Source organism: Strix aluco, chromosome 4 (genome assembly GCF_031877795.1).
Source record: "Strix aluco isolate bStrAlu1 chromosome 4, bStrAlu1.hap1, whole genome shotgun sequence".
NCBI lineage: Eukaryota > Metazoa > Chordata > Aves > Strigiformes > Strigidae > Strix > Strix aluco.
In genome coordinates this window covers 3,590,448-3,662,536 of record NC_133934.1, presented here as the reverse complement: position 1 = coordinate 3,662,536, position 72,089 = coordinate 3,590,448, and the positions used below count along the sequence as shown (strand labels likewise).

The following is a 72,089-nucleotide window of genomic DNA, read 5'->3' as shown; positions in this document are numbered from 1 at the left end:
TGTATGATGCGGAGCCATTGGCAACCATCTACCCCCAATATCCTGAAGTCATCCTCAGTCTTTCTCTTATTATTAATGGGCTTTGGATGAAGCTCCAGATTCTTTGACTTGCATCCCAGTGTAAAATATCAAGTTTTTCCTGCTTATCTTTTTTTTTTTTTTAAAGCTATCAAAACCTGAGTGCTTTACCCATTATCAGCCACTTTGTGTTATGTTAGAAAAGCATCCCTATATGTGTATCCACAGCACAGGGGCAGTTCAGCACTGGGCAGAGAGCAGCCTTCAGAGGAGGAAACCTCCTAAAACCCATCCGCTCTCCAAAAAAAATAATTTCACCAGTTGTCCTTCCAGATGTTTCCCTCCCTAACGCTGAGTCCTTGTCCTCATCTCTCTCTTCTCTCCTTCTGTACCCTGGTCAGAGTCTCTTCTCTCCCCAGATGGGCTAAAGTAACCCACCCCTAACCGAGGGGCAAGAGTGCAGCAGTACACGGCATGGGGAGAAGGGAGCAAGGAAAGCAGTCTTTTCTGCCCTGTTGTTGTGCAGGTCAGCTACCTGCTATGCCACAAGGTCCTGATCCCAAAAGAAAAATCCTTGAATCCAGATACTGTTTTGATGTATTTAGCAACCCTCTCTTCCTGGTGACTGCCACACTTGTAGGCTTGAAATTTTCCTGCTCAGATAAATATTCCTATATATTTTGAGTATGGCTAGGCTCTGCCTTAGTCGCAGCCCAGGAGACAAAAAGCCACATGAATATTTACTCACAGTAACTCCACACCATCCCCTGCTCCTAGGAGTTCTGCCTGATACTCAGGTCAGCTCTGCTCTCAAGGCCCTGATGGAAAGGGGACTGAAGGCAATGAAGACACCCCCCCTGCACAGCCCTGCCCCCAGTGTGCCACCCTCCACAGAATCTTTCTCCCCCAGTTCCCCTTCAGATGACTGGAGGCTGTGTACCTGGCAAGGTACATTGGGATGCAGCAGCAGGACAAAGATGGACATGCACACATTTTTTTCTACCAAAACCACAAGGCAGCTTTAGGCACCTCCCACCATCCCACTTTTTGATAAACAACTGCCTCCACAGGCCAATCTTCCTAAAATAAAGGGCTGATCTGCATCCAGCGCTGGGTCAGGAACATGCCACAAAAGAAAAATCTTCAGAAGAAGTGGCCATTTACTTTCACATCAAAGGAAGAGGTTGAAAATTTCTCACTGAAACGCAGTGCAAAAGCATCTGCCCTGATATCAAACACTTTAGGGTGATGAAAAATTGCATTTCCTCCTGGTGTTATTTACATCCAGCAACTAGCATGCTTGGCACTGTCTTCAGAGCACCTGTCTCTTGGAGATCTCTCTTCCAAAACCACATCCTTTGCCCTTTCTACATTATCTTATTTGCTCTCTTTCTCCTTACCCACAAAGGAACTCCTTTCTGTGTCCCCTGGAAGGACTGGTCAGTGGATTGGCCTCATCCATCCTGACCCAAACCCTCCAGGAAAAGGGAACCTACCCCAACCCAGGATGAATTGAGATGGGTCACTTTAGGTTGAGAAGAATGTGTCTGAGCTGTCCTCAGAGCAGGGGTGAGCGGTGATAAGCCTCGCTTGGCTCAGCAAAGCTTCTTCTCTCCCACTCTTGCATTTCCCAGTGGAAGTATTTGTCCTGGAGCAACAGGCGTGGCTGCAGTGACGCTACCACATAGCAAGGACATTACACGGTGCACAGGCTGAAGGGAATAGGAAGGAGGGTGGAGAGTGCAGGGTTAGAGCGAGCTTTGGGAAGGGATCCTGCTGGAAAATTAGTTCAGAGCTAGTCTGATGAGTTCAAGGTCATGCAGACATTTTAAAAAGTCCATGGCATGGGCAGTCTCTGCCTAGGAGAGATCTGGGAGTGAGGGTCATTGCAATTTTATACATAAATCAATATTAAAATATATGTATTTACCAAGAGCTTTCAGTCTAAGCAAATAAAACTTTGGCTCAGATGCAGTGACAACTGCATACAGGTCCAGATAATTTAAGGGGCATTTTATCCAAATCCACCCTTCCCACCCACCTCTGATCTGTCATTATCTGTTCTGGCTCTCTCCCTACCTCACTTGTGTGCAGATTATCTGAGAGGACAAGTTATCTGAAAGTGGGGATACCTTAGCACTTCATTTCATGAAATGGAGCTTTGTGCAGTATTTCAAACACAGCTTTTCCAGCTGGAAATGTGGTCCTATGAGGTGCAGGATAGAAGTGGACTTGACCAGAAGATCCATCCCACACTAAGAGGGCCACACACAATACACCTGTATCGTCTCCAGATAAGATTCAGGCAGCAGAGACAGTTGGCCTAAAATTAATCCTTGTCTGAAAAGGTATTACAGGAAGAATCTGTCACTCCTGTCCTGATTGTGATGAAAGTCTGGCCCGTTTAGAGCCGATTGTGTCAGCAGGCAGCTTGATATTCCTATTCTTTGGGGATGGCAAAGTTTTTTGCTGTTTAAAAGTCATAGCAGAAAGGTTTCCATGGGTTCAGCATCATGAAATGGTCATGGAAAATCACCGAGCCCTTCCCAGCTGTCCCATCACAAGGCTGCTACATGGGAATAAAATGGGTGTTTTAATTGAAAGGGCAACAGAAATTAGAGGATCAAACCTTAGTTTATTTGGGGGGGGGCATTTAAGATCCAAAAGGGATGCTCTGCTTGGGAGGGGGGAGATGGTGCACCAAATGTTCTTGTTTGTGTACAGATGAGTCCCAGAGCCCTCCTCTAATGAAGATGATGGACAAATACACCCTCAGTAGAGGAGCTGTTGAGGGTTTCAGATGAAATGAGCCAAAAAGGGGCACAGTGGTAGATTCCAAAACAAAACAGAGCTGAACCTTTCCAGTAGGTTTTCCCTAAACCTGGACAAAGAAGGAAGGTATCAGGGTCTGACAGAGACCTGATGTGTGATGGAAGGGCAGGATGGGGTGCAACCAGCCCCACGCATAGGGACCAACACACACAAGTGTGTGCCCAGCACGTGACAATGGCAGCCATGTGTCACGTGCAGACAGGTGATGGGATGTTTCTAAAAGTCAGAACCTGAGTACAAGTCATGTAGGCTACAACCACTTCCCCCTCTACACAGGAGGGCCCTCAGGAGGGATGGTGCCAGGGAATGAGGTGTGCACCAGGTAATTGCTCTGACAGGCCAGAATCAGCCTCTGGGGTGGCCGCCACAAAATAGATGCCCTCAAAACAGGGGCCTGGGTCTATCCTTATGCCAAGAGGTCCAGCTCAGACTCTGGCTCTGCTTGTAGAGGAATCCAAGGGTCTATGGACCATCTCAGGGACACATCAACAGAGATTCACTGCCAGGACCACCCTCTTGGACCACGGCCCCTCAGCAGAGACTTCACTGAGAGCAGAAAGTGATCCAGAAGCAGAGATCCCAGGACGAGATGGATCCTCCTGCTGAGCCGTGAGTGGTGGCACCCAACAAATGGATGCAAACCGGTGATAAAAGAAGGACAGCCCAAAACAAGGTCCTTGCTCAAGGTCCTTTTTCTGACTCAAACTGAACCAAGATCCAGTGCAGCCATATCTCTGCCATGAGGTCAGAATACCCCTTGTACAATCTTACATGACAGCTGTGAAGGTCAACTGCTGTTTTCCCCTTGAGCACTGCAGTGTCCATGAGCAAGGTAGCACAAGGTCACTGGCTCAACTAGTAGACATCCCTCTATGACTTGATGATCCCAAGGGTCTTTTCCAACCTGAATGATTCTATGATTCTATGACTGCTGGAGGTTCACATACACTCAGGTTAGCAAGGAGCAGACAGGTTTGGTCCAGATCAGAGATGGGAGAAGTGTGGGACTGGACAGGAGCACAGCTCCTGGCTTGTGTAAGTCTTCTCTTCCTATCACGCAGGAGCACAACGGTTGTCATCACAAAAGTGGGTAAAAATTCATCCCATTCACCTGGGAAACAGCAGCATGACCAACTGATACAGGTCAAAGTTTGTCTTAGTTTGGGACCCATTAAAAAGTATATGTAGATTTTGAGTTGATCTGCAATAGAACCAGACTCCATTCCCAGAGTAGCTTCACAATATATTCTAAGACATCATCTCTAAGCCAGTTTCCATTTTAAAAATGTTTGGAAACTGAATGGTCTACATTATGAACTACTCCAATTTAGTATTTTTACAGGAAAGTGAAACAGACAGTAGCTGATGCTTACATTTTGGGAATGTGCAACATGACAAGACAACCTAGTAAATTCCCAGTATTCCTAGGTGTGGTGGTTTAGCCCCTGCCGGGGTCTGAGACCACGCGGCCGCTGCCCCTCCCCCACAAAGGGAGTGAAATACAAAGCCCCGAGGCTGAGATAAGGAGAGGTTTAATACAGCAGTGCAACAGCAACACAACAAACAGCAACAATAACAGTAATAACAATGAACAGAGCAAAATCTCTACCAATACAGCAGTGAGAATAGAGCAAATCCCACAGTACACGCGGTAACCCCTTGTCCCACTTCAGCGCCAGGATGTGATGTCCGCATGGTATCTGAATAACCCGGCTAGAGCTCCCCACCACTGCTGGGGAAACTTACCCCTATCCTGGATAAACCAGGACACTAGGATACCTCAGATATATGCAATAGCTTCGTCATGGTGTGAAAGTGTTCCAGTTCTCATTTCTATTTCTTTACAGTTATTGAAAATCTTGGGCTATTTTTTATCATCCTAGGAAAGATTAATCCTAGTTATGTGTTGAAAAAATGAAGTGAAAAATAATGGAGACCTTATTTCTTTCTTTCACATTGTTTGCACTACATTAACCTAAAGATGAGGGAACTGAAGGGAGAAATAGGATGTAAGATCTTGAAAACATTGAAACATTCGAGGTCAAGCTGGACGGGACTTTCAGCACCCTGATCTAGTTGAAGATGTCCCTGCTCATTGAAGCGGGGGTTGGACTAGATGACCTTTAAAGGTCCCTTCCAATCCAGACCATTCTATGATTCTACGACCAGGAATAAGCAATGATTTCTGGGCATATTTATGAGCACAAGCAAGTCCGGGTGTTATCAAGATGGTCTGAACATCCCCAGGTCAGGAAGAAAGCACTGGTTTGGACTTTTGTATCTTGCTTACCTGTAAGCAGGCAAATTTACAGTTTTCACCTTCATTTTAAACGAAGTGAGCCAGGGCAGGGAAGGAGAGGTTTTGCCCTGATGTCCCTGTACTAGTTTCCTGGAGATTTAAGGCCCTCAGCTGGTGAGTCCTAGCACAGCACTACTGCAGAAGTTGGCACATCCACGCTCCCATGGGCAGGATGGTTGCGTGCCCTCTCTCCTTGCTCTGCTGTCATCCCCTGCACCCAACCGCGCTCCCCAGGACGGCCACAAATCCTGCCCTGAGCACCCACCAACTCCTCCTGTGTTCCTGGCATCCCACCAGCTCAGCCCTCACCCGCTGCCCAGCCAAACGCGACATATTTAGCTCTATTTTATTTTATTTTTAATCTCTCCCCTTATAAATCAACTTCTCCAGTCACTGAATCACTGCCTGTGCTGTTGCTTTTCCATTAGGCACTGCTCATTCGTCAAAAATCTTGCAAATTGCCCTCTGGCAGCCACCCTGGCCGGGGCCATGCTGCCCGTGAGAAAACTGACACTGTTGCTTCTCCTCCAGACATAATTGCTTGTTTTATTGCTGCTCTCATACTCACACCATTTATCTTACAGATACCCAAAGCAAACCACCCTGCCATGAAGCCGCCAGGCTAACCAGGGTTAGGAAATCTCTCCCAGTCCTTCACGAAGGATTTTTTTTTTTGCATTGGGCAAAGTTGGTGTTGCTGGGATCAGAGTCCTTTGCTTGAGCCAGTTTTGTGCCAGTTGCTCATCCCCTGTGGCCTGTCCCTCTAATGAGATGTCACCAGTACCTGTTCATGAGAAGGGCGGCCAGTCCACATGGTCACCGGCCCATGACCACGTGTGACCAACTTTCCTTGTAGGCCAGCAAGGGACTATAGGAGGGGAAGAGGGTGGGAGGAGAGAGGGAGAACCTAGAAGGTGGTGAGCTCTCAGTTGTCCCTCCAACTCATGGAAATCCTTCCTATTCAGCACATCCCTGTTGCACCCTCATGCAGGACCTAAGTAGTTATTTCTACAAGGGGACACCCAAAGACCCTGGGGGAGGTGGAGGCTCACGTGTCAGCCACGTGCCAGCTGCTACAGCCATGAAATGAGGCTGACTTTACAGCTCCTGAGGACCAAGCAGATACGGAGCAGGTGAACTGTTGTTGCCCAAGACACCAAGTACTTGTCACTGGGGCTCGCAGGGAGCCTGTGGCATGGCCAGTATCTCACGTACACACAGGCCCTGAGAGATGGAGGATCATCCAGCTTCTTCCATCTTTCTAACGTTGCTGTTACAATTGCTACCAATAGGCAATTTAAACAATATAAACTCAGGTATTTGAACTTCATGTGTTTTTAAAAATAATTTCAGGCAATTAGAAAAAGGTGGGTTTTATAGTAGCTCTTTCTGTGTCTTCCTTTCGTTTACTCACACTGTGGTAGATTTTAAGATATCCAGCCTCCATGTCCCTTTTGCATCAGAAAATTCACAGATGCAGGCAGAACATGGAGTTTAAATTTGGTACTTTACTCAGCTGAGGGTCTTCACCCACACAGAGAACACGTCTCCCAAAAACCGCTGAAGTATCTTGACTCTTCTGATGCCAGAAACTGAGGGCTGTACCTTCAGTGGCCACAAATCAGCACGGCACAACTGAAGCCAGATGACTCAAGACAAGCCTTAGCTTTCTTGAGATGTGATCTGACACTGAATTAAAAGAGGGTAAGAATAGAATATCTCAGTTGGAAGGGATCTACAGTGTTCATCTTGTCCAACTGCCTGACCACTTCAGGGCTGACCAAAAGTTAAAGCATGTTGTTAAGGGCATTGTCCAAATGCCTCTTAAACACCGACAGGCTTGGGGCAGCGACCACCTCTCTAGGAAGCCTGTGCCAGTGTTTGACCACCCTCTTGGTAAAGGAATGCTTCCTAATGTCCAGTCTAATCTCCCCTGGTGCAGCTTTGAACCATCCCCATGTGTCCTATCACTGGATACAAGGGAGAAGAGCTCAGCACCTCTCTCTCTGCTTCCCCTCCTCAGGAAGCTGTCAAGAGCCATGAGGTCACCCTCAACCTGCTTTTCTCCAAACCAGACAAACCCACATCCCCCCCGGGAATGTCTCAGACACCCGAGAGCATCTCAGGTTATTGAGCTCTTCAACCCCATCGACTGGAAACAAAACTCACTGATAAATGATGTGCTCCCTGCACCGTGTCTGTGCTCGCCTCTCTGGGCTCCACCTTTTACTTCACTCACCTGTATGTGTGTATGTACGCACATATTTCTTATAGCATATAATTTTCGATATTTCTAGACAAGATGTTAATGCCACAAGATGGCAGCATAAAATCACCTTTTTGTTTTCAGTTTTGTGTTCAGTTTGCAGAAGGTCCCCCAGACTCTGTGAAGCCACAGGAGAAGAAAGTATCCAGCCCCACCAAGTGCAGAGCAAGAACCACTTTTTTCATCACTTAACCATCTGCAATTTCATCAACCACTCATTGCAAGCACTTTTGCTTTGCTGAGTTTGTCCATCTTTCAGGCACCCATATAATAACTCCAAGATGACTCTGGGCCTGGTTTGGACACCTGGAGACTCTTCGCTTCACCTCACAGCACAGAGGTGCTGGAGAAGCTGCTTTGATGTTGGGTGTTGGTCACTGCAGATGAGGCAAACAAAGCCCACAGGCATTAATGTGAACTTCGGGCAGATCAGTCCTGAGGGCATCAAGCAGAAAGTTGGGGTTTTTCCTTCTTTTTTCCCACTTTGCATCTTCACGCAGGAAAAAGCCTCTCTAAGAGGGGAAGTTTGGGCTGAGAAGGAGGAGACAAAGTCTGCAGCGAGCCCTGAGCAGCAGCAAAATCAGAGGAATATGCACAAGTCAAGGCAGTGACATGGTATGGTCAGACCCAGAGGCACATCCCAAACTGCCACCATCCCTTCCTGTCCCCTCCCCTAGTCTCTGCTATGTGTCTCGGTACCTCCCAGGGGGTCCCAATCTCCTTTTTCACTTTGGGTCTGTGTTTGCTACTGCAAATAAATCAGCACCAGGGAAATTTCCTGGGCACCAAACTCCATCCTTTACACTGTTGTATTATTAGTACTCTGGCACAACCTGGCTTCTGCCCACATGCACGGTCTGGAGACCATCATGAGTCCTGGACCGTTCCTGCAGTGCAAGGGGGAAAGGGCTCAACACTGCAAACCTCCACAGCCAGGAAATCGTGCTGGGAGCTTTAAACACGCTGGTGCAGATACAGCCCAGGCAGTTCCCTCTGTGCGTGGCAGCACAGACAACGAGAGAGTCCACTTACTGCCACCGACACGGTGACACTAAAGGGGTTCCCTGCACAGATTGGTAACGATTTGTGCAAGGAGAGACGTTAAGCCAAATGCCAGGATCTGGCTCATAATATCACCACCCTCCTCGTGCAAGAGAAGCTTTGAGCACTTGCTTCAACTTTCCGAACAACCCCCTTTTAAATGCGTTTCTTGCTGACGAGTTCAAGAACCACAGGGACAGACGGGCACATTCCCCGTGGCACCATCACCCACGAGGCTTCGCACCTACTGCTCTCCCAACCCAGCAGGCCAGAAGGAGCTCTCTCTAATTACTTCTGGGTAATTAGGTACCTCTTACCATCACAACACCCACGTCTGCTTTCTACTTTCACCCTACCGATGAGCGCGTGGCGGACACAGCTGGAGAGAGAACGCTGCAGGTTTTGGAGAAAGGAGAGGGGTGAGGGGTGACACAAGCAGTCACAGAGCCCCGTGCTGATGCCACCTCTCCTCGTCACATGCTCAGGGTGGCCTTCACTGCTAATTTTAGGTACATCTTAGTAAACGATTGCTAAATTTAGCGCCTCTGAGAGAAACACAAGCCTTGTTTTAAAGGCTGGATTGCTGGTGACGGAGGCAGAGGAGGGAAGGGGTGAAGTGGGATTGCCCTGCAAGGTTCTTCTGGTGGGGAAGGAAGACATTAACTTGAATGCCCCACAGGAAGGGAGTATGAAAACCCCACCAGGCCAGGAGGCGTGAAGCTTCAGCCCAGCTTCAGCGCTGTCCTTCACCTCTCCTCCTTCACCGACCTGCCCACACAAGGGTTTCCAGTTCTTGGGCAAAGAGGGGAGTCATGACCCAACCTGAGCAGGACCAGCCCTCCCCATCCCCTTGAGGGCTCCCGAATTGCTGCCCACGCACCTCTCTTCATCAGGAGAGGCCTGTTTGCGTGTCCAACCGTTTGTGCCCACTGCAGGTTCTGCTGGGTTGCACAAGGGACAGCAACGCCACAGCATGTTGCACTGGCAGGAGGAAAACTGGGTTTCGTTGAGAAATGCTCAATCTCTCCAGGCAAAGGCAGGTCCGTGGAACAGGGTGATATGAGCAGGATAATGTGTCTTGTTGTGGGTGTACACCAGGACCCAAGGCTGAATGGCACACAAACAAGCCGTCAGAGAAGGCCCTTTATTAAAAGCCAGGGTCCTGGGACATTCAATTCTGAATGTGTCTTGAGAGAGCACTGACATGGATTCCCATTTAGCAAAACCAGACACCATCATCTTATTTTCTGCAGAAAGCAGAAAAAGGAGCTTTGAATCCCTGATTACCAGCATAGCAGCTTTTCTTGGATATCCCATGATAAAGAAGCCACAGGAGAAAGCAAACCTTTGGCTCTTCCTGGGTCACAGCCTCACATGCCCAAAGGATTTGGTTTGCTCCTCTGCTTCTACTTTGCAATGGAGCTGGCTGCTGGGAAATCAACTCTGGCTCCTTGAGGTCAAGCTCTGGCAAAAATGAGTGACTGAAGCTGGACAGATTTCTTATCTTCTGTTCCCTTCAACTCGAGCATGCTGCGCTCTCTTCCTGCAGCACAACTCTCTCAACTCGGTAACAACCACAAAAAGGGGTTTGGTTCTCAGATTAAACGGGAGAAAAACATCATAAAGTCCATGTACTGCAGTCCTTTCCAGCTTTCCAGCAGCCAGAAAGGCATCCCACCTCCACACAATGGCAGAGAATCAGCACAACTTAGCTGAGGTTGGAGAGAGTCAGTCAAAGATGGTGCCTCCTCTCCAGACATCTATCTCGGGAGGCACTGACACACCCTCTGCAGAGGATTTTCCCCTCTCTCTGTCCCTTTCCCTCTCTTGTTGTTTCTGGAAGGTCTCTCTGTAACTCATTTATCAACTGGACATCCTACTTCTCAATAGCTGCAGTGAAGCGATGTGACTCCCGCCCCAGATGCTTCATAGGAAAGCACAAAGAGAGTACGCACACTTCACAAGGGGCAGCAGATGCCAAAATAGGCACATTCTTCACTCCCTGCATGAACCCTTGGCCAGCAGCCAGCCAGATGGATAAACGACATGCAGAGAGATAGGGCAACAGCTAAACACGTGTCTTCTTCCTCCTGAAAACATTTTTATTTTTGGAAACTGTTTAGACATTTTAAAGCTACGCTGATGTCTACATTTTGTTCACTTGACTTTAAAAAAGAACAGGATTTAGATCTCTAAGGAAAAAAATTTTTCTCATTCCAGATGGCACCTTTCACATAGGCAAGACAAAACCTTGCGAGTTACTAACATCTGGGCCTACTGGCACACATCTGCACAGTTCAGGGGCTGCTTAGACTGGGGGAGAGGGCTCCTGTTAAGCTGGAGGACACGCAATTAAAGCATAAGGCAATAAACGGACTCATTAAGGAAGGGGCACACTGTACACAAGTCCCCACGGAAGCTGTTAACCCAGGGGAAGAGCAGAACCAAACATTTCTGCCAGTCAGAGAGGGACCTGGGGGGGTTGATTGACAGCCGGCTGAACAGGAGCCAGCAGTGTGCCCAGGTGGCCAAGAAGGCCAATGGTATCCTGGCTTGTATCAGCAATAGCGTGGCCAGCAGGGACAGGGAAGGGATCTTACCCCTGGACTGGTAAGGCCTCCCCACTGGTGAGGCCGCCCCTCGATGAGTGGGTTCAGCTTTGGGCCCCTCACTCCAAAAAGGCCACTGAATGACTCGAGCGTGTCCAGAGAAGGGCAACGGAGCTGGTGCAGGGTCTGGAGCACAGGTCTGATGGGGAGCGGCTGATGGAACTGGGGGGTTTAGTCTGGAGAAGAGGAGGCTGAGGGGAGACCTCATGGCCCTCTGCAACTCCCTGAAAGGAGGGTGCAGAGAGGGGGGATGAGTCTCTTGAGCCAAGGAACCAGCGGCAGGACAAGAGGGAATGGCCTCAAGCTGCGCCAGGGCAGGGTCAGACTGGCTCTTAGGAAGGATTTCTTTGCAGAAGGGGTTGTTGGGCGTTGGAATGGGCTGCCCAGGGCAGGGGGGGAGTCCCCATCCCTGGAGGGGTTGAAGAGTCGGGTTGACCCAGCGCTGAGCGATCTGGTGGAGTTGAGAACGGTCAGTGTGAGGTTCATGGTTGGATTGGAGGAGCTTCAAGGGCTTTTCCATCTTTGATGATGATTCTGTGCTTCTGTGATACTCGGGTGAAACACCTACCCCTGCAGTGAGAACAGGCATTGCCTGAAGGGAGGGTCCAAAAGCAGAAAGGTGAGCTTCAAATCCTCGCGCTACAAAGCCTCCTCACAAGAAAGCGTCCTCTGAGGCTCCAAGCGCCAGCAGGACATGCCACTCCCAGAAGCCAGCCATCGACTTTAATGCACCGCGGCTCGTAACGCCCCTGCCCGACGGTGCAGAGGACACACGCGCGTGTTCGGTATTTTCCTCAGCGGCACCGAGCACCATCCAACTGGGTAGAGGCTCAGAGCCAGAACGAGTGACCCAAAGCCTTCTCTCTAATCCCACACAGCTCAGAGGATCCCAAACCTTGATGATCTGTGAAACCTGCAAGTTTCCCAACTCCACACCCAACTCCTCTTCGGGATATGCTGGAAGTTGGCAGCTTCTGGGCTTACGGTTTATCAAATAAACATATGTCCTAGGAAATACTTGCCTACACAGTCAGAGAGCTTTTTGAGGGAAATAAACCATGCACACACACACATATGCTTCAGTGACTAAAACTGGAACCTATTTTAAAAGTAAGTTTCTTTTCAGGAAGCCTGTTTGGGTCAATGGAGAATTCTCTCACTAAATAGAGGGGCAGCTGGAGGAGCACACGGATGGTTCCTCTCTTACCACAGTCCTGTAGCTTTGTGCTAACCAGACCTCTTAGCTCCAGACTACATTGCTGGAACAGGAAAAGCCCGGTTCTGAGAGATTCTTCCATACAAACACCATTTATTTGACATATTTCTGACACTGTGTAGCCAGAATTGTTTATTTCCAGGATTACCTCAAGGGTCCACTGAGAACCAGGTTTTTTCTCCACCCAGAAGGAAAGTTTCATCTTGGATGCCTTCCCAAAGGCTTAAGCGGTGCACCTTAGGACAGGCTTGTTGCATTATCTTTATTCATTCACCCCAAGTTAATTTTCAAAGCTTTTTCTTGTTAAATTCCCCCTTTTCATCAATTTTATTTGTAGCCATTTTTGTCAACCACATTGGAATGAATTTTCAAGTGATTCTACTCGGTCACTGCAAGAGGTGTCACTGCCAGAGGTGCTCTTCAGATGATGTGGTCTCCAGATGACACAAAGAGGAGCTGGCAGGTTCCTAAACCAACCTTGCCAGGCATCCTTACCCTTGGCACTGGTGTTTAGTCTTCTCATGGTTCAGCAGCATCGACCGCTCTGCCCAAAACGTGGAGGAGAAACTTGCTTCCACCCAAGCAAAGGATGGAAGAACATCTATTCAATCAGCCTTCAAGCTCTCGCTGGGCTGGCAGCCCCCAAAAACAGTGTCTCCCAGCTTTATTGCAGAAATAGTTTAACATAAGAATGAATCTTGGTGATAAACTGAGCACATTTACACTTAACTGGGCTCAATCTGAACATACAGGAAGGGACACGGGGATACTCACTGTATATCAGAGGCTCTGGGGTGCCACCTCCTCTTGGACAAATAAAAAATATCAAAGTGTGAGACGCAGCATCCCCACAGGGAAAATTAAGTTTTCCAAGCTGTATCCTCAGGGATAAGCCAGGGCTGCCCAGCTTGTATTTGGACTAAGCATAACTCTGGGATAATTGCATTTAAGAAGTTTTATTTGAAGACCACGTCAGGTACTACAGGTAAGCTCCATGGAAAATAAATTTTTAATCCAGATGTAACGTGACTGAACCAATGTTTTACATTCCTTCAAAATCCCTTACTAGTGGGAATGGCCTTGACCTCCCTGAGAAAACTCTTCAGCATCAATATTGTCATTCAGACTTTTGGACCTTCTTTTCTGGGGGTGGTGGGGGTGAAAATCTCAACTGTTTTGGGTATGGAGTTTCTTCAGAGGTAGTTCAAGAATTCTGCTTCTCATCATTCTCCTCCTTGCCCGCACTCCCACGTAAATTTGCGTGGTATTTTCCACTTGGATTAGTTGCCCAGTTACAGCTGTAGACTACACTCAGCTGTATCGGCATTACCAAGGTAGTCTGGGGGTTTGACTTTGCACTTTAGTCCAATGCACAGGTGCAAATGCTTCTCCCACAATGTGGTTCAGGACTTTTTGAAGGACAAGTGATAGTTTAGACTCTGATGTTCTCTTTACAGGCTGCACCATACCTGGGTTGTTCCCGGAGAAATGCTTCTGGTTTAGTTTCCTTAGAGAGAAGCCTAACTTGTACACCTCAAAACCATTTTGTGAACCAAATCAAATTCTGAAAAGTGAGAATGACTGGGGCACTCACTATTCCAGACCAAACGTGGGCACAGTCTCCAGTGCTGCTTTCCTCAAGGCTGGTTGTCTCTCTGCTTTGCAGCACTGCAATTCCTTTGATAACTTCCCACGGACCAGCTGAGTGAACCCAGAGGGAAGACAAATTCCCTCAGGAATTCACAGGGACTAGCACAGACAGGTGACACATGGAGTTAAATATGTAGTGATACAGAGTGATTTCTGTGCTAATCTGTACAAAGCAATAACTGTGAGGCACAATTCTTTGAACAAACAGTGAGATCAACTGGTACATGGAGTATCCAGATCTATGTCAAGATCCTCCTACTCCAAATTTTGTAGGAAGGGAGAAAAACCCTATTTTTATAACACTGAAGAAAAGAGTTGCAAGTTACTGAGTGAAGTGTCCAGGAAGTACCAAAGCACCCAGTCTTTTTATTACAACATTTATTTTAGTATAGAAGGCACTTACAATACAGAAAGAAAAAAAAAATTATAGGCACCAAAATTGAAGTTAGAATTAAAATGACAAAGAAACAGTTTACCAGACAAAAGGAGCACCCTTCCCTGTTAACAATACAGCACACAGAAATTAAGCTATTGATGACTAACTTTTTAAACAGTTAGGGCTTTTTTTTTTTTTTTTAATAGAAAAAGATGAAGGCTGTTCTACTGTGAACTGAAATTAAAAAAGAACCCCTCCACACACCTGTACAAGGATTTGGGAGTTGGTGGTGTTTGCAAACACGGGGCTATTCAGCTCCGGCACTGCAGGAGGTCCTGGTACATCTCAATGAGGTGGGCGGCCTCTCTCTGCCCAGAAAGCACAGCACCGTGGGTAGTGGAATAATACTTCCTGTGAGTGGCCTCCCCTGAAAACATCACCTGCATTGGCTGGAGAGGGCAAGAAAAGGAGAAAAGCTCAGCAGCGCTTACTGGAAAGCAGACGGGAGGCTAAAAGGAGACAAAATTTTCTGTGCCCTCCCACACCCCCATGAGCTGAGACCGGTGTTTTTAGAGCACTGGTTCTCCAAATCCCAGTGAGGTGCACCACGGGGACAGGCACAGCACATGTCTGACAAGGTCAAGCTCGTCCTCATTGCTATGCCTGCTTGCAGGGCTGAGGCACCATCACGGAGCCGCACGCCAGCTCCAATAATCTCAAACAAATCTGCACGAGTCCCTGAGCACCCTACTTCTCTGTCGACTCCTCTTTTTGCTCCCCCAAATTATACTTTAGCCTTTTAGGCATTTATTTTTCTGGACTGCAATTTCAGAAGGAAAAACAGTCATGTCTAAAAAACCCACAGGGTGAGACACAGCGTCTTATCTCTTACAACAATAGGTAGGTGCTCACTAAAATTGCCGCCAGCTCAGTTCTGAGGCAGGAATTTCAGGTACCTCTCTTTCCCAGGAACTACAGAGAAAGATTCCTAAAGCTCCTCTTATCTTTTTTAATAGATTTCTGTGTTGAACAAAATTGCACGGTGGGGTCGGGCTCTAGATGGAGGACATGGACTGAGCAGATGCTTGGAGGCTGCATACTCACCAACCTTTGCCTTTGGATTTGGGCACGTAACTCTGAATGAGGGGTTAGTTTGGCTTAATGTGTTACTGCACATCAGCTGAGCTGTGGTAACTACCTCCCTGTGTGCTCTTGTTCTCCATGTTGTATTCAGAAAGCAAAGGCAGTGTCTGAGGAGCAAATTCATTGTCCCCTCTCAACGCACAAGTCCCCCAGACAAGGACTGGGCCTCCCTCACCCTCTACTGCCAACACAGAAAGATTTCCTAACATGCACCTCTGACACATTCAGACCTGGCCGTTAGCAGGGGGCGTGCATTTATTCAGACTACACTTTAGAACAGAATAATGTGCTTTCCTAGGGAATTCTGAACTGGCCAATAAGGCTAATGGTCTTTAAACACAGAAATCAGACTTTCAAAAACCACGCTGATGCCCAGCTCTTAATAATTTCAGAGAGATGTGCAAATCCCTGAGATGTTGGGATTCCAAACATTAGAGATAAAATCCCATATACATTATTTGTCCAGAGGGGAACGTATTAAAAAAAAATGGAAAACACACTACTGAAGGCCCAACCTGTCTCTTTCAACCTCCCCCCAGAAAATGCAGGTATTAGTCCTCTTGCCACAGAACCGATTTGGGCCATACTTACAGCAGTTTTGGAGCTTTCAGCATAAGGCAGTGGTTTAGCAAGTTTCTCTACATCAGCCCCGCTAGACCCAACTTGGGTGTAAGAGTAGGATCCACGGAAGTTGGGATTGCTGCCCCAGGAGGACCGCAGGATCCGGCGAGGTTTCGGAATGTTTGGATTCCCTGGGTGGAAAGCAGGAGACAAAACGTAAGACCGTGTCTGAGAGAAAACATGACAGTGTCTGTGCAAGGCATGGAGCGGCACGTATTCTGTCTGATTTATTGACAATAACCCCAGCAGAGCCTGCAGGCTACAGGGAAGAGGCCCTAAACCAGATCTCTTTTCTACTACTGAGTTGTAAGTATCTATGCAACAGAAATAGCATTCCCTTTAATCTCAGCTGCAGTCTTCCTTTTGGGAAAGATCATTAAAATGCTTATGCTCCTAAGAGATTGGGAAGCTTCAAGGAACCCTGGACACAACTTGTTTGAAAATACAGACCATTTCCTGGTCTCATTTGCCACGGTGGTGATCAGGCGTGTGATTCATCCCACCCAGGTATTTAATTGAGTGCCCAGTCTAAATTGGAAGTTTAGGTAGTCTTGTGAGAGAGGTGTGCCTCCAAAGAGGAACAGAGATAATACATCAGAAGGCAAATCCTCATCATGCGGGGCAGGGGCACAGGAAAACCTGTCAGAAAGTTTTCAAAACTTGCATTGCTCACTCCAACTGCCACTCAGGCTCTCCCCGTAATTAACCTAAAATCCAACAGATCTATTTTGTGGGATGCACATGGTATGGGAAGAAGGCTTTTGAGGCTGGACTTTTAGGTTGCTGTAGGATTTCCACTGCTAAGAGGATGTAGGACCTAGAGGTGAGGGGCACTGAGTGAACCAACGATAGGGCCATCCTTAGCCACTGTCCCATCCCAGGAGCACATGGGGTCCAGGACTGTGGCCAAGGCAGCCCACCAGCTGCTGGCACAAGAGCCTCAGGAAGAACTGAAATAGGGAGTGTCATTTGTTGGAGAGCCTCTTGCTAGGCTGGTTTGAGACCACCTCCATGTCACTGAGCGAGATTTTGTTGGCGTCCCATGCTCATCTCTGGCTTGGCAGGAGAGGAATGGGGAGATGGGACATGGAGAAAAGCACTGAAGATAAATTCTTCTGCAGGGGAGCTGAGACCCACCCTTGAGGCCACCCCACATATCCAGGCAAGGTTCAGCTACTGGAGTCTGGGAGACTGTCAGCATGAGGAGCAAGAGTAACTGAAACATGTCTGCATCTTGCAGAGTTCCTGTGCCTTCAGCATGCTTAGCCTGCTATGAAAACGATCCAAATTCCCCCACTTTCTTCTTCAGGGCTTAGAGAGGGAGATATGCAACTGTAAAGACTAGTTAGGCACTACACTATTTAGTCCTACTAAATAATTATTTAGTCATTCATGCCTTTAATTCCTTAAAATCAGGAGCAGGTTACATCCCTGGTTCAGCTACTGTTTTTAGGAGTATTGTGTGACAACCAGAACTATGAAATAAAAGGCTGAAACAGAGCAAAGGCACCTGGATGGCTTGCCAGAGTACACTGTGAATGCTTTCTAACCACTAACCCTCAGATCAAATGATGGCACAGACTAGCAAATAAATATACCCTACAAACAAAACACATCCTACAAATGAATGTTGTTTCAGGAATAAGAACTCAGCATAACAAAGCCTCTAAAATATGCTCCCCCAAGAATCTTCAAAGCAGGAATGCCTGGGATGGAAGTGAAAAGCCCAAGGGAGTCTGCGAACAGGGAGCTCTCAGATGCGTCAAGGAAATAAGTTATCACGTTTTATTTTTAAGGGCTGTGGGAAACACCATGAAAGCTGTTAGACAACACACCACCAAACAGGGCCAAAGCAGTCATCCATCACACTGCGCTACACAAAAACAACCACACAATGTATTTTCAAATAAAAGGAGCTTCTGCAGTGGGCTGGTGGTGCCTCTGCTGTAGCCGGTGCATGTTCTCATGTCGAGGTACCCAGAAGATTTTCAATACAGGAGTCAAAATGCAAGATGTTGATAAAAAGATGATTAACATTAGGAACACATAGTGTCAGAAGCAATGAGATGTGGGCTTGTCAGCCTGCAGATAAGGCCACGGATCTGCTAAAAGATCTATGGTGCAGACGGGCCAGCTGTCACGAGCTCCTCTAAGGTTCTCCAGCACATCAGACTGCGTGAGCACGATCCAAGCGTCCGCTGTGCAGCTGCTGTGCCCCCACGCTTCTGCATTTATGCACTTTTTAACGTGAGGAGCTGTTACTAAGAAAAATCAAGAGACCTTCATTTCTGCTGCAGAGAGAGGAGGAGCTTGGTCGAAGGTCAGATGGGAACACGTAATACAAGTTCTGATCCTGGGAGGACCACGCTCGTTTAAGGAACATATTTAATTGGACTTTCTCAATCGGCTTTTAAACAGATGGGTAAACATGTGCCTTTGTCTACAGATGAAAGTAACAATTAATACAGATGGGGAAACTTCTAAGTTTCCACTGTCCAGAGAGAGCTAAAATGGCTAAAAAAGGATCTTAGCCTTCACTAAAATAGGAGGGCACATATCTTTATGCCACAGATTTCCACTTGTGAAGCTATGGAAGATAATTCCATGTGCCTCAAATAACTCCGTCTTTATTCAGCTACTGGGATGTGTGGCTACACAGATTTATTGGGTTATGGGACTGACTATGATACACAAGATTATCATAAATAAGACACTCAAATTTAGCTGCCTGCCTGAGAGCAGGGTATCCAAGATCCCATCAAGGCCAACAGAGATCTGTGGTACTACCCACACATTAGTGTCTATAGCTACCAGAGAGATATTAGGGTATCCCAGACGTCTACCTAGGGCTAGTAGATATGACACAGAACCTAAAAGAGATCCATTCCCCTCTGGAGAAATAGCTGGAGGATGGGGAGGACAACTCAGGGCATCTCCAGCTGCAGCTTGACAAACCAGTGAGTCCTTCAGAAGGGAGCAGGCGTGCAATTACCACCTTCTGGCTTCTAACACTCAGAGCTTAGCCAACAAAGAAACCAGAGCAAGACTTGCAACTGTTCAAAGGTATCCCATTTAATCAGATTTAGAGGACACCGCTTTTCAGCCATCCAGTTGTGAAAAGCAGTAATTGTGAATGGTTCTTAGGTTGGAACAATCCTCGGAGCTTTTCACAGCAAAGCCAGATAATCCGCAGCACTAACCTGCACGTGAAATTTAAGGCCACAGAGGCAGATCATCTCCTCTCAGAAAGAAATTCTCAGTGTGAAATAACACCGAGTCTAAAAGAATGATTTTAACACAGGGCTGATCTCACACCCTCTGAAGCCAAAGCAAAGGCCTCTACGAGCAACAGACTGGGAAAACACAGATGAAAATGGGAACCCACCCAGTAATGCATTAATTCTTTAATAGAAGAATAAGAACATGAGAACATGGCGGATTTTATACCCAGAACATGAAAGCTACAAAAGGCAAAGTGAATATTAAAAGGCTCATACTACCTGCTTTCATTACTGAATATAAGGCACTCTCTATACTCATTAGAGAAAAGCTTCTTCAGAAGATGTCACAGAGCACCAAGTGAGGTGTGGAAGATCTGAACTGCCTTATAGAAGAGTTTCTCTCCACCAAGCTTAGGATCCTAGAAGGGACTAGTTTCCCAACTCAGCTAGCTGACTTACATGAAGTTGAGTGGTGGGAAATGTTTTAAAAGCTGGGTATGGTGGTGCTAATTGGACCAGAGGAGTTCAGCCATTTTCAGAAATGACTACAGTTAGATCACAGACAGAAGGCTGCTTTGTGTCTGTCCCTGTCCCTGACCCAGCTGGTCTAACCCACTCTCACACTCCCAGTAAAACAGATTAGTGGAGAAGATGGTCGGTGCATGGAGAGCTGAGCAGGCTTCTGGTATTTCAGCCTGGCACCTGGTCCAGATTAGCCTTGCTTCTTCTGTGAACCTGCTAGGGAAAACAGGAGCAAGGGGAACAGGATAAACCCAGCTACCTTAGTAAGGCTATCCTGGAAGATCCATGAAAAGGTTTTCTACAAACTAGCAAGTCTTTTGGGGTAGAAAGTGGAACAGGTGACATTGTATAACGGGTGCTCCAAGAACAGGTTTTCTTCTCAGTTTCAAGGAACTGAGAGGCCACCTCTCAGCTTATGCACAAAATGTTCATTGCGGGGCAAGGCCCCAGTTAACTCAGGCTGAAATTCTCCGGGGTTAGATAACCCGGGATTAGCAGAAGGCTGAGATAGAGCTCACACTGCTGAGGAGTCTGATGGACAGTGACCAGGTGCAGCATCAGCTGGAACAGCAACTGCAGCACATACCCATGACCCAGTGCCAACATATTTCCATCCTGGTAGGAAGAGAGAAACATCCAACACATGCAAACAATAACAACAGCGAAGGAGCCCAAGAAGGAAGAGGGAGCATATACTCCCATTTGCCAAACTACAAAAACAACCTTGAAGAGCCACATTCCCACCAATGAATCAAGGTGTTTTAGAAAAAAAGAGGACTTAAGCAAGAAGAGCTGCAACAAACAAGGTTGTTTATATGCTCTGGGAGATGTCACACTGGACAACTTGGCCTTAAAGATGAGAACAGCTTCCTGCTACGCCTGCGTAGGGCAGCAGTTGGCCTGCTGAGGTCAGGAGGAAAGGCGGTGTGTATGTACTGACGTTGCAACATAACACAGGGATACCCAACACCACCGAAAACAAACAGGTCAGGAGGCAGAAACCACCCAGAGTCGAGCATTCGCTGATTCATCCTACTTCTCTGCAGATTGAAGGGCAGCCACAGGTTCATCATCCAACATAAATGCAGCACCAATCAAGCTGAAACAAGGATTCAGTTTTGGTCACTGCATTAGGTTTCTGAATCCAGTGTCGACCCTGTGATTTCTGAAGAGAGTAGTAAAATGTAAAACCTCTTTTGGCAGTAGCCAGTTATCAGCTTCCAGGACTCTCTCTCTAGATCTCCATGTTGTTGGTAGCAAATGGTCTGTAAGCACAGGGGAAAGCGACACTTGTGAAGGGAAATTTCTTCAGTTAACTGGAGGTCCATGAACAAGAAGTATGGTTGGAAACCCACTGGGTGCTGAGATTTGGCTAACACGAGCTAGAAGGCAGATATAAATAGCTTGATCACGGGACCCATCCCTAGAATAGCATAAAATACATCTAATCTTGGAGGATGCTGCTCTTAAAATTTATTATAATTATGTATAAATTAAAAATCCTTATTTCAAGACTGCCAACGAGTCAACCACTATTTTCTTTGGCATTATGACCTTACGCTGGTGCTTGTGTGGTGTGTCCCATCAGAGGATCTCAAAGACCTCCGCAGATACAAAAAGCCCTTTTCTCGGGAAGGTGTGCAACCTCTAGCGAAGTGATTGCAGACAAACTAAGGCCCAGTGTGTTCAACTATTACTACTTTTAATGATTTCATCTTGGATTTTCTCAGTATAATACGCTTAAGTACTGTCTTGCTCTAACTGCTGCCTTTAATGTGATATGTGCTCAGTAAACGTGAAATCTGTGAAGACCAGGAAGATTTAAGTGAGGTATCCAGAAAGATCAAGTCCCAAGATCAATGGATTCTTAGAAATTTAGGCCAGTGAGATTTCTGTATAGCCTCATGCTGAATGAAAGTCAGGGACGTGATTCAACCACAACACCTCAGCTGATCTAAACAGGTTCAATTCCACTGGCTCCGAGAGAGTTGTGCTGCTTTCCGCAGCTGAGATCAGTCCTCAGCAGTACTGAGTCCCACAGCTCCAGCCGCCGAAGAGTTATTTGTGATTAAATAAAGCAGAGGATGTGGAATCTTCAAGCACTTCTGCCCACCACTTCCTGAGCTGGTTATCAGCCCCTCTGTATAAATAGCTTTCAGGCACACCCAAGCAGGAGGTATGCTGGAAGCACACGCACAGCCCATTCAGAGAGACGTAAAATGCCAAAGAACTAAAAATTACTTCAGTGCATTTCCTTCCTAGCGGTTATTCAACACCCCAGCCCCACTCTCCCTCTCTTCTCCACTCAATCAAAGGAACCAGAGCATGGCTGACCTGTAAATTTACGTAGCATTTCGGTGCAGGTTTCTGCCACAGTTTCATCATCGCACTTCTCCATAATCAAAGCCTCTTCTCCACAGATCCAGCCACTCAGGACATGGCCGTACCTCTCTGGTGGGTAGAGTACATCAAAGCTGCAGATCTTCTTGTACCACAGCTCCTCGGGATAAGTCAAGCTCTCACTCTCTGCCTCATCTTCCCAGACAAACTGGATGCTGTTGCATTCAGAGCTCCAGAAAGGCTCTTCGAACTCCAGGAATATCTTGTCAGTCGTATTGATTCCTAGTTTCTCAATGGCCATCACCTTCTCCTCGGGCAAGCGGGGATGAAACAGGCTCTCGTGGCGTTTCTTCAAGACTCCCAGGGACACAGTCACAATGACATGGTCAGCTGGGATGAACTCGCAGTCCTCGCACTCTACGAAGACATCGGAGCCCTTGTCCTCCTCGGGGAGGTCACTGTTGTGGTCAGCCACCCTCTCAATCTCCTTGCTGACCGACTGGTTCCAGTGGATGCACTTGACCGGTTTGCGGAGCTGAATGACAGACTCGGGAATGGAGCGGGCCAAAATCTCCACGATTTTAATGAAACCGCAAGGAATGATGTGATGAGCCCCAGGGATTTCGGTCCATTCCCCAAATTCACTGAGCGAGACTTCATCCATGCTGTGGGAGCTGCTCTCACAACTCTCTACCTAAGGAAAAGCAACACAAAAGCCACATTGCCACAGAGCAACTCATTTTGCCATAGCACAACAAGGGCAGAGGAGCTGCACAAGCTGGGAGTCCTGAATCCCACTCTTAAACTACATTATTTTTGCTAGTAAAGAAGTGTTTGGCTATAGGATCTGACAAAATCAATCCTTAGCCTTTCTTCCAATCAAAGAAACCATTTTGTCATGGTACCAAGCTGCATCAGCTTCAGTTGTATTGGCCATGGTTGCACCATCCAGAGTTTCAGGGATGATGTCTTTGCTTCTGCATGAGTCTGGGTTACAGTTCTGACTGTTTTCTATCATTTGAAACCCACTTCACTGGCCAGGGACTGGCTGCTTGGTGCTCCTACAACAGAAGCTGGAGCAATGTTAATCAGATGTTCTTTCCAATGTTAATAAATGTTCCCATGAGGAGCCATGAAAAACTTTTGGCAGCTATTTCTGCTGTCTGCAGCTTTCAACATGCTGTCAAACAGTCAGCAATCAGCACGCTAACAATCTGCCAGAGGTGAGAGGACCCAACACAGAAGGAACTGAAGGAGACAGAAAAGGGAAACGCCGAGACGTGTGACACTCGCGTTTGATTCTCTTGGTGTGATTATCAAAGCTTTAAATTCAGGACCTGTTGGTTAATGTTTGCAGGAGTATTAGGCACAGCCATAGCTTCCAGCAATCCCTGAAAACAACAGCAGGATGTTTGGCCTGTCCTGCGATAAGTTTCTAATGATAATACTGATGCATGGGACACAGTGATCTTCAAATCACCTGAGTCACAATAATTTGCACGCTGTAATTCTTTAAGCATTTTAGCAAACGGAACATTTCAATTCCTTGCCTCACCCCTTGGACAATTTTCCAGGCTTTTCCACACTTCAATGACCATGTCTGGAAACCTGGCAAGCCTAGACCCTCTCCCTGTGGAGCATCCTGGTGCAGGGCAGGAATCTCTGTGCTGGGCTAAGATGTCAAGCAAACAAGTTGAATTTGTACTAAGTAGTTCACAGGCTGCTCCTGTGACTGTACTGACAAACAGGGTGTTTGCCCCTTCGTGGTCACTGCCCAATGACTCCAGTGAAGACTGAGCAGGCACAACTGCTGGGCCAGGTCACCAATCTTGAAGAAGACCCATCCTCTGAGTCTGCTGTGGTTCCACCCCGTCTGACAGCGGAGCGAGCACTTGTCAACACTCACCCAGGGTCAGTCATGCTGGCCCACAGCACAAACCCTGCACCCTGGGTCACACATCAGGCCACTCATCCTGCCTGGATGCTCCAACGGGACACTCCACATTAGGAAGATAACAAACAGTGGTGGCTACTTGATTCTTTCAACCACGAAGGAAAATGCCAGGGAGAAAAACAGGCAACTACCAAGACTATACTTTGCCTGAGACACCAGTTAATCCCCACTCTCTCAGCAACCACTCTGATCTGACAGTCTTAAGTATCAGAAGCTTTGCTGCTCTCAGGTATTTACACGTGAGAAGGGATTTGCAAGACTTGCAGAAAAGTCTCTGGCTGTGGCAACCTGTGGCAACCATGGAAGTAACCACCAGGAAAACCAGAGCTATATCAAATGACTGACATTGTCTGCATGGGTGATGTTACGTGGAGAACACAATAACTAGTCTTTACGTGGCAGCTGTGGAGATGCCCTGTGATACAACTGAGGTATCAGAACAGCACTCAGGACACCCGGGTTCAAAGCTCAGGTTTATCACAGATCTCCTGTGAGACTCTTTATGTCTTTACTTCTCTTTGTTTCAGCTTGCCACCTGCAAATAGTGAATACCATACACTTACCCACATCACAGAATGCTGCCTGCCTCCCCTGCCTCATTTCATAAGCCTTTAAGTCTTTATAATTGAAATAGGAATTACCGTTACACTTTACTTGTGGAGTGCTTGATGCAGCATTAAGTCCTCATCCCACAGAGATCTCATTTAGGCCCAGGCATCAAAGAGATAAAAAGAACTAGGGAAGCCATGAGGAAAGATGATTAGGACATGGGTTTATACAATCTACCTTTGATTTTATTGCTTTACCTTCAAAATGCTTTCTAGGGATTTCTTCAACAAATCACTAGTATCAAAGTTACATTTCTTCTGGTCTCTGAGATACAGACAGAGGCAGAAGGGGATAAAAGACACTCAGGCAGGATCTTGGGGTCCCAGGTGTAAGACATTACGAAAAGAACCTTACAACAGAGTAGCTTCAGGTGGTAAGAAAACATTAAATCACACCAGAAAATTTAACAGGGCCTAGGAAAGCCCCTCCTAACTAGAAAGCTGGAAGTTTAAGGTAAGAAGAAAAGAGTAAAGGCATTATTTCTTGCAGCCCACTGTCTTTGGATTTGCCTCACGAGGGAAAGTTGTCAATATAAATACAAACTGTCCCAGCTACAAGAGACCACAGAAACCAATTCCCCAGAGATGGGCAAGTGTCTGACGTTCGAGATTTGTCTGCTCTTAGTTAGAACAAAAAAAAAAAAAAAATGACGTGCACACACACCTTAAGGTACTGCTGGATCATGGCTAGTTTCAGCCTCTTGACGGCCTCTGTGTCATCCGGATCGGCCTTGACACGTTTGCGCACTACGTCCCGTGTAAAGACGCCCACACTGTTCTGGCTCTCAGCATTGACTGGTTTACCTCGTTGGAAGAACTCCTGAGTCAGGTTATAGACCTGCCAGAGACAGGACAGAAAGATGGACAACATGATTCACAGCAGAATCCAAGCCCCAAGCAGGACGCTTTTTCCTCCATCCAAACCCAGCACATTCAGATCACCTTCTCTTGCCAACTCTGGAGATGAGCTTTGGCAGTTTATTGGGTGCTCTGCTCCAACGCCGTGTCAGGTTGCACCCACAGCTATGCTGGTCAGAAGGCAGGAAGCAACACTTCCCTCTGGGCAAAGATAACCACCCTTACTCACCTGCAACACTCTAGTTACTATTAAGTCATTAACTTACTATTAAGGTATTTTTTAATTCAAGCATGCCCATTCTATCACTTGCAGAACACCAACTGGGGCAGTCCTGCCATATTCAGTAGCTAAAATCCTTTGTTCAACCAGCTGTTCAGATGCTGCAGCTGGATCAGTAAGCCAAGTACACGCAGAGCACCACTGCGGAGCAGGTTTGGGTTTGCTGTGTGTAATTTCTGGCTCTGCCAAGCAGTGTCACAGCCTGACGCGGCCCCAGTCTCGATCCAAAGTCTACTGGGAATGAACTCAAGCAGCAGGACCCATGTGCTTCCTCACATCTGAAATAAAGCACCAGCTCTTCTCCCACCTCGGTGTCTCAGGTGCAATCCCAGGTTGCACAGCCTATACTTTTGATTGCTCTAACCTGGAACCAGCCCTTCCACCCTCTCCATTATTTAGCAATAATGCCCAGGAATCCACCAGGGTGGTGAAATTCAGTTTTGTAGTTACTTCTCTGTTGTCCCCTGAAGAATAGGAAGCAACCAACACAGGCTTAGCAACGGAATTTTGTATGCATACACATTTTACTTGTTGAGCACAAGACAGGTACAAATCCATGGAAAACACAATCTCCAGTAGCCCCCCACCAGGACTCAGCCTGAGGAGGACCCACAAGAAACATTCCTTTCTAATAAGTCATTTTTCTGTGAAGGAGATCTTCCTGACATTTTTTTAACCCCAGTTTTCCACCGTTCAAGCTACTTAAAAGCAAGAAAACCACCAGCCACCTTGGCCATCTGCTTGTGGCTGTCTGTATTTTCTGTCTGTAACATTGCCAGAAGGGCCTTCAGTTGAATCAAGGCCCTTCATTTCCGCAGAAAAACTCTGAGGAATCTTTTAACAGAGGAAAACTTTTAAAAGATGCCTCCCAGAAGTGCAACTCATCCCATTAATGACTTGTTCGGCCAGAATGAGTCACCTTCTCATTTATATTGTGCCACAGGGGTGCACAGTACTCTTACAAGCAGAGAAGCAATATCCCTGCTTGGTGAGTTTTTCCTGTCAAAGATGGTTTGATTACAATTTATGATCTTTTTCTGGAGACAGATTATTCGGACATATTAAGAAGTTCAACTCAAAAGTAAACGCCTGATAGGAAGCTGGCAGAACTGTGGCAGCCTCTCCTTCAAGGCTCCTAGAGCTTCCCATTGTCTGTGGATATGGCTAATTCACCATGTTTTAGTTTCTTCCCACTCTGATTCTTCCCAGAAGCTTGATTTTCTCTTGGGTTTTAAAAATAAAGTGAATGTAAGGAGACAAAATAGAGGGATGATGAGGAAAGGGAGGCGGTGAGGAAAAATTCACAGCAGTGGTAGGAGTGAGAGACAGCAGGTCTGTGAGTGAATGGAGAAAGGTGCATAGATAAGGGCAAGTAAGAGATGAGGAGGATATTGAAGCAGAAAGTAAGTGAAAGAATGAAAAAAAAAAAGGGGGAAATACAAAAACAGAGAAGTAATCACAAAAATGAGTGGAACTAGTGAAGACAGAATTGCAGACACTGATTGGGAGACAGCTTTTCCAAGGAGATTTCCAGACAAGAAAGGTGGAGACCACTGCCCTATATGAAAGGAAGGCTTCCAGCAAAGGAAACAAAATAGTGCTTGCTCTGTTCCCCAATGCCAAAAGCTCTTTGGCAGTTTCAACATCCCACAGTTCTCAGGTCCACTGATTTCTGAGGCCCAAACCACTTCTAGCAAGTATAAGCTGCATAGACCTTGCGTCAGCATAATGCAGCTCAGCTTTCATAAGCCGATTGCACACTATAAGCAGATAACGCATTCACAGGACAAGCAAAGCTGTGTTAAAACCCAGCTACCACTTGGCCAAAAGGATAAGTGAGCCATGGGTATGTTTTTATTAACCATTGTATTCTTCATTGCCCAACAGAGAAAAGAGCAGAAAAGCACAGTTCTCTGTGCTGTAAACATCAAGTCTTGTCTTTCCTATATATGTCATCCCATTGATCAGACAGCAGGGAAATATAGTCACCATCAGGATCTATTATTTTTACTCAGAACCCCTGTTATATCCTTGCTTTTCTCTTCTTGGGGGTGCTGAACCATTTGATGACAAACAGAAGGCAAAGCTGTTGTAGACAAGAAGCAGAAGAAACACAGCAAGTCCTACATTAAGAGATACATTCTCACAATAACAGAAACAAAAAAACCCTCAAAATGTATTCTTTAATATAAACATGCAGTGAACAGATCCTGTATAAGTAACTATGGAAAAGGTTCATTAGAGGCCTTCATTTAAGGTAGATAACCAATAAAGTAGGAGCAGAATTGTACTGTTTGGAGTTGGAGTTACCTAGGCTTTCCTTCCCCAGGTGGGAAAACTGCTCATAATAACAGAAAACATCACAGAATCATCAAGGCTGGAAAAGCCCTTGAAGATCCTCCAGTCCAACCATGAACCTCACACTGACCGTTCTCAACTCCACCAGATCCCTCAGCGCTGGGTCAACCCGACTCTTCAACCCCTCCAGGGATGGGGACTCCCCCCCTGCCCTGGGCAGCCCATTCCAACGCCCAACAACCCCTTCTGCAAAGAAATCCTTCCTAAGAGCCAGTCTGACCCTGCCCTGGCGCAGCTTGAGGCCATTCCCTCTTGGCCTGCCGCTGGTTCCTTGGCTCAAGAGACTCATCCCCCCTCTCTGCACCCTCCTTTCAGGCAGTTGTAGAGGGCCGTGAGGTCTCCCCTCAGCCTCCTCTTCTCCACACTAAACCCCCCCAGTTCCCTCAGCCGCTCCCCATCACACCTGTGCTCCAGACCCTGCACCAGCTCCGTTGCCCCTCTCTGGACACGCTCGAGTCATTCAATGGCCTTTTTGGAGTGAGGGGCCCAAAACTGAACCCACTCATCGAGGGGCAGCCTCACCAGTGCCGAGCACAGGGGTAAGATCCCTTCCCTGTCCCTGCTGGCCACGCTAGTGCTGATACAAGCCAGGATACCATTGGCCTTCTTGGCCACCTGGGCACACTGCTGGCTCCTGTTCAGCCAGCTATCAATCATCACACCCATGGCACCACCTCTGAAGTCACTGGGAACGGACATTTGTGGGATTTGAAAACGCGTTCTCCTTCAATCATTTCATCATGATGTGATGAGAGAAGGGTTCCTGGGAGAATTCAAGAGGGCTTTATCTCAAATTAAGAATGACCTGAAAGATTCGGCTGATTTTCTAGTTAACCCTACAAAATATCTAGAGAGCACCATGCCTACCAGCAACGAGAGCTATGCCACACACAATCCTGACTCATTTCCCTTTTCTGTTATCACAGACCTGATACAAGCAGGAAGAAAAAAAAAAAAAAAAAAAAAAAAACAACACAACAAAAGGACAGACTGCATCAACTCCCAGTTCCTACCACTGGCAAACTCACGTCCCAGCACAATGACCTGATCATTTCTCACTGTAAAGCTCCTCTGGGTTTGGTCAGAACAATTGACTCTAGAAGCCTGTCTGCAAGAACCATCAGCAGAAGCAAAAGATGCAGAACATCTCAAATGACTATTTCATTCTGAGCAGATTTCCTTCCCTAATTCTGAGGGTTTGCATAGAATCCTGCAGGGAAATGGGGCTGAAGGTCAGAAATCTAAAGGAGTTAATTGAATGGCCATAATCCTAAAATGGCTTCACTTCAGTTTACATCTTCTCTCTTCCTCCTGACCAGCTCTGGGGCTTCCCACAACCGGGGTCTCTGCAGAGAACACAGGTTCCACCAGGGATGTCCTCTCTGTTACCTACAGGCTCCCACCTACATGTGTTTTCATCCTACATACGTGCTCCTCCACCACAGGAAGAGGTAGTCTCTTAGGAAGAACAAATCTAAATAAAGAAGTTTCTCAGCACTGAAGGAGGTCAGGAAAGCACATCCCAATCCACACTCCTTCCTGTCAGCGCCGGTGACGATCCATAGCATTGTCTTTTTCTCACGTGGCTTAAAAACTGCAGTGACTTAATCACTGAGCAGTAAAAAAACCCCGACAGAGATAGGTCCATGCTGTTACCAGGCCAGACATCTGTCAGTGCAATAGAGGGGCAGGGAGGGAAAGGTGACTCTCGGTGGCCCTTTGGTCCTGCTTTCTACGATAACGCAAAGCAAGGCACTGGAGCTTAACTGGGGATGGCACAAAGCCCAGCACAGGGAGGGGGTGAGAAGGGTGGAAAACTTTGTCATTCTTTGGCTGCATCCCTCCCCCAGAAGCTGTGCAGCACACAGGAGAAAGCTGTCAGATAACAAAGTCATTAATTAGCTGATTGTTAAAGGGAGGGTTCCTGTGAAGCAGGTCTTTAGGGACCACATCCTTACTGAAAAGCCTATGTAAAAATAGGCACTTTTTCTAAATCAGGCTGGCCGATGGACTGTGAAACTCTTGGGCAGGTAAATCCGTGAGATTTTTCACCTGCATTTAACTTGTCAAGTTCACCACCTCCCTCCCACCCTTCACAAATACCTGGGAGATGGCCTTAAATACCTCTTTGGAGAGGGAAATGAGGACTTAGCAGGGACAGAAGAGCAACTGGGAAATGGGTTGTCCCTCTTCACATTTTCCCAGCAGTTATACACACACAGAGACACTGAAGCTGCAGATGTTACACTCAAAGGTCACACTCCTGTCATTTTTCTTTGAGGGTTGTGCAGATGTGCTATAAGCAGGCAGAGGATAAAATCCTCCCCCAGCCCCAGAATTCCCCCAATCATTCTAGCAGAAGTGGAGAGGAAGGTGGGAAGATTATGAATACGTGGCATGGACATCACACCCTGGAGAACCTTCCAATGCTGGTGCCCCCTTCGAGAGACTGTCCAAATGGACTGATGATGATGCTGAGCAGCGCCAGCCCCGCACAGTACATGGTCTAAGCAGGATAGTCTTAAAACAACAGTGGCTGGAGAACTGTCCTGCTAACAGGAGGCTCAATGCCCTTTCTCATGGTGCATCACTCGGCAACGTGTGGTTGGAAATCCAGGTAGCTGCTCTGCAGGATTGCAGAACTTCCTTGCAGGCATTACTCAGTTTTCTAGTACTCTCATGGAGGAGGATTCAGGTCACCTCGGTCACAAGCTTGTGACAGATCTTGACTGACCTCAATGCAGTGCAACAGCCTCTCAGTTGAGACAGCCTCTCACAGGGACCTTTCTGCTACAGAAATGAAGAGCTGAGCAGTCTTACTGCTGGCTTTCTTGTAACCAAATAAAGGCTTCTGTGAGACATCCCTACAGCTATTAAAAATTCAGGCTACTGCAAACAAAAAGAAGCAAAACTTGTATTGAAGTAGAAGCAGACAGCCAAAAAAGATTGGACAAGTGCCTGGAAAAAGCGTAAGGACTTTCCAAATGAACTAGCGAGGCAAAGCTCTGGAGGTACTGGGGTGCCTTGCCTTTCACGCCAAGAAAATTCAGCACACAGATGAGAGACCTCACCTTGCTGGGCTCCAGCTTCAGTGACTGCACATACCAGAGGGAAGCACTCGAGGGAGACCCTCTGCACTTTGCATTCACTAGGATCTGGTGTCCAGATGACAAGATGACTGGAGTTAGAGAGATACAGATGGAGAAGCAGAGCTGGGGGCATATGCTTGAGCCCAAGCACGTGGCAGCAGCTGCAGCGAAAGAAGGGCAGTGTGTGAGTGCATGGGAAGGGAGCCGGCTGTGCAGGGGAGAGCAGGCATTTGAAACTGTGACAAATTTAGCCTCGTTCATTCAGGACTACATTTTCCACTGTTAATGCCAGTGCTTCATCCCTGATTAGGCTTTGCACCCATTGTGTGGTTGCTGGTTGTTTTTTGTTTGTTTTTTTTTTTTTCCTTTTCAGTGTGTCACAGCCTTTGCTATCTCAGCTTCTTCTAAAGTGGGAGATGCAGCCTGAGAGATGAGATGGCATGATGGCAGGATTGCTAAAAGCAAGTTTCCCGAAGACTCTGAGAAGGGTCTGGGAGCTCCTACGAGGCAAGGGAGGAGCCTGACCTCAGGATTTGGTGATCTGTAAAATGGCTTTTTATCCCGGACAACTTCAAGATGTTTTAACAAAACCTCTCAAAAACCCACCTCCTCAAACAGAGATGCAGAACTGAAGACCAAATTCTTACTGTTCCTCTCCAGCACCCATTTCATCACCGGTTAAAGCAAGGGAGTATTGGCCAGCCAGGATGAAAAAAAAAAAAAAGATGGAATGGACTCTAGTGAAAATGTGAAGAAAAAAAAAAAAAAATGCTGGGGGAGTGGGGGACTCAACAAAACGTAAAACAGGAATGCACCAGGCAGACTCAGCATGTGTAAACAGAAACATTCTCTGCACTTTATGCCAGAGGAAAAGGTCCCCAAAGCCACACACCTGCTGCACATGCTCCTGACTGCCAACCCACTGGGGCACTTGTATTTCATAGTCTTTTTTAACTGGAGATTTTCAGGAGCTCAAGCAGCGCACCTTAGTTCCTGTATTTCCTACACGGTGCAGGGGGGAAACCACAGTCAGCTGTCTTAAATCACTAAAGATTGTCCAGTGTGACACCCCAAAGAGGCTGAGACAAGCTCACAAAACCACGAGCTGCCCCTGCAAGAAATTCCAGCACACTTTGAAGGAAGGCAGAGAAAGCACGTCCCCAGCAACAGCAATTAAGAGGTTGGCTGATGTCGTATTCTTGGCTTAAGCTGTTCCTTACATATTTACAATTTACATTCAAATTACAATTTACATACTTACATTTTTACAATCTATAAATGTGAAAGCATTTTCTGTCTCCTAGCGATAAAGATATCCTATGGCAACAATAAGCTAATTACGTGTTGCGTAAAGAAGATTAACTTTTAATGTGTTGTTCTCTCATGTCACTGGCTGCCCCCTTTCTCTTGCTTTAAAAGAAAGGGTAGATTTACCAAATTAATCATTTCTAAAACACTGGCACCTTGTTATAGCCTTTATCTTACCGGCTGTTATCTCAAAGCTAAGTAGCTCTCATCTTTGCATTCTCATTTCAGAGTCTGCCTGCCTCTGACACCCTCCTTTTGCTGGAGATTTTCCTATCATCTTTGAGACAGGATGATCACCGAGCACTGCACGCAGTTTGGCAGTGTTCCATTTACATAAATAATGCTGCTCACTGCAGTGTTTTCACTTACTCCCTCGCTCTTTTCTCGTCTTAGTTGCTGTTAAACTTGCCCCACATGCATCTCACCTGTCTTCTTTCTTGGCTGGCTCTGGTTCTGTTTTCAATCCAGTAAAGTGAAAAAGTTGTTCAGATGAATTATCTCCACCTGCGTTTGTCCAAGGAGAATTTGCTCCCTGCCATGGTTTGCTAAATTCCTTCCATAATGAGGTTTCTTTGAAATTCCTTACTACCCCTCTCTAAAACAGAAATGATTTTGTGCCACCCCATCACAGATTCCAGTGCAGAGACCCAGGAGAGTGTCAAAAAATCTTTTCCAGCAAAAAAATCCCCATTTCTGCTCCCCACTCAATTCATGGTAATTCTTTACAGGCTACAGTGCCTCTTCTCTTGGTGGCTTTTCTAAATGTTCATGGATATATTTTTAAACATAAAGTATGCAAGAGTAACCTGAATCTAGTGTGTGTTCAGCCAAGCAGCAAATACTGGTGAAATCCACTGTCAGATGAAAATCTGAAGGTTTTAGGCATGGCTACAGCCTGATGAAAATAATAATGTTTTGCTCCATTTTATATAACCCACTGAGAGATCACATTACCTGGAGGACTAGCCATTCTGCACTGACCACCCTAAATGTACTTCATAAGTGACATTAAAAAAATGTGGGGAATAATTATAATTAACTTTGGCAAGCCTCCTTCTTTCACTTCACTCTTCCTAAGGCCAAATCTCCCTACTGAAAGCAGATTGAACTAATATCAATCTTTCATACGTGTTCAACACACAAATCAGTAAGAAACCCCATTTTCTCCCTGAAAGAAATACTAGGATGACAGCAGCAGTGCTGAGCTTACTGAAAGTAAATTTGGCCTATTTGCCTGAGCCTAACATTGGCTTATTGCTTTTTTAGCAGAGGTTAATCTTTCCACTAAACATGCATTTTCATTTCCATCTTGCAGGCTTCTATTTAGTATTTTTAGGTTCTGCGTCTGTAGTTGTTTTTGGTTTTTTTTTTCTATTTGGCTCTTCTGTCACATACTGAGGCCCTGATCTACACTGCACTGACGAGGACGTCACTGAACATTGATCAGAAGAAGTTAAAATAACCTTAAACTGACGTCCACACTGGTCTGAATCTACCAGAAAAGATGTTCCTTTCCTTTTGATGCAAGAAAACTTGCAATTCCTACAATACTGCACTGACTTTGGCATACTACGCAGCACACTATGGTATTTATAACATCAATAAAATGTCACAGGGCTACAATATTTAGCTGGTTGTTGCTAAGGTTTTGCGTTCTACTTCATTTAGTAATTTGATCCCTCCTCTTCTCTTTTAATTAAGTAGCAACTTTCTAGAGCAAAAGACTGGATCTCCCCAGCAATAGTTGCTGGAAGTGATTAAATTGATGACAAATGTGGAAAGATTGTTCTTCCTAACAACAGTGAGTTAATCCCACATCAAGGACAACTGGGGTATAGTTAAGCAGATGAAAGCAAACTAAGTGTTGATTTTTTGCAGAGAAATTGAAAGATGTTACTGGTTTTCTACCTTTGTCCAGTACCCAGAACATTTCTCACTGTTTCAGGCAAATCTACAATCTGACAAAGCAGCTGAATACCGACCTCGTTGTATAAATCACTGAATTCTTCAACCACATCTTTCGGGATCCTTTGCCCATTGTTGGTAAGATGATAAGCCACCCCATTCTTGGAGTAAAGACTGATCCGTCCAACACTTCTCTCACCATCAGTAGTCTCTTCAAGTAAACCATTGTCTTCTGCTAGATGATAGACTGGGTTTCCATGTGAACCATGAATCCACGTAGCTCCCAGTTCAAAAGTGGCGTGCCCTGCAGGAGAGTAAACCAAGCAAACTAGTTATTGAAGCGCATTTTCCTGAAAGTCTGTCACGTTCAACCCAAAATAACATGTACATGTGCAAAAGCAGAACAATTGCCCAAGGACAACACATGTTTGAACATCACTTAAGCAACCTTTCTCTGCTAGACAAGGGCACTGCCAGTGTTCTTCAAACCTTGGGGATACAAGCTGAGATAGTGCTGGAAGGATGGGATGTTTCCAACAGAGATATATCACAGTGACACACCTCTGATACTTAAGGGGAAAGTCAGAATCTAGGTTCCCAGTTCTTATCATGGTTGTTGCTAGCTGCTCTGTCCTTGCTACTCGGCCTTTCTAAATCATGTTCTCTAAACCTGCACTTAAGAACATGATCAGACAGCAGAGGATGTACTGCTCCTGCTGCAGCACAAGCCATGTACTACTGAAGCGGGTGTGGGAAGGAAGAGAGCTGTAAGAAGCCACACTGCATTATTGCAAGAAGAACATATAAGGATACTTACACAAATATAATTGTAGGGAAAGAACAGAGTACCTAAAGACTTCATATATCCTCTGTATTCAAGAGGAGGGGATGGATGCCCAGACACAGGAAGAAAAGCATCTCCAGCCAGGAGATGTAGGAAAACTTGCAGTGCCCTGGGATAGCAACATTAGCCTGCATACTGAACCTTGTCCCAGGATTAAAAATGCATGTTATTTACAAATACACCTCAGAATAACTGCAATACAAAAACGCATTTCCATTCCCCAAATAAGCAAATAGGTTACATTTTATTATTTATGCCTTTGAAAATTTAAATCAGGTTCTTTAAAAAGATGCACTGTCAGGTTACACACCTGATGCATTTAGTCTTCACAGAATCCCAGAATCCTCTCAGTTGGAAAAGCCCTTGAAGATCCTCCAGTCCAACCATGAACCTCACACTGACCGTTCTCAACTCCACCAGATCCCTCAGCGCTGGGTCAACCCGACTCTTCAACCCCTCCAGGGATGGGGACTCCCCCCCTGCCCTGGGCAGCCCATTCCAACGCCCAACAACCCCTTCTGCAAAGAAATCCTTCCTAAGAGCCAGTCTGACCCTGCCCTGGCGCAGCTTGAGGCCATTCCCTCTTGGCCTGCCGCTGGTTCCTTGGCTCAAGAGACTCCTCCCCCCTCTCTGCACCCTCCTTTCAGGCAGTTGCAGAGGGCCATGAGGTCTCCCCTCAGCCTCCTCTTCTCCAGAATAAATCCCCCCAGTTCCCTCAGCCGCTCCCCATCACACCTGTGCTCCAGACCCTGCACCAGCTCCGTTGCCCTTCTCTGGACACGCTCGAGTCATTCAATGGCCTTTTTGGAGTGAGGGGCCCAAAACTGAACCCACTCATCGAGGGGCGGCCTCACCAGTGCCGAGCACAGGGGTAAGATCCCTTCCCTGTCCCTGCTGGCCACGCTAGTGCTGACACAAGCCAGGATGCCATTGGCCTTCTTGGCCACCTGGGCACACTGCTGGCTCCTGTTCAGCCAGCTGTCAATCAACACCCCCAGGTCCCTCTCTGACTGGCTTCATCACTTACACTTTCTGCCTGCAAAACACAGAGAGTTTGGTCAGCCCCACTCTCTCCCTTCCTTATAACTTAACGGGGTTTACACCGGGGCTCTGAGACGTGCTAAGCCAGCGCTGCCACAACTGGGCTGACAGCACAGGGAGATGTTCAGCAGCTGAAAGGACGTGCTAAAAATAACCTTGGGTCCTGTCCTCCACCCACGTTTTTACAGATTCTCAGAAGTCCAAAGCTAACTGTTTTAAAGTCTGACAAAGCTGTGCTCTCCCAGCATCCCAGCCAACACCACACTGTGCAGTTCGCTCTGCAGAAGTGTGTGAATGCCTGATTAAGTGGGATAGTTAATAGGATCCTGCTTGATGAAGAAAGGATCATGCAGTTACCAGTCATCATATACTGTTTAACATGTAAATATATGCTCAGGGAAAAAGACACTGCAGCACTATGCTATAATGCAGTCAACTTTAACGGGTGAAAGCTCCAAAAAATGCTGCTTTCCAGCTGAGACACAGCCTCCAAGGGAAGCTCCACGTTTCTTGTTTTTCAAGCAGACAACCACCTCGTCATTAAGGAGCATGCTGATCGCCCTTCAAAATATGCATTACAGAACTCATTTCTATGTGTACCTAAAACAAAGTACACGCTTCAGAGTGTTGCAGCATCAGTGTGTGAATATTTAAGGTGCCACAAACTCCAATACACTCCCAGAGCACCCAGCCTAGCGGAAATGACTGCTGTACGTTGGCAGCCAAAGGTACAAAGCTCATAAATATTGCATGTGGCAGTCACCTTGTTAATACAATCCTCCTGCGAGTCATCACATGCCAAATCAGCAGCAGGAATACTGCCTGCTGCTTTATGTCAGGAGCTTGCTCTCTGCTACACTAAGAATCCTCCTGAATATAGCTTTTATTTATGGGGCACCTGATCTTTTGAAAGAAAAAAACATGCCAGCAGGTCCCACTGAATTGGTGCTCGGTAACAATTACGATGTGTTCCAAGTTCTCCTGTTTTCAGAAGCTATGCGGAATATAATCAAATACCAACAAATTAAAAATAGTCATTCTTGCCTGTAATGCTTAGAAACTCACTAGCATCACTACCAAGCAGACAAGCCAGTTGTTACCTAGTGTAAGTTTCATGATAAATTAATTAGAGGTGTATAATTAAACCACACCTTTTCAAACAGAGATAGCTAATTTACTTTCAGGGCCTTAAAAGATTTTAGTTTCAATATTAATCTACTTTGAATGAATCATCAAATACAACAAAAATTAGAAAAAAATCTGCTTCCTATTCTGCAAATATAATTACTGAGACACAAGCAGCAGTCAAGAGAGCCTATACACAAGAAGACATACCGGCAATATTCCAAAGGAAAGCACAGATTGCGTATCAAGCAACTCTCACATTTCCCTTTGCAGCCCTGACTATTCCTTTGGCATCTTGTCATGAAATATCTGCAGTGGATACAGATGTTATAGATCACAGAATCATAGAATACCAGGTCAGAAGGGACCTCAAAGATTATCTGGTGCAACCTTTCCTGGCAAAACCATGCTCTAGACAAGATGGCCCAGCCCCCTTTCCAGCTGAATCTTAGAAGTGTCCAATGTTGGGAATCCAACACTTCCCTGGGGGGATTATTCCAGTGGATGATTATTCTTATTTTGAAAAGTTTTCTTCTTGTGCCCAACTGGAATCTCCCCAGGAGTTACTTGCACCCATCACCCCTCATCTTTTCCTTGTGACTCCCTGTAAAAAGGGACTCTCCAGCTTCTTTGTAGCCACCCTTTAAATACTGGAACATGGAGATAAGGTCTCCCCTGACCCCTCTCTTCTCAAGGCTGAACAACCCCAGTTCTCTCAGCCTCTCCTCACATGGCTGCTCAGGTCCTTGATCATCTTTGTGGCCCTTCTCTGGGCCTTCTCCAGCCTGTCCACATCTATTTGTATAGCAGGGACCAAAACTGAACACAGTATTCCAGGTGTGGCCTGGCAAGCCCTGAGTAGAGTGGGATAATGACTTTGTCTCTGCTGGGGATGCCCTTGTTGATGCAGCCCAGCACCCCATTGGCTTTCTTTGCTGCTGCAGCACACTGGTCACTCAAATCATGTACAAGAAACACACTTACAATCCATGAACACATAAACCCTCTGCTTCACCTGTGCTAGAAATGATGAACCAAACCTCTGAAAATCCAAACTGTTCCCCTGTGCTAAACAGCAACATACTCTCTGCAATTGAGGGAAAATATTGTCCACTGCAAGACCCAGTAGGGCTCAGTAAGAGTCAAAGTATTTGGATATAACCCTGAGAATGTGCCTCCATAGCTTTACTGAGGATTTAAATTGGATCTTTAGTCAAGTGTGCAGACAGGGGAGTGGCCAGGGAAGTTTAACATTTAAATGCCATTTAGACAAGCAGATCAAAGTGGTCATACGTTGAAGACCCAGAAAAACCACTTCTGTAACAGCTTTTTGTAAGCTTTAGCCAGGTCTGAGAAACAAGCAGGTCTTGCATGTCCCAATCTCGCTGCTCCAGGGAGTACAGAAGAAGAAAACAGCTCAGGACCATGCTGCCCTTTTGCCCTCGTACCAGGGAATAAGGAGGTTCTGAGTATTTTACCACCCAACAGAGCTCCACAGTATTTTACTTCTGAAGATTTTACACCCAACAGAGCTCCAAAATTATTTGGCTAAAGGGCATATGAATCTGCAGAGTGGACAAGGGGCCAGAACACGGACTCACCTTGGGAGAGAACTGCAGTCCATACCCATGCAGTGTAACTTTGATAGTTTGCAGAAGATAAGATGGCCAGCTTGTAGTTTTAAGAAAGGTATTAAAAGATCAAGACTTTGAATTCCAGTCCTCTGCTCTGAAAATAACAGTTACATCTACAAACTGCAAGATCTCCACCAGACTGAAAAGCTGCTCTTGTCTCATGTTAGTTAAGAAGTGTTAATGAACAGGAGGTAGATTCCCAGCAAAGGCAAAGATATGAGTAACTGGTGAAGGTGTCCAAAGGTAAGAGAACTGGTCTCAAAACTAGTACAAAAAAACACCTATTTCACAGGTGCACTGACAAAATGATATATTGCTCCCTGAAGATTTCAGGTCTTTAACACTTCCCTCCTTTCAGACACGATCCAGGATATTTTTAATACAGTGTATTGTGAGTAAAGGACACACTTCCCATTCTAACCTCCATGCCAAGTCTCAGCAGAATGTAAAGTGCCCTATTCAAACTCTGCAGATTAGATTTGTCCAAGTGCCTTTTCATTCATTTCCCTTCTGAAAGTTCATAGGACACTGCTGTTTATTTACTGTAGTGAGTTTATCGAGTAAAATATAGTAAGTGATGTAAGCACCTGACAAATAAAAAGAAAGGAGGGCAGCAAGAGGCCAAAGTTAATAAATACAGGGAGTGGGATCAGAAACAGAACTAGTTAATTGAAATCAGAAAGGCAATTCAGTAAAAGTGAACAGCTTTTTGCCTCCTGTGGAGAAGAGACAGGCAATGCCCTTCTAGATACCAGGGCAAGTTTCAATGACTACTGTGCTGCAAAGGGTAACATTTGTTCCAGTAGTTTTGTATTTAGAGATTTTACAAGCCCTTCCAATTTGACATGGGATTAAAATATCCAGTGTCTGCACCTTTATTACACACTGAGAAAGGAAGCCACAGAGGTAGGAAAGCTGCAAATCAGGATGAAAGGATACATTGAAGAGGTTTTTCCAGCAGCCTGATTCACAGTGGGTAGTGCCCTACACAGTAAATTAGTTCTAGGGAAATGAATGGGGCTATTTGTGAAACAGAATAGCTTGGAGCTTGCCCCTCTGCAAGAGATGTAAGTCACTGAGAAACAGCCCTTCACTAGCCAGGAGATTTACTGACTGCTCCTAGTCAAGAGTCAAGCTTGAAAACATTGGTGGAAACTCTCGATACAGTTATTTAATCACAGAACGCTTCTCACAGACTTGTTACACAGAGCTCTTCCCGTATGAATGGAAATGATCACCGAGGTCTTTATTTTATAGAGACATGGTTTTGGAGCAGCCCTCCCTCGGAAAAGATGCACAAGGTAGCTCAGATTCACCCACCCACCCTGAAAGGAGCCCAAGGACTTACGTCCCTGACAACATCACACCTCAAATAACCTTCCGCGTGCGCACGTTGACTGAAAAAGCACATTTCCAAGGTCAAATTAACCTAATAACAATACAAAGCCTTGTTAGCAGAATAAAGCCAGCCCAAAATGCTGCTCTTACCAAGTTTCACACTTTGCACGCGGCCTCCAATTCGGTCAGTCGCCTCAAGGATAGTTACATCCGTGAAACCGCTTTCCAAGAGCGCTTTCGCTGCTGACAGCCCTGCAAGCCCAGCACCAATAACTACTATTCGAGGCTGTCGTTTTCTCCGTAGGCCACTACTAAGAGGATCATCCGTGCTGTCTCCAGATATTTCACAACTTTGCATGCCGTCCAAGCTCTCTTTCTAAGGAACCTATGGAAAAAGCAAACAAGCGAGTTCAGGGATCTCGGCTCAAACTTCTCTGCAGTTAAAAATCCTAAGAAAGTTTTAAAAAAAAAAAAAAAAAAAAAGGTCCAGCAAAAAAGAAAGAAAACTTGTGAACTAGACCCAGTCTTCAAAATGAGACGCATAGGAAGGATAACTGAGGTCAAATTGGGATGCAACAACTTTTTGGCCTGGAGCATCAGTACTGGAAGCTCCAGAAATCTCCACCCTCTTGTACCATGTAGATTATTTCCAGAGAAGTCAAAGGATTTTCAAACTCCCATCTCTTTATATAACCACCAAAAGTGGCAATTTTGTGGTAGAGACTTTAAATTAAAAAAAAAAAAACAAAACCAAAAACAAACACATGTCCAGTGCCGACAAGCTCCACAACACAGCAATGAAGCTTCGCTTTGCCTCTGTGGCAACCACAAAGCTTCAGATCATGTAACTATGGGACTAGATAAAGAGGATTTAGCTCAAAGCATGGAGATCAGATATCAAACCAATCATTACAGAAATGGTACAGACGGAAAAATGTTTCAACTGATGAAAGTCAACAAGGGCCAGTTGAAAAATTTACAGCCACATGATGCAGCCCCTGGAGCCAACACTGTCCTGCCACATCAAGATCAGCCTCAGTCTTTGATGAAGAGAGGTTCAAACCCATACTAGCCCTGACTAGTCCAATTCTACCTCCACCCACCCAATGCATCCAACTGCTCCCCCAAGCAACACCCTATTTTTCTGTGCAAACTCCTAGAAGGCATCTTTTTAACTGTGTATACCCTTAAGTTCTTGGGTTCCATCACCTTATTTTAGTACCCAGCCTGAGTCCGTGGTTAAGGTTAAACCTTAATGAAGGATCACCAGTGTAGGATGTCTTTATACACAAATGTCAACATCTGGTTCTGGGTAGGTTCACACCTGCCCTCAAGAGCATGAAAAACAGAGTACAGAGACCCATACTGCACCAGGCCCAAGAAGATAACAGTCCTGACTTGCAAAGGATAAACACACAGCCCAGGATTCATTAGCCCTTGAATCAGCTGGTGCCCAATGATTTGGATAAAGCGTGCGTGTAATTCCCAGCCTGACCGTCCTCCCTACCCGATGCTTACTGAACGCAGAGAAACCCAAGGAGCTCATATGCTGCCTCTGCCTGTTGCCAAGCTGCTAGATAAACCTCTGTGTTCTTCCCCAATTCGCCCAACCCTTGGCCAGTGTCAAAGACTCCTGTTTCTCCTTTGCATCACCAGGAGAAGAGTCAAACCTTTGTGCTTAAGATACTGCTGAACTATTGCAGTGTATGATCATGTGTACTCATGGAGTGCAAAGCAACAGTGGTTTCATTTCAAGAGTCCTTTTTTCTCCAGGATCTTATTTATGCTTGTTGACCAAGCATCTCCTGGTCTCTGTAACAGAGGTGACGCCAGACTGCAGTGATTTAAGCAGTGGTATAAAAAGTAAAGTGGTCCTACTGGAGCTCTTGACAGCTGCTTTGAAAATGTTTAGTTTCCACTGGAAAAACTTCAGCTCAATCCACACTATCTAGGCTCACCTGCAAGAGAGATTAGCACAGTGCCTGTACCAAACTCTATTTCTGCCAAGGTGGCTTGTTCGAACTGCCACTGAACAATGGAACCAGTGACATTGAGCCAGCTCTGCTGCAGCCACGCTAAAAACGTCTACCTGCAATTACATCAATCATCTCATGGTTTTCATCTCCCGACCAACAGATCTCAGCTAGCTGATATTTGTCACAGGGAGCCAGACACTGGTGTTTGGAGAGTTATTTCCAAGATGAAGTCAAGTATGTCTGCAAAGCATCCGATGCTTTCTAGTCCATGGAGAAAGAGTCACGAATCATGGTCATTTGACAAGCAGAAGCCAAAACCAGGCACTGAACTTACTTCTGAGCAAGCTAGATTCAAAAGCAGTACAACAGTTTGAAAAAGTAGCAGTGAGCAATTTCTTCCCTGTTCCACAAGAAACAATAAAGATCTGGAGCAGGCAGAGGGGGGAGGATGCAAAGCTCCTTCCCTAGAGCCGCTGGTGAGATGGCTCAATTTTCCAGTTGCAGACACCTCAGGACTTGTCTCTACTTGACTTTGATGCTGGTTCATTCCCCTTGTGGACTTTCCTCATCTGGGAGAGGAGTGTTTTGCTCTTTTTTATCTTAATCCACTCCGAAAGTGGATTTTCAGAATGGGTTAAGATAAACAGGAACAGGGCACTCCAGGTAGGGAGGGCCTCCCTCGGGAGTTAGTTGGGAGCTGCTCCATGATGAGGAGGTTATATCCTCACCAGTCAAGAGGCTGATACGAAAGACGAGACCACTCCTCAACAGACTCACACGAACACACACCACAAAGATGAGGGACAACATTCTAGTTAAAAACCCAACCAAAAAAAGGAAGCATCACTTTTCTTTATTTACCATGGGAAGGAGCTGGGCATCCTATGAAGAAATATTTTTCTGCACCATCTTCTCTTGAGTGAAACCACTACATTTCTTGGGCCCTGTCAAGCACTAGTCCTCTACATCCCTCCCTGCCCTCCCCCCCCCCCCCCCCCCAGCATGTCAATTTATTGACTTTCAAACTAAGATGATAAGAAGTGAAATTTCTCTGAGTTATTTTAAGATCTTTAAGATGAGCCCTGAACATTGGGATCTCTGTATTCAGAGCTTCAGGAAAGTCCACCTCTGGGATATGAAGGGCAAAACCATACCGTTACTGAAGGGCACATAAGAACTGCCACAGCAAGTCACAATGAAGAGTCATATTGGTGTGAAGAGGAAAGACCCTCTTCTGGCAGTACCAACTTCCACCAGGAAGTCCAATAAGGTCATTGTAAGGTAGAGCTAAGGTCCAGACCTCTGAGCCTAACAACCCCTGGGACTTCTGCCCCTTGCATTTGCCAACTCTTTTCTGAATCCCTCTATACTTCTGGCCTTCACAACAACTTTGTGGTGAGGAGCAACACTGTCTATTATCCTTATGCAAATATTAATGTCCTTTTGGTGGTTTCAAAACCATTCTCCAATGAAAATTGAGGACATCCCCCAGAACTATGTTATAAGAAACACTGAACAGTGATTCCCTGTTCACATTCTCCGCAGTGCTAAGGACCTTCCTATATAATCCTTGTCATCTCTTCTTCAGGAAGAAATAAATCTTCATCTGCTTACTCCTTCCTCATTTGTGAGCTATTATAAACCCACAGCTGAAATAACTCTTACTAGAAATGTCTTCAGGATTTATTACAACCCCATAGACATTCTATAGCACTCTCCACTTCTCCCCCAATCTCCAGATAACACTTTGATGCACGTATTTTAATTGCCACAGTAAAGACACATCTTTTCTGCCATCTACATCCTATAGAAATTGAACTGGTTTAGCTCAGTTCTTAAGTACAGCTTTCCTAATCCTGGCTTTGGCAAACTCATGTGAATTCCTCACATGAAAGCTTCAAGAAAATGTTTTCCCCTCCTGTTTCAGAATTTTAATACTGGATTAGGTGACCTGTCTAGACAGATGAGAAAATAACAGGGTATTTTGTGTGTACAGAATCCTGATTTAGAAACTACCCCTAATTAGTCAACAACCTTTACCATAGGATCAGCAGGGGAAGGCAATTAAAATTTAGCAAGAGCTTGGGCTTTCCAACCAGGATACATGCTCCATTGTGAAATGAACAGATGATATAAATACATGAATCCCCACTACACTTTATTTCAGTATCAATTATACACTCTGTTAGGCTCATAAGTAAGACAAGCACATAAAACACGATCTATCATGTGCAATGCTCTGCCTTCAATACTTGCTAAGCCACCAGCCAGGGCTTGAGCCAGTGAATATTACTAGATCCTCTGACACAAAGATAGTTTGGCTTTTTACTTTTTCTTGATTGCCAAAAAGGGTTGTTTCTTTTTCCTTTCTTTTTGGTTTTGTTTTTTTTTTTTTTTTGTAAATCACAGGGTAAGAAGCGTTAGCTGTTGTACTGTGAATCTCTCTGAGGCTGTAATTTTATGTTGTGTCCATCTAAGAGCACGGGTAGTACTAAACCACAGCTTGACTAACAATAAAAATCCCCCTGCATTGTCTTGCTTATAGCTTTCCTGTGAGATAGCTAACAGGCACCAGCTATTCACAATAATTTTTTTTTCAAAATCCAAATACACAACTTCCTTCTGTCTTAAAAAAATAGCTTTGATCCTCTTACCTCTTGCACATCTAAGTGTCTTACTCATGATATGTGAATCACTCCTTCCTCCAGACCTGCTTCCTTTTCTCAGTCTGTACCACCATTCTGCCCTTGTCTCCCTAGGTACCACTACACTTTGTCCATCCCTTCTCACTACTGTCCATTTCCTTCATTCAAAAAGATACCTTAAAAAAAAAAAAACAAATCCCTACACACACACACACCCCTAACCCCCCCAAAAAAAACCCACCACAAAACTGAGCTCAGCTGCTCTTTCCCAGCAGACAAATCTTTGGGAAAATACATCATTCTACCAAGCAAGAATCATGGGTTTCCATTCCTGGCATTTGTACCCTTCAATCCTATGAGCTCCTCATCCCTTCATCTCTGCTGATCTTAGTTACGCACCCAGCCCTCACTGCTCCCAGGGAAATGACCCTTTTCATTGGCATAGAGGTGTCCTGTCAGCTTTCAGCAGGGCTTCACACCAGAGCTATCCTAGCAGTAACTTAGAAATCATTTTGAACAGATTCCTGCTCTTCATCCTTTTAATAAAGATACATTCTGGATATATCCCCTTTAACACAGAGTGCCTTCTACTTATTTAAGTTATAGTGGCCCCACAGACAACAGTGACCTAGAAACAGCGTGAATGCAAGTGTCACACTGGCCTTCTCTACCTTTAATCCAGCAGCAACAGCAATAAAATTCAGAGGTATGTCCACTTTATGATTTTTCTTCTCATTTTGCCAGTAAAACCTTGCAGGTCACAAAGAAGCAGCCAGAGAATTAGGGCAGTTCACAACTGCCGTCCTTATTACAATGATACTCTCTGACCAGGCTGTTCTTCTAGGACTCTTAAGAAAAAGGTCACCAAGGCTCCAACAATTTAAAAATACAAACCCAAAATAAACAAAAACATTTCTCAAGGAAATCTGCTATTCTTAGCTCACCCAAATACTCTCGTGGTAGTACTGTCCTAGCTGTGATGACACAAAGACTTAGGCAAGGCAACATACTGAAAACAAGGCTTGCATGCTTAAAGGTTTGTCTAGTGGTTGGTTGGGTTTTTGGTTTGGTTTTGCCTTTTTTTTTTTCCAACAGGATTGGTTAGTCTTAAAAAAAATGTGACCTTCCTCTCCCTTCAGGCTTCATCTCACACAGCAGGTTGTCTTATACCCACGAGCCAAAGCTGTGAGCTCCCAGCATGCCACAGACCACAGTCACAGTCATCTCAGGTGGGACCCATCTCACACCATTTCATCATGTGGGTGTTTCTGCTGCCTGCAGCCTTTCAGGTGATGGAGAGGAGCAATCTCTCCTGCTGATATTTGGCATACCTATCTTAGGATGGACAAGCTGAAAGGAAGCTACAGACCAGTTTAAAACAATCACCTAACCCTTCTGAGTACCCTTACACTAGCAGGGATCAGGACTTTGCTTTGGAGTGACCTCAACACCTCCACTCCCCACACTTGCATTCATGCTGTGCAGTGGCACTGAAACAGCCAAACAGCTTCGCTACTTGTGGATTAACTAAACTAGAAGATGGACACCAGGAGAACCTAAATGCATCCCCAGCCAGTCAGGGGCATTCAGTCAGCCAGTCAGAGAGGGACCTGGGGGGGGGCTGATTGACAGCCAACTGAACATGAGCCAGCAGTGTGCCCAGGTGGCCAAGAAGGCCAGTGGCATCCTGGCTTGTATCAGCACTAGCGTGGCCAGCAGGGACAGGGAAGGGATCTTACCCCTGTGCTCGGCACTGGTGAGGCCGCGCCTCGATGAGTGGGTTCAGTTTTGGGCCCCTCACTCCAAAAAGGCCATTGAATGACTCGAGCGTGTCCAGAGAAGGGCAACGGAGCTGGTGCAGGGTCTGGAGCACAGGTGTGATGGGGAGCAGCTGAGGGAACTGGGGGGGTTTAGTCTGGAGAAGAGGAGGCTGAGGGGAGACCTCATGGCCCTCTACAACTCCCTGAAAGGAGGGTGCAGAGAGGGGGGATGAGTCCCTTGAGCCAAGGAACCAGCGGCAGGACAAGAGGGAATGGCCTCAAGCTGCGCCAGGGCAGGGTCAGACTGGCTCTTAGGAAGGATTTCTTTGCAGAAGGGGTTGTTGGGCGTTGGAATGGGCTGCCCAGGGCAGGGGGGGAGTCCCCATCCCTGGAGGGGTTGAAGAGTCGGGTTGACCCAGCGCTGAGGGATCTGGTGGAGTTGAGAACGGTCAGGGTGAGGTTCATGGTTGGACTGGAGGAGCTTCAAGGGCTTTTCCAACCTTGATGATGATTCTGTGATTATGGGACCAGAGCACAGCAAGTCCAACCTGAAGCCTCCAGGGACACACACTTGCAGACATGGGGACCTCAGCACTAACTCTTTAACTCATCAACTCATATTACTATGACACACTTACTGATCTACAACTAGCTTTCCACAGCTAAAATGAGGTTGAGAGGAACTGCACCTCCAGAAGAGGCAGCCAGTGGTTATACTTCCACTTGCTATTCTGAGACTCCTGCACAAGGACCCAGTTTTCCTTCCTAATTGCATTATTTGCCTGAATTTTTTAGTCCTTCTGTAGAGTGTTGAATTGGCAGTCTTCACATTAACAAGTGTAACAGCCGTTCTGGAGGGTGAGAAATGTATCATCGACACAAACGAATTCCCCGCTGACCGCACAGACCAAAGCAGCTCCAGCATAAACCAACTAAAATTTACCGGAATCATTTTATTCCCTCTAGGTTTTTAATTTATGGGAATTAAGCATCATCCTTAATCAGAAACCTGAACAATAATATTGTGTTTGAAAGGAACTCAGATAAAAACAACAAGACTTCATTTCAGTTGAAAGACTAAAAGGAAGCACAAGAAATAAACACATTACTATTTTATTATTATTTTAACTGCAACTATTCAAGATACTATCAACACATGAAGGGGCACTACATACACATGTGTTTATAATGCAGGTTTGTCATCACAGCCTGAAAGTGTTTACAAACAGCGAATACTTGACACCAAAGGATTAAATCAATCTAAGCAGAAACAAAGAGAGATTGTGCAACCAAGAGCAGAAGCTAGAAAAATTCAGAACAGAAATAAGATGTTTATTTTTAACAGTGACACTAATCAGCTGTTGAAACACTTTCCACTGAAGACAGACAGGATACTGCTTGAGGCTTTTAAATCAGGATCAAATCTCTCCTAGACATCTACACTCCAGTCTCACCAGAAGACAGGGTTGTGGTGCTGGGAATGCTCCTGCCTATATGACGGAGATGGCCAGGACAGATTTGCAAGACAAAACTTTCTGGCTTTTGCACCCCAGGAGTCTACCATGACACAGAACTGTATGTCTGTGAGCACGTGCGTTATTAGCAGAGTGTTGTACAGATGGAGCACACACGCAGGTAGTTTCCAGTGATGCCAAAGGAATGGAAATTCCCACTGACCACCCAGGGCAGGGCACCTCCTGGGCCTCAGAAAACAATCTAAAAAAAAAGCAAACTTTCTGATACAGAATTTCAAAAGCCTTTTTCAATCAATGTAATAACCTCTATTATTTCACCAACTGCATACAGAAGAGTGGTTTGCTGAAAGCGCTGTTAGCAGAGCCCATATACAAAAGCTCCACAACGGAAACAGAAAGCAACTCATTTATCAGGTGTAAAGACACTCCAGCGCTGAGGCCATTAATTCATTACACAGCCTAGCACTACTTGTACTGAGCAACTGCATGGCTGTAATGAGTAACCTCCATCTAAGTAACTGCAGTAACTAATTTTTCAATTATCATCTCTAATGCATCTTTTTTTTCTAAGCTGAGGGAAAAGCGCTTGGAAGGATTATTCTAGTTGGAGCAATTTTATCCCCTTTAACACCTTTCCAGGCTTCAGAGTCAGGCTGTCCACTGAGCACAGGTCAGGATAGAGCAGATCATACCCAAGTAGATACAAAAATGAAGCGGATGGAGATTTCTGTGCTGGCCCCAGCACTGCCTGTCGCCAGTGCCTCCCGCCGCTGTTAGCTGTGGTTCTCCGCAGCTCCCGGCACAACAAACAAGCTTTTGTAACCTCTCCTTCTTTTCCGCTTTCATCAGCCTTCTCAGAAGCAAGCACATTAAACCTTACTGCCTGTTATTTCAAGATGCTCTTTCCAAGCTCTCCAGGCTGTAAACATGTCAAACTGGAAGATAATGTCTCTTTTTTCCTTCTCGACATACCGCCCCCCCCCCCACCCCAGCTCCTTTTTAATCCAGCGGGTTGCACACCAAACTCACTCACAATCCTTTTTGGAACCATCTATACCAGCACGGGTTAAGTACGGACACCCTTTCAACAGAAGGCAGGAGCATTATTAATTGAACTTAAGTACTCCACGTCAGTCAGATACACGAATGAAACAAGGCTGGTGTTATAAACTCCCTTTGTACAGGAATTGCGCGAACACCAACGTGGCAAGGTTGCATCTGCAGCACAACGGGAGGTTTATTGCATCGGAAGCAGACACACCTCGTTTACTCAGCTACCTGGAGAGCTGCAGAAGCAGGATAATGGTCCACAGCCATCTACGTACATACCAGGGCCCTTCCCAAGCTCATAAACCCATGTCACCGACAGCATATGCACCAGTGAGATCAAGGTTAACTCGGGTTACGCCTGTACATGTTGGAAACTCACCTCCAACTGCTGGGCTGAAACCACATGGAGAGCGGCATTTCATCGTCATCCTCATGCTCAGGCTTTATCCAGTTCAGTATTTTAGGCTAAACAGGTTTGCGGGCTGGATGTGGGCAGCTGGAACAAGTCACTCAGCCCCAGACCAGTCCTGCTGCCCTCTTTGGCAGGCAGCTGCCAGGCGTGGGCAGGCAGGAGGTCTTGGCAGAGGAGACCTGTTCTGACAGCACACAGAACCTGCAAGTGTTGGTCAGAAGTAGCCCCTGAAAGGCTCTGCTCCAACCTCCTGCTCCAAGTAGGATCATCACCAGCACGGTCTCCTCGAATGCAGTGTTTTCCAGTAATTGGAACGAGTAAGGCAGATCCAAAATCCCTGCTTTTCCCATCAGTGTGACTTCATCCCCTTGCTTCTCATCACCTCTTCATGCCTAACCAGAGCCAGGAGCCTTACAGACACTGCACAGAGACACGTGAGCCTGAGTGAGCAATTCTCCCTGGACCCAAGCAGGTTTTGAGTGGAACATCTCCTTCATCTCTGCAGCACCCTCTCTACTGCATCCCAGACCATCAACACAACCCATTTATCCTGTCTGCCTCACCTTTGCCCACCAGCCCTGGTGACAGAGAGATGGTGATGCCCATCTTTCTCACCACAGTGGTACAAGGAAGCCAGACAGTTTTTCACAAAAAACAAGCCAGCACTCCTGCTGCAAACGAGCAGCTCGTGTCCTGCCTTATATTTCTGCAGGCAGAAGCTGAAACTAAGTGGTTCAATTTCCAGAGAGCTGCTGGAATTTATAAGGGTGGCTGTGAGAGAAAAACAAGTTGGGACTGAAGACGAATGCTGCCATCCACTAAAATTTGCCCATGTAAAAGCCCAAGCCATCAAACATGGCTCGAGGCACTGAAAAGGCTGCAGTTCAGTAGCGCTGATCTTGCATCAGCATCTATGAGCCCCATTTACAAATTAGTGACCCACCCCAACGCCTGACGCACAGTGAATGCAGAGCTGGATCAGACATCAAGGAAGGAAACACATTAATAACACACCACGTGTACTCTTAGACGGCAGCACGAACAAAACGCTTCCCGTTTCACTTGTATGCCAAACCTGCAGCCTTGCACCCAAAACCTCCCTGGCATTGGTTTTCTGAAGGCAGCAGAGATTTTCAGGCTGACTCTGCACTCTTCTTCCTCAGGACACATCCCAAAAGAGACAGAGGGAAATTACAGCACTAACCTTTGCCTGTCCAAGCTCAGGTCTCCTCCAGCCTGAGATGACCTTAGCTGGGCTGCCTAGCTTTTATTCTTATAACAAAACACTGCAAGCCTTATCTTCATTTACCCCCTTGCTTCCAGAAATATCACCTCCCCACATCTCAGGAGAGACAGAGATGGGGCCAGACTAAATTGTTTCCTCTTCCCAAGCTGGGAAGAAGCTGCGCTTCTTCATTACACACACACCAGACAATGGACTCCTACTCCTAGTGTGACCACTGATGATCTGTGGGACCTTGGGCAAGCCATTTCACCTATCTGTGTCATAAAAAGATGACTACCCAAAGCCACCTCTGTAAAATTACTCCACTAGTTATGAATGAGCAGCCCAAAGCTGCCAGATCTTAGAGTTGAGGCCATCAGACCTTACGCAGGCTACAGGCTCCAACCACAGCACCACTCTGTGGTCCTACGCTGTTGGCCTACAAAAGGAAGCGGAAATGTTTAAGTTCTTCAAGAACAACAAAAAATTGTTCTGAGAAACAATATTTTTTGTAAGTATGATCCAAAACAGCTGTCCCCTTTGCCTCTTCCCACACCACCATCATCCAGGAAAAATGCGGGGGAGACAGAGAGAATAAACTGTCAAATCTGACATTTTATAATTATCTCTGAATCAGCAAAGATGGTGGAAAAGGTTCCATGATGAGATCTCCTGCTAGCTTAGAGGCACTAGGAACCTCCTTTGCTGCCTGATTTTCTGAGCAGCTTATCCAAAGCTGCACTGCAAGGAAAGACATAGCTAGCTAGTGTCCAGATCTCTGAGTGATCAGACCAGCAGCCCACAGAGAGTGGGAAATGGGGACAGAACAGCGTCTGTGATTGATAATTCAGTCTTCAAGACAAGGAGGGCCAGGAAGCATCGCAAGGAGCCACCAGCTCCCATATCCATCACACGCGGACTATCCTCCCTGATGAGAGACAATTTGCAGAGCTGGCAGGGGAGCGGGCTGGGCTCAGACAAGAAGCCAGCAAAGATGGAGCAGGCAGGGAGCAGAGCTCACTCCATAAATGGGTACCACAGTTCTGAAAAGAAGATTTACACATTTACATCTTCTGAAAAGATGGGATTTACACAGCAGCGAGGAATCCGGCTGCTGCAGCCAGTGAACCCCACTGAATAATACTGACTTCAGGCAAAGAATCCCAGAATCATCTCGGTTGGAAAAGCCCTTGAAGATCCTCCAGTCCAACCATGAACCTCACACTGACCATTCTCAACTCCACCAGATCCCTCAGCGCTGGGTCAACCCGACTCTTCAACCCCTCCAGGGATGGGGACTCCCCCCCTGCCCTGGGCAGCCCATTCCAACGCCCAACAACCCCTTCTGCAAAGAAATCCTTCCTAAGAGCCAGTCTGACCCTGCCCTGGCGCAGCTTGAGGCCATTCCCTCTTGGCCTGGCGCTTGTTCCTTGGCTCAAGAGACTCATTCCCAGCTCTCTGCACCCTCCTTTCAGGGAGCTGAAGCATCAGGATGTTTTGTCCTGTTACACCCATACCCCTGCCCCTGCACACCAGCGTGCAGCTTGCATCAGCTGCTGCAAGTGTTCCAGTAACACACCGAGGGCTCCCAGAAACATTTGCCCCAGTGAGCCCCCTCCGCTCTCCAGTGTCACCAAAAGTCTGCTCACTGGGAAAATCTCTGTACTTTTCAATGTTTAGAGGAGATTAAAACAAAAAAATAAAAATGGCTCACTGGATGGTGCTTTTGATCAGGAAACCACTGCACATTTTTACCACTGTGATCCAACTTGTTTTAATGCCTGCAAATATCCCTCGAGTCAAATGAACTTGTTCAAAGCTGATTCACACCAAGGCTACTTTTTAAATCGGGTAGTTGTTGACAAGCAGAATATATTTAACAAGCCCCAAGCATCTTGGCATGCAGTATAAAGATTTCCTATTATGAGTTGGGTTTTTTTTTTTTAAGCTAACATATGGGCAGAGCAGGTTGTCTGCCATGGGGCACTTCCATACAGTGCTTGGCACTAACAGAACTGCAAGGATATCCAGAAAATAAACCAAAGAACGTCACGCCAAGAACATAGGGGATGAATCATGCCATTTAAAACTCACTGATAAAATGCACCATTATGTGTTTTTAAAAACCCTTCTCATCTAAGGGGAAAAAAAAAGAAAATAAATCAAAATAATTGGCTGGTCTATGACTGGTTCTCAAGCGTGTTCCGCTGGCTGAAGGGCACCGTGAGAATGCAGCAGGCTCAGCCAGCTCTGAGATGCTGGGAAGGGAGCAGGATATCTTGAATTGCTCTTCAAAGCAGCAGTTCTCTGACAGCCTGCTGGAATACGCCTTGGCCGGTTGGTCGGCATCTTGATTTACAGTATGGGGATAAAATCAAGGACTAGATGATTTCCTCCACCATCAAAAGCTCCCATGGAGTGCAAGGAGGTGGTCACCATCCTCAAGTGATTCCCAGATAAATGGGCTGAGAGTGAAGTCAAAGGCCTCTCAGGAGCACCCAGGGGTGGTAAGGTGGGTCAGCTATGGTCCGACTGGCTGAGCTTTTGGGACAGTCTTGGAGGCATAAGTCTCTTCTTTCCCTTTTTCACTGCAGCTTTTCTGGTCACACAAAGCTGGTTAGCTCGTCTGCAGCTGAGACAATGACTTCCCTGCGCCATGCGGTCTGGGCTACGGAGCTTCTGCCCACGCAGCTTGTAAGATCAGAACACCGTAATGCTGTGGTTCGTGTGCCAGAGGCTACAGTATTACACAGGACACAGTTAAAAGGAGTTTCACAGCAGCAACAAAAAGCACAGCTTCAGCATGTTCCTTGCACAGCAGAGGAGCAAATCCAGTAAAATCCTCTGCTCTACAAATCCCATGAAGACAGAACAAGTATGTGTTGCAGCTGGCGTATCAGCACCCCCTTTATTTTGGGAAGTTGCAGAGATGGGTACAAAGGCCCACCTACCTCAAAGGCATCCCACATCATCTACTCCATCACCAGAGACAGCTTACACTGCCAGAACACTCTTCTACTGCATCAGGAGCAACTGGAGAAAATAGGGACACCAGAGTGGTATTCAACCTGCTGCAGGGAATGGGATATTCCTATCTTAAGCCTGGTGATAGAAATCCTGATCTAGCCACAAATTCTAACACCTGCGGTAGAAACCACTACGTTTCCACATCCTATAGACCATCAGGGACCTATCAACACCGTGAGCTGGCCAGAACCTAAACCAGTACAGCAAGATGCAGTTTGGCCGTGTTAGCCTCAGACAACATGGAACGTTAATCGGAACAGAGCTGTTGAGCTAACCAGGACAAGCAACAACCAGACCCAAACTGGTCTGCCTTTTCCTGTGTCTCTACAAGCTTGCCAAGCCCTGGTTGACCGCGTGGTGGGAATCTTCCCCTTATTTCCAGAGCCTCAATCACATTCAGTATTGGGAGATATTTGCCACTGCTAAATTTCTTGTGAAAGCAAAGCTTGGTGTTTCAGGACTGTAAAAGGAAGGAGACAGACAGTAAACTACAGAAAAAAAAAAGAAAAAAAAAAAGAGGTTACAAACTAAAAACAGTGGCATAATGGATCAGAACAATGCTGCAAACAAGTTTCCCGCAGAACTTGTATTCTGACTGCCAAAAAGAGCTGTACCCTATCCCATCTGCATAACCGTGCGATCTTATCTTCACTACCCTCCTTCTCTCTCCAATTGTTTGGGAAACTTAATTGATAAAACCAGCCTTAATTAAATAGGAAACTTGCCTGTGTTTGCACAACTCAGAACACAATGGGGTCTCAGTCAAATAAACACTGGTGTCCATATTACATTTGGGAATTCTCTGTGGTTTGGGGTTTTAAATTCATTGCAGCAAGCTTGGGAGCAAAGTTTCAACAGGAATCTTTTCTTCTCCTCCCATCCTGGGTTATAGGAGGGTGAGACAGGGACTGAATCTGCATGCAGAGAGGCTCAGTACTGGTTCCAACTCAATGTGTACATGAGGATCATTTCAGGACACACCATATGAGACACGCTAGCCCAAAAGCAATTATTTTTTCTCACCACTTCTCAGAACCCAGACCTAACAAACTGCCCTGAAATAGCAGCACAGCTCTCTAAATAGCATTATTCCTTCTCTATTTGAAAGCAACACCCACACTGAATCTTTGATTTTAAGCCATCCCCGAGCAGTTACCACATCTTTACCATTCAAGCCACAAGGAAAATCATTAAATGCAACAGAAACACTAGGGGATGAGAACCAAAATTAGAAAAGCTGAACACCGCACGGATTTACTCCCACAGTAACTGGATTGACTTCAGGCTGGAAGAAACTAGACGTGACTCCAGGAAAAATATTGAGGGGACTTCTCCTGGGCTCGTGCTTTGCTGGAAAATTAAAGGCAAACCACATGCTCCAGCTTTAAGGCAGCAGAGACACAACCAGAGCTGGCTTTAGCACACGGCGATACGCACAGCGTTCTCCGTCCTGCTGCCTGCACAAAGATGTTCACGTATCAGACGAGGGCCCAAGGCAGGGGGGTTCAGGTTGGGAAGCACGTCCTTAGATCTCGATGAAGTCTGGATCACGGCTGGCAGATTGGCTTTCTGAGATTCTTACCCAGCAGAAGCTTCCCTTGAAGAAGACAGGCGTTCTCCCCATGGTGCTTGAGGTGTGGAGTTTTGTGTAGGACAGCAAGAAATGTTTCAATACAAAAGCACAGACTTTCCCCTAACTAAACACTGTCTGCATTCAGGTCATCTAGAGAGATCCAGAGGAAATCAGCGACTGCGACAAAAAAACATCTTACACAGGAATGTAGCCCTGCTGTAAAGCAACAGAAGCAATTCACCCTGCTGAGTGATTTTCCTCCTGAGTGCTAGGCACAGCGAAACAGAGCAGGGAGCAGGAACGGCTCATGAAAGACAACGAAAAAAAAATGGGTGAGAGAGGAAAGAGACGAAAATACAACAGTAACACTTTTGGCTTTGTTTCCACCTTGTTGCAAACTTCAAAACAAAGCCTGAGGATGAAATTTTGGTTGGAGATTCCAAAAGAAAACCCCCTCCAGTCAGCTTCCTGAGGTTACCAAGCACCCTGCAGGCAACTGCAGCCTGGAGTGCCGTGGGATGCACACTAATGATGGATTACCACTTCTGCAAGGTGCCTTTCATTCCTCCTGACACACCTGAACTCAAAAACATTTCTTCTCTGTGACAATCAAGACATTTACTGAAACAAATGGAAGTTTACTTCGTATTGCTCCTCTTCAGGAAATCGTGTCTCAAACATCTTCACAGAATTAAGATAAAACATTGCGCAGAAAGAGAAAAATTAAATAGCACAGGCTGGGGAAAAAAAAATATTTTAGATCTAAGATTTTTCACAGAGCAGGAAGACTTGTCATGTGGTAAACAGAAGAAACGGGCAACTGGGACACTTGTGATTTATCTGTTCTTCCACAGCCTTCCCATGTGACTGGGGGTAAAAGAATGACAATCCTATCCATAAGTTGCTAAAAATATAGCACAATTTCAATGTGTTTAGTTGGGAGCTCATTTTATTCAGCACGTCACGCTTCATCCTTTCAATACTTCAGCTTCACCATATGTAAAACAGCATTAGCACCTAGCTGTGCCAAAAAGGCATTTTGATCAGTGCTCTCAAAGAAAAGGAATCAGTGTAAAGTATTAGATACCCCCCAGGACTGAGCTATGTTGAAGTCAGAAGAGATAACAAGCCACTAAATTTCAAATCACTGTTTGCATCCATCCCATAACTACATGCTGAAATCCATACAGCCTACAGATAGGCTGGCACGTTGGCAAGGAAAATTTGTCATTTCTAAATTTAGCAGACACTTCCATTATTGTGTGATTCTTCAAAAGCAACAGAGATATAAAGCAGAGTTTGTAGGACGACCATTTAAACTTAAATGAGAGCTCTGCTCACTAAGCAAAGTCTTTTCTTAATTCCCTTCCTGTTTGGACAATTTGATCCACTTCTTTTTTTCCACCGCAACCGCAAGGGTCTGTCCTGCAGTGAATGGATAGGCTTTTTTCTGGGATAACTTCCAGGTTAAAGAGAAAGGATTTACACTTGAATGAAACATAGGCTCTGTATTTGGAAAATTTGTTTTGAAAACTTGGGAAGGAAGCAAAGCCTCCTTCATTTAAAAAGGGACTCAATTAACATTCTCCAACAAGTCTTCCTATCGAAAGAACGGTACTTGCTGGGGGACATGTGATTTGAAACTTGTTCTCCTCGTTCACAATGTCCCTTTCTGAAACACAGGCCACTGTTTTTGAGCGACACGAGGATCTTTGCACAGCTTTCCAAAGGGCTGCCTCTCACAGTCAAGGCCTTGGCTCCAGACGTAAGACGTTCTATGACTTAGGCAACTTAAAATAGTGCTTAAAGACCTTAATGAAGACCTAGTGTGACACATTCACTCTGTGAGTACTGTGGATCCCTCTACAAGGACGGTTCATCCATGCTCAGCCACAACCACAACATGAATCCTCCCCCAAGAGCTAAGAAGCATCACAAATCTCACCGCCTTGTCTCCTTGAAAACACACAGAGTTGCACGTCTGGTTTTGGTTTTAAAACATTTTGTAAAGACGACACTAATGACCAACCAAGCAGGTGTTCTGCTTTTGATTCCTAAGTTACTGGGTGTGGGTTTGATTTGCAGCAGGCAGCGACCAGACAGGACCACCATAATGGCTATCTTGGTTTTGAAAAACAGTCGGGGAAAGTGCTGGGCATGTCTAGATATTGCCCACGCAGGAGGAAGAAAACAACCTATGCCATTATTTTTTTCCAGCTAAAGCTAAAGGGAAAAAAAGGCTACTGACAACTTAATATCCACTTTTATTTCTGAATTCCCTTATCAGCTGCATATGACAGTGCATTCTTCACCCTTTAATAAGCACAGGTGGAAGTCTAGCCCGACTCAAAGTTGATGATGGATTGAGTATGGGAGTTTTCTTCAATGCGCAGCAGACTGGGATGGGAGATAAAGGTTATTATTAGTGCATGTTGTTACAGAAAGGATGCAACCTTCACCTCATTTAACACTTTGGGGAGACCATCTATAACAGACCACTCTCATTCATTTCTTCTGGATGCCTCAAACTGAAATCTGACCCAGGCACGCAGCGACAGGAGGGAACAGTTCCCTGTAGCTACCCACCATCAGTGCCTCAGCTATGGGGGTAGGCATCCTACATCCTGAAAACAAGGACACAGACTCTCTCCACAGCCTGTCCCAGTTGTTTAGGTGCCGAGATGTGAACTACCCTTTGGAAAAAATACGACTTTCCCTGGTGACCACGCTTTTAGTCCAGGCACTAAATCAGGTGTGGATAACTATAAAAACTCTTCTGCATTCAAGAGCTATTCTCTAATTCATCCAAAATAAATTGGTGGTTTAGTTTGACTACACTGAAATGGACCAAAACAGTTACCCTGAAATCTTCTCCCTTCATCCAAAATAAAAGTGATTTAGGGGCTCTGTTATTTAATAAGCCTTTCCACGGGAAAGTCAGCGTGCTTTAAATTCACATCCCACCTTGCAGTGGAGTAGTTTCCTCACGTGGACAAGTACCCTTGCTGGCCACAAAACCACAGATGTCAAGACAGAAAGTGTCAGAGAATCCTCCAAACCTCCCCTATAAACGAACCGCAAGGTACTTGGCACAGCTGGTAAATGAGCTGCTCGGTGATAAACACACTTAAAGTGTCTTAAGCAAATGTAAACTCCATTAAGATTAAGAGGTCTACCACTGTCTTTTCTGTCTACCACAAACAGATGTTGGACAGCATGACAAGCTGAAGATACTTTTTAGATGAGGTAAGCAGGCTATAAATGAAAAGCCCTAGGCACCTCATCCAAGATATAGGGCCAAAAATTAGGCTCAACTCAAGCCCTGTGTCAAAACCCTCCATCGATCCCAAGGGAATCCACAAAACATTTGGACAGAACATGTTTCACATAGTCGCTCTCCCATTATCTTGAGCTAAAGATCCCCTTGGCAGATGCATCTTTTGTACCCCAAAACATCCCTTGCACATACCTTCTCCTGAGAATGTAATAGGTGGTGACAACTTGTGAAATGTGCTCATATCCACAGGTCTTTCAGTAAACAAGCTAGCTGCTGGGAAAAATATAAACACACTTCTTCTACAAGACTTTGTTTTCATTACGCCTCTGAAAAGTCAATCCACTCCAGAAGTTTTAAAATGGGGAAATGCAGTAACTGCATCTTCTGAGGAAAGAAAGGGGAGAGTACTTCAATAATCAAATAGCTTCTCTCTCTCTTCTATGTATGGAACTGGTCACACCAACCCAGGTGTCCAGGTGTCCCACACACACACAGGATGCCTGCCTCTCTGTTACATCACATTGGATTTAAAAGCAGGGATGAAGTTATCCTCCATGTTTTATTAAAAGACACCTCTGAAAGAGATTTAACCGCTAGAAAAACTGTGCTTTTAAAAGTGGAATTGCCTGGCTAGCATGGGCAAAGTCTGAAAGTGTTGCAACTCTCTGCTCTGGGACTCAAATATTAATGAAAATGCTGCAGATATACAGAGCTTCTGCCTCAGAAAGTCCCTGGAAATGAAGTGATGGGCACACAGGACCGTATTTACACCGCGGCTCCACTGCGCATCTTCTTGTGTCCATTTGTCACCAAGCACATCCTCCCCTCCCTGCTTGAAAGCAGATTAAGCTTAATATACTTATGTAGTTGTGAAGTGTACTGCCTATTATCCAATTAGCCAGGTAACGAGATCTGAGTAACAGCACGTAGGCACAGATAACAGTTGGCTGATATCTGGTACAGATTAGACACGTTCTTTATTTTTCCAGCCCTTGCAGAAAAAGGGTCAGGATTCGTTCAAAGGCTGCTCTGAAGACTGGATTCAGGTAATTGTTTAATTTTGTTTGGGACCCATAAACACAGCACGTTTGTTTCCTCTTGATCTCCTGGAGCTGTGATAGCACAACCGTCCCGTTATGAAACTCCTGATAAATCTGGCATGGCTTGTGCATTTAAACTTTCAGTGTGGACAGGGCCAGATCTCATCACCTTTAAGGTGCCTTCTAGCTTCAAAAATCTATGGAACAACAGAGGATCTATGCATCCAAATGAAAAAAAAAAAAGTATGCCTGTACAGAAGTGATAAGGGTGTTCAGAAATGCAATCTTTATTAGCTCTGACACTGTTCCACATGACATTACCATAAGATCCAGCTAAGAAAACATGAACTAGATGTAATCACCATCAAATGGCTGCCTGACAACATAGTTCTCGGAGCACAATTACCAAGGGTTTGCTATCTAATCAGGAGGGCACTGGAAAGCGGGTTCAGCCAGGCATAAGAGCTGTGCAATATTTTCATTACCAATTTGGATGATAGACTGGAATGTATGGCCATAAACCCAACAGATGATTCAGCTGGGAGGATTTGCACACGCTATGGTGTACAGGTTTAGTTTTCCAAAAGATCTTGACACGCTGGTCCAACATCAACAAGAGAAAATACTTAAGAAAGGGAAATCACAGGTACAAATGCAGAAATGGGGAGCAATTTCATATACAGCAAGACTCCAGAAAAAGCTCTGGCATTTTAGAGGGTCAAGGTACAATTGCAAGGTTTGACAACATCCCACAGCTGCATAAAGGCAAAACTCAGCCTGCAGCAATGATCCAGGGAAGGCACTTAGCTACACCTTGCAAAGTTTCGCCCTTAGCTGCTCACTGCTGTGCAGCTAAAACGCTTTTTATAAAAGCGGACTGGGGAGACTTTTATGGAGAACAACAAAATTAAAAAACACCAGGTATGGGATTAAACTGGATGCATTTAAGCCAGACACGTTCCTAAGAACAGACTAGTCCAGGCAAGCAGGCAGACCACAGCCTGAAAGAAGCCTCCTTCTTCCTACCTTCAGCAGGAAAAATTCAGAGTTTAGCTCTTCGAACTTTAACACTCTGGCTTTTTTTCCCTGTTTAAAAACAAGGTAATGGCCATCAACGTGGATGAAAAGAACAAGAGTCCATGGACTTAACACAGAAAAAGAGACCAGAAACTACTTTTTAGAATCCCATGTGCTTTTACTTCACACTCCTCTTCTTCCAGCACACGTCCCCCATAGAAAAGCCCCACACAGGTCAGTCTGAACACAACTTTTTCACTGTTTTGAAGCAATTCCCTAATTAGCAGATCTTTTAAAGAGTGATCATCCCAGAGACCCTTAACCTACCCCCACAAATGGGGAGATACAGATTGGGTGGGTGGAACACGAGATGCTTAAAATTTGGTTGGATCATTGCGCTTGAAAGGTAACAGCCAACAGACTGAAGTCTTAACTGGCAGCCCTTTGTGAACGGTGTTCCTCAACGAGCAGCCAGTACTGACACTGACACTGTTCAACATCTTAATTAATGCCTGGATGATAGGATGAGAGCTCCCTAAGCAAGTTCAGAGACAACACCATGCTAGGGTGAGCAGTCGATACACTGGAGGGCAGGACTGCCCAGAAAGCTGGAAAAAGGGGTTGAAGGAAGTTGAGAAATCTCATGAAGTTGAGAAATACAAGAGTCCTGCACCTGAGACAAAAAACACCAACTGTCAGCACAAACTGGGGACTGACTGGCTAGAGAGCAGCTCTTCAGAAAAGCACCTGGGGGTCCTGGCGGGCAGTAAGGTGAACAGGAATCAGCAGCGTGTCCCTGCAGCGACAAAAGCCAGCCACATACTGGCCTGTATTGGGAAGGGCAATAGCCAAGAGCTTGAGGAAATGGCTCTTCTCTTCTTGGCATCAAGGAGGCCACTTCTGGAGCACCATCTAATTTAGCTGCATTCCCCAGAAAAGACACTGACAAACTCGACCGAGTTCAGCAGAGCACCACTGAGGTGGTCTGGTCACTGGAATACATGATGTAAAAAAAGAGAATGAGGGAACAGGGTTTGTTTAACTTGGAGAAAAAATGGTGGTTAGTGGAGGATCTATCTTCAGCTACCTAACTCGGGAGGTTACAAAGAAGATGGAGCCAGACTCTTCTCAATGAGTATGAACAAAAGGACAAGAAACAATGGGCATAACTCGCAGCAAGGGAAATTCTGATCAGACAAGAGGAAATATTCCTCACCATGAGAGCACTAAGCACGGCATCAACCCGCCACACTTGACTAGGAAACATCCAAAACTTGATCAGAAAAGTTCACAAGAAGCCTGCCTTTGATTCTGGCCCTGCTTGGAGCAGGTCAGATAAGAGAGCTCCAGATGGCCTATGCAACCTAAATAACACTTCAGTTCTAAGAAAACATGAAAAAACACTGAACAAGGGATTTTGCCCAGTAGCCTACAGCACTCTACACCTGTTCAGTGATAACAAGTACTTTAGACCCAAAAGCTGTCAATAAAATACCTTCTACTTGACTAAAGGTCCCTGTATCTGTAATTAAGGGAGAAAAAGAGGAAGAAAGAAAACACTAGAGCTTTCACTGCTATTTGAAACAGAACAAGAGAAACTGGAGACTCACGTTATACAAGTTATCATACAAAAACTCTGCAAGAAAACGGTGAGGAATTCAAAGAAGATACGTACTGATAGTTCAAACAAACAAAAATCAAGACTGCTCCTCCCTAGCTGCTCTTCCCACCGCAATAAACATAAGTCGATGCCAAAAGGTGTTTCAGACCTGTCCAGACCAGCCTTCATTTTGGTGTTACTTCTTCAGTTGTCTCAGGACAAAGGCTCTCTGTAAGCAGACATACCTTTCATACATACTTCCTACTCTCCCCCACTGAAAGGTATAAGAGGTGTTATTAGATCTAGAGAAAATGCCTGCAACAATATCAATACACACATACAAGTTTTTTTTCCCTTTTTTCCCCCCCCCCAAAAATGAAGTATTCCAGTTCACATGAAACTGCCACCTTCCTCTCAGTATCCTGTAAAACAAACCCCCTAAAACCTGACAAAACAGATACAACTGTGGTGTACAAGAAGGACAATGAATGCAAGCTACAGTGTTTTGTGTAAGGTGGACATCTGTCCACCTAGAAACAGCAAGACCCAAATTTATTTCACCCAGACAGACAAGCAGCCCTCAGATACCCGTCTCTGTCACACGACAGCCATTTGGAATAATTTTCCTAAAAGTATAGCAATCAAACAACAATCACCTTCAAGCAAATGGCTAATTGTTCCTTTAATGCTGGCTGGCATGTTCCCCAGTTTACCTTAGTGATGCTTCTAGTGCTTATCCGCTGCATTTTCTATCAGGTTTTATGGTGGAGTGCTACCTCTCTTATCAGAATAAACTTCACAGCCACATTTTACCAGCTTTAGAAATGCATGAGTAACTGTATCCTTCACAGTAATGAAGGGATAGTACGTACAAAATCAGATACACAGACCATAACCACTGCGGGGAGGGAGAATAGAAGGTCACTCGTGAACTGCAGCTGGGAAGTCGGATCGGAAAAGCACAATTGCCCAAGCTGCAATCGAGCTAGTCATGGGGAAAGACTTGGTGAGAGCAGCTGGCAAGGACCCTCACCTTACACCTGAGAGGCACAATTCTGGAACAGTTGGTGAAGATCTGTAGTATATCCATGTGGAGAAGATGGCACTTGAGCAAGAAGAGCATGTGCCCTGTTTTTATAGCGGGTAAAGAGACAAAGCCATAATGAAACCTTCCATGACAAAATACTTTATCTGTGATGCTGTCAGGAAAAAAAAAAAAAAAAAACAAAAACCCAAAAAAACCAGAAATGCATCTATCCTAGCCTACATATGAGAGTCATAAAATTGTGTCTGTTGGCTCAGTACATGTCGGTCCCAGGTGGAGCACTGCAGGCAAGTTCTGGGCCCTGCAGCTCAAGAAAGGCACGGCTCAGACATACCCCAAAGTCTGCCGCAGAGGACTGAACAGCTCGCTCTGTACAGAAACAAAAGGGCAAGAGGTCAGCAATTTTCAACTGCAGCACAAGAAGTCGGAAACTAGGAAAATCTTGGTAATGGTAAGAACAATGAAGGACTTTAAAGGATCACCCAAGGAGGGTGGGGAAAGTCCATCACTGGAGGCTTTTAACAACTGTGTTGGACAAACATCTGCTGGGAAAGTTTAGACAGATCTGACTGAGTCTTGGGGCAGGAGGTCAGATTGGACAATTTATTAAGGTCCCTTCTGGCCCTGCTGTTCTTTGCTTATAACAGAAATATGACAACAGAATGTATCAGCAGCAGCCCCAGAGCACACGAGCTTCCCTAATATTTTCATAATATGCTGGAGAAATGCTGTGAGGTTCTCTGTGCAGCAGCTGCCCATTCCCACAAGGCAGCTTCTTCCCCCGTTCCTGAAGGACCAATAGAGATAACACCATCAGTCTTAAAAGAAGAGGCGTGTGAACAGGAGCTCCCTAGCACAGCCTTCCCAATGAGACAGACCCTCACATCCCACAAAACAGGGACAGTGGTTAACAGCAGCTCATCTGCACTTTTTGCCCCCATTTTGCCTCCACATCTCACCCTGCAGTCAGAGGAGCTCTCTTTTTTCCCCTCTTTAGACCTTTCTTCTGTTTCTCCCTGGGATATTTTCATGTTTAAGATCTTCAGGGCTGGATCCCTTTCATGTTCTGGGGAAGCCCTGAGCAAAATGTCCGTGCTTTTAACAACAACAAAGCTTGCGGATCATCTGCTTGGCATTATGACTCCCATCTCCCTGCCAGCACTGCCTGTCCCTCTGCTCGGCTGGGAGCCTGGCATGAGAAATCCCACCTGCATAAACTCTTCATGCAGAAACGCCTTTAGTACTGACCTTTTGGTCATCCCCAAGATCCGTGACCTTCGGTGCTTCCTACCAGCTTGCCCGTAGAGCAAAGCTGACTTTATGTAGCACTTTCATCAAAACTTTGGTTCCCCTCCATAACGCTCCTCCGTGCCACGCAGGGAGCCCACCACACAATCCCACCCCGAGGGAATCAGAGGACAAAAAGGGTAATGACCCAGTGCTTAACTCTAAAGCCTGTGGTCACATTCAGCCCTTTGTCAAGTTCTCTTCAAAGTCCAAATAGAGGCACCCGATGCTATTGTATAACTGGAGCAATGGTGTGAGCTCCCCACGATTATAAAGGGGACATTTAATTTAGTCTACTACATTACTGGAAGAACTGTGCTTCTGCAAGCGTTAATTAAGAGCACATAGTGTTCTGTGAGATCAGACCATCCAAGCAGCAGAGTGTAAACTGCAAGCCCCGAAGTACTAACCTTTATCTCAGGGTTAAAGCTTGACCTATCAACTTCAGCAGCACTGGGGGGGGGGGGGGGGCGGTTAGAGATTTTTGCTTCCTTGTGTGCCCCCCACAACTCCTCCCGGCTCATTCCTGTAAACGCAAAGCCAACCTCCAAGCTCTGTGGCGTATATCCAGGGAAGCACGCAGTGAGCGAGATGACAGAAGTAGTCTGAGGCAGAAATACCCACTCGTGTGTGCGCGTGTGCGTTTGTGAGTGCACCCCAGCACATCTGAGGGCACGGGTTTGCAACCCCAGGAAACACAGATCTAAGTCTGCACTGTCCTTAAGAAGGGCAGCCCTGACTGTGTAGTGCTGACAGCAGCAGTCACAGGACAGGCCAGGGATTGGATCCAACTGAAAAATAACCCTATAAAAATAAGTAATAATCCGCCACCAGATTATGATTATTATTATATCTGCCACCTGATCAAGATCCCTCGCCTACAGTCACGCCAGAACATACACAAGAACAGGACCACCCCTTTCACTAGAGGTAGTGCCTTAAATTTGTGTAAGTCACCCAAAAGACTATGCCCTGATGGGGGTGGAGAATAGTTATGCAAGAGAGGAAACAAGCAGTCGGAGATAGGACAGCACAGGGAAAATATCTTAATGCAGTTTCACTGCTGAAGCCAGTGTCTTGCAAAACGACGCTCCTTCCAGCTACCCAGACTTTCCGAGAGGGTCAAAGATTTTTAGGAGTTCAACCAAAGGATTACCAGACACACTAATGATGCACGTCTTCCTGGCAGAGTCCTCTGGGATCAAAACTGCGACTGATTCCAAAACAGAAAATCCTGTTAGAAGAAGGTTGGAGATCAAAGCAGGAGGTTACACCTACATCCTGGAACACGCATGCCCATGGGACAGAATTTTTAATTCCGTTTCAGACTAAATGTCTGTCTGTCCAACAGAAACATTAGGTTAGCACACTTATCACACCTGTACAATCTCCCAAAGCATTCCCCACCTGCCCTGTAAAATGAATTAAACTGGACAGAACTCTTATAAAGGAAAAGAAACTGCTCCCTTCCTATGCAAATCCCATCTTAGGGATAGGCCAGGACTACCTGCTTATCTTAGCGCAAGGTATTTTCTGGCATTAGCTACAGGGTAGCTTGAGTAGGTACTTCACAACAGAAATGACCCAAATCAAAGCGCTTTTTTTTTTTTTTAACTTCTCCTCAAAGTGTGCAAACATCATCATATCCTGTCCAATATTTCAGTCTTTCCAAGCATGCCAGCAACCTACGCTGTTAAATGCCACTCAGCTAAATCTAGAGGACACACTTAAGAAAAATCTGGCATTATGCAGAATAATGAAGGATGAAGAAATGAATAAATAACTATCCATTCTTCAGAAATTATCTACCTCCATTTAGTTCTCTACTTCATCAGCCAGTGAAACAAATACTTTCTTAGTTCTTAAAAGGTAGAACTTTGAACTCGGTAGGTACAAAAAAAATAATGGATTTTAATGACATTTTCAAGCCATTATAAAGACTTTGCAGCCCTTTAAAGACCTATTGGATAAAAGAAATTCAAGTGACCAAAACTGAAGATTTCCCACAAGCTGAAATCGTCTTTATTTACATCAGTTCAGCTCTCTGGGCTCCCCACAGCTGAGAATCTGCCTCGCTTACTGTGACCTCCATGCTGCCACTGATCTGCTCCGTGGCCTCCAGCTCTCTGGCCTCCTACTCTCAGAAGAGAGATAAACGTGGTCTGAGAGGGTGATGTGGAAAATGGCTCCGAAGAAACATGTGACAACCAAAGCCCTGTGTAAATCACTACTCTGGGGCTACAAAAATCTGTTTCCCTCAGACCCAGCAAGCTTCCAGTCACCATCACTTTGAGTTATCTGAGAGCACTAACAATAGCAGTCTTGTTTTACTGAGACTCAGAGAATGGCCTGGTAGTAGAGAACTACCCTGCAGTAGCTCAGAGATTGAACTCCAGTGTGAACAGCAGGGAGAGGCTTTTTGACCCTCTTGCATTACATTCCTGCTGATGAGCTTATCTCGCTACCTTCAGAGCAATCCAGGCCTTCCTCAGTGCCAAAACACTCCCTGCTGCATCCATCCGTACAACCTCATGTCCCTGGCCCCACGATGTCACAAAACAAAAACTCCAGGAGCCACAAAACAAAAAACACAAACACCAAAGTTGCCCTTAAAACTGAGCACATGATTAAAATTCACCAACGCAACACCGCTTTTTAAAAATCTACTGCATTTAAAGATCCCCAGAGGAAAAATTTACCAATATCTATGCAGTGCACCTCCCAAAGCAAAGGTCTGTGTCATGCTGCTGGCAGGTTCAGCCTGAAAACAGGTTTTTATAAAAACCTTGTGCTGCATTATCCACAGCCAGGGTGGGCAGCATAGGGCTCCTGGCCCCTATCCCAGGGTGCCCCAAGGGTGCTGGCTCTGGTACTCAAAGCCTTTTCTTCCCATACAATGAATAAAGAACACGCTGTATATTTTGGTGATGTGATGGGAACTCTCTGGTCAGGTGAAGGTAAAGGACAGTGCCATGAGCTCCACAAAGAGCACACATCCTGCACAGCCGAAGAGCAACACCGCTGCAACACCAACTGATGATATCCTACTCAAGGAAAAAGACAGTTGCATGTGTCAAGTTTAACCTCTAGAGGCCTTATTACAGGTTGCAGTGGACTCTCAGAAGGTACAAGGAGGAGCTGATCCCCACAGGCTCCTCAAAATAGGTTCACAGCTGTACACAAACACAGGACCTCAAACTCAGGTTTTCACAGAGCCACCCTCCAGAGCAGAGCCACACACCACGTGAAACAGCTGCACCACAACAACATGCTCTTCAGGTGCCATGACGCATGTGGTGCTAACTGGACTCTCCACGAAGTTTTATTTTCCAAGTAGTTCAGATTCCCCACCCATGGCATTTCTGGAATCTTTTCTTAAAATAAAAAAGAAACCACAGAAACATTAGATTAAAAAAAACAACAACAAAAAAAAGATGATTTGTAACCAATTTCCATGGTGACTATTATAAACTGAAGTAGTATCACTGTGCATACACCCACATGCCCTCTACGCAGAGCATGGAATACCTGGACACATCAAAGCCAACACATCAACAAGAGCTGAGGGGAACAGGACACATCCTCAAGGTGGTTCAAAAGTTTCATGTTCCCTCCACAGGACACAACAAGGATGATAACATGGTCTGGAAACACCACAATGTTTTGTGATGCCATTTGTTAAAACTATTCACTTCTTAGGAGTCCATAATACAAGGAATCAGTGGCATTCAGTTTTTTACGGTTATGTTTCTATCCCTCCTCACAGATCTGCTAGCACATCTGGTGTGCAAGAGGATTTGAACCCCAGCACTCACCAGCCAGGAGGGAGCACCTCGCTCACCAGCCATGGGGGGCTACTATCCCTCTCCCACATCACTGCGGTGCTACACATTAATTTTTGCACCCAAGCAGAGCAGGACAGATCCTTAAGCCAGATGGTTTAGATGCTCTCGAGAAGGCAGAATTCAAATCCATTCTTCAGCCTCTTCATTTCCAAGGGGTGATCTTTACATCTCTTAAATTTATTATTTACCACTCTGACACAACATTTTCGCTCACCAACAGAGCTAAAAATATCAGTTATTTAATTTGCATACACTTGACTTCCTTACATGCAGCAACACCCCTCCAAGCTTCTGAGGCAGAGATGGGCAGGAATCCACTACCCTGTGCAGATGGAGGACTGTGAAAAACCCAAATCTTACTCCTTGGCTAAGGTGGAGACTGGTAGAAGAGCACCAGCACACCTTTTAGACCAAATGGTGCTATAGGGAGCCCATAAGCCATAGGTGACCTTCTGCTTGTGAGGAATGTCACAAAGTTCACAGAACTTTCCAAACTCTACCTCAACCTCTCCATTTCCACCAAGTCAGCTGAGATTCCCCCACCCCAGGAAAATTCTTGTGTTTCTGAGACACCACAGCTAACTTGTGACAGCATTCGGGCACATTTTGGTGGGAGAGACACAACAGAAAGCCCGTCAAGGGAAAACCAGAGAGGGCTACGCAGGAGTGCTTTCAGCAGCGGCAGAGACAAGGATGGGTGCTCCCAGGACACGTGTGGGGTGTTCATGGTGTTCCACAAAGCGGTACAGCTCAAGAGCAGCTGCTCCACGGAGCCAAACGATTGAGAAGGCTAAACGACCACAGCACCCAACATCAGCTGGAATTTTCAGGACTTAAAGACCCAGACCTCTGCACCTATTTCCACATATAGTTTCACCAAAATACCACCTAGATGCTCCTCTAAACCCAAAGATGCCTGGGTAAACATTTGAGCAGCTATGCAACGCTTTGGATCCAGGCACTGAGTCAGAACGAAGACCATCGTTTTTTTGCCAGCTCAGTAGTCATCCAAATCTGTTTCCCAGTCCAGCTACCCACTCCACAATGGGGAGGGAGGGATACGAGGGAAAGGCAGTACTGTCTTTTTTTAGAGGCAAAGCCAGCTGAAACTATAGACCTTGCTGCTCACTGAAAAACACTGTACATCTGTTCCACAGCAGTGCCATAAAAGATTAGTAAGTGCTGGGCTAACAATGTGGAAAGGGAAAAGGACCTAGGAGAGCAAAACGTTATCACCAAGTCAATAAAACATTTGTAAAAGACTGAAAACATAGAGCATTCTTGCACAATGCACAGAAGTGCTCGTAGGCTGATTTCTCGTCCTCCACTAAACCTGTCTGGTAACTCCGGGAACAGGACTACGTCGTACAGGCTAAGGGAAAAGTGGATCAACAGGGTGAGCTAAGGACAGAGCTCTGGACTCAACTCTATTTGTGCAGGATCACAGAATGGACACGCATTAGCTGATACATATGGTTTCACTTTTACATAAAGCTTGTGTTTACATCGAATATATCAGGGCAAACACAGCTGGCCCCAGCACTGGATTTGAGACAGCGTGCCTACACACCTCGCAAAGGATTTTTAGGGGTGATCAGAGAGCAAGGATCCAGCAGAGCAGCTGTATTTCTGGGGCTGAGGATGTAAATTGCTAAAAAGCTTTGTTTTGAGGTCAGATTCAGTAACTGATAATTGGCTTTGTGCATTTCGCTACTGCACAGAGTCCGGGACTAATCCCTCATCCACAGCAGCGATTTAAAAGACGGAGCAATTCTGCAGAAGTCAATGGATTTGACTGAAAACACGAGATCGGTATGAACTGCCAAGCCCCCAGTTATTGTAACAGCTTTGTATAAACAAGAAACACCAAAACGCAAATGAACTGCAAGTCTTCACAGCTCGTAATTTACATCCCGCCTCGCACATCAGATTATAGTGACTTTCCTACTTAACCTTTATTCTTCATGTCATCGCCTGAAACGCTGAGGCGGAGAAAGCGGAGGCGCGCGCGGACGCACATCGCGTGCAGGCGATGCGCTGACATAAACACACAGAGAGAGAAAAAAACACCAAAATAAACAAAAAAAACCCCAAAACCAAACACCCCAAAACCCCACCACAACCACACACATCAGCGGGTGCCCTCGGCGGTGGTCCTTTCCCCCACCCCTCCCCAAAAACACAGGTAGGGATAAAGCCACCCCCCGCAGCCTCCCCACTCGCCACCTGGGCTCGGCGTGGCACCCATCGGGGCTTCTTGGGGGGCTGAGGAACGCGGGTCTGCACGTTTATGAGGCGATTTCGCCAAGTTGGCCGGGTGGGCTGGGGCGCCGGGGCAGGCCCCTCAGGCGAACACCCCCCCGCTCTGCCCCATGGCGGCCACCGTCTCCCCACCGCCGGCTGGACCCCTCCTTGGCGCGGTGTGAGGAGGAGCGCGCCGGGCTGAGGCGGCGCTGGCCCTTCCCGCCAAGCCCTCGACAGCCGCAGGTGGCCGAGGGCCGGGGCGCGGCAGGTGCCTGCCGAGCGGAGGACGCGGGGGCCGGGAGAGCCCGCCATTCCCTCTGAGGGGGGACGGGGGACACCCCTGGGCAGGCGGGGAGGGGGCCGCTGCCTCCCCCCCCCCGCCCCGCCCCGCCCCGCCCCGCCCCGTACCTCTCTCTGCGGTGGCCGGAGGGGACGGGGTCTCGCCGCCCGCCCGGCTCGCCTCAGCGCCTCGCTCCCCTCCCCGCGGCTGAGCGGCTCCCGGCGCGGCTGCGGCGGCTGCTGGCACTGCGAGGCGAGAACCAGCGCCGGCCTGTTTTCCAGCCGCCTCCCCTTCGGCCCGCCCCGGCTCCGCCTCAAGGATCCCCCCGCCTCCTCCTCCTCCTCCTTCTTCTCCTCCTCCTCCTCCTCCTCTCCGCCCGTTTCCCCCCCCTCCCGCCAAGCACCGGCCCGGCGCGGCCTGCGGGGCCTTTGGGCCGGCCGGGTGCCTTCCCTCAGCCAGCCGGCAGCCTGCCCGGCTCCAGGAAAACCTCCAACCCCCCGAAAACGGCAGCACCCCGGGGTTAATCAATGCTCGTCTCTTCCTTTAGGTAGGGGACGGCACAGGGGATCCCAGCATTAGCGCTCAGACACACCACCCTGGCTGGGTGGGGGATATATACTCCTAAATACCTCAGGGCACAGAGCCTCGGCCATGCAGATCTTTCCCGAAGGTAGAGGAAAGCAAAAAATATCTCATTACACTGTAACAAGCTGGGAGATGGCGTTCAGAGCCCTAAAGCAGAGGGGACAGGGCTCTCCTGCTTCTGAATTTGATGCCTTTCGTGCAGCTGCGGGGTAAAAGTCTTGTCTCCAAGC

The 72,089-nt window shown here is 46.2% G+C and overlaps 1 protein-coding gene across 1 annotated transcript; it reads right to left on the bottom strand.

Moving 5' to 3' along the window:
• Nucleotides 1-14,294: 14,294 nt before the first annotated feature.
• SMOX (spermine oxidase) lies at nucleotides 14,295-71,538 on the bottom strand. Its single transcript, XM_074821826.1, has 7 exons — nucleotides 71,403-71,538; nucleotides 40,647-40,881; nucleotides 34,592-34,818; nucleotides 25,381-25,554; nucleotides 22,149-22,848; nucleotides 16,042-16,202; nucleotides 14,295-14,756 (listed from the first exon to the last, which is right to left on the bottom strand). The coding sequence occupies exons 2-7, from the start codon at nucleotides 40,852-40,854 to the stop codon at nucleotides 14,619-14,621; spliced, it is 1,608 nt and encodes a 535-aa protein (XP_074677927.1). The 5' UTR covers nucleotides 40,855-40,881; nucleotides 71,403-71,538; the 3' UTR covers nucleotides 14,295-14,618.
• Nucleotides 71,539-72,089: the final 551 nt, after the last annotated feature.

Bases quoted from the DNA above. Each gene is read 5' to 3' on its own strand.
- SMOX (XM_074821826.1), bottom strand. From the start codon at position 40,854: ATGCAAAGTTGTGAAATATCTGGAGACAGCACGGATGATCCTCTTAGT. The intron at 16,203-22,148 runs GTCAGCCATGCT...CTTTCCACCCAG, and splicing joins AATGCTACGTAAATTTACAG to GGAATCCAAACATTCCGAAA. The intron at 14,757-16,041 runs GTAAGTATGGCC...TGCCCTCTCCAG, and splicing joins CTGAAAGCTCCAAAACTGCT to CCAATGCAGGTGATGTTTTC.